The following is a 63,122-nucleotide window of genomic DNA, read 5'->3' as shown; positions in this document are numbered from 1 at the left end:
AAGGAGGGGGACAAAGGCCAAAACCTCATAAAGTCACACTGATCTAGAAAAAAAAACTAAAATTGCTAGGCCTATAAATTATAAAAGAGCTACTATAACATGATATGGTTCGGTACAGCAGTAGCTCTTTCCTTATCTTTTAAGGAGGATCAAATATCCATCCTGAGTGCTTCTTTGGTCTAATTCTGAAATTCGGAATCTGCCTTTTATCCATAGTCATTGCATTTCTGGCCTCAGCAGGCATTTCAGTTTCATTGAGGAAGATGGCCTGTTGCGTGAGAGTAGCAGCATGTTTGGCCAAAGCATCAGCCACTTCGTTTCCCTCCCTGTAGCAATGTTTTATCTTGATGCCATGTTGTTGCACCTTTTGCTGAATAAGTGTGACTCCCTCTTTTAGTCTCCATGGTGTATTGTATTTCCCTTGGATCATGTTAACAACCAGGAGCGAGTCTAATTCCAATATTAGTTCTTGACAGTTGTGATCACAACACCAAAGAATAGCAAACAAGGCGGCTTGCACTTCAGAGTAATTGTTAGTCAAGAAATGTACTGGTGCGGAGAAAGCCATGACCATTTGACCATTTCTCTTCCTAACAACACCCCCAATGCCTGATTTGCCTGCGTTTGCGCAGAAACTTCCATCTGTGTTTATTTTCCATTGATTATTGTTAGGGGCTCCCAAAGAACCATAATACTCTTCAGTTGAATCTTGTAATCCTCTGCCACCTTGTATACATTGTTCCATGTCCAATTCTAATCCATCTGGCTGTATTTTTGGCCCATGGAAACTTTTACCTAAAAAAGAACTTGTTGACATATTCTAAAAATAGAAATAGTCTTCTTACTATATTTCTTACCGCATCTGGCCTTCCATATTTCCCAGCATATTATGGTTGGAGTGATTTGCAGTAGAAACTTATGGACATTGTTTTTTGGGTGTCTGTTCCACCATTGAGTTATGATGCATGGTATATTCCTTCCCATGGTCCGAAATCCATGTGGAGTGGACATAGTGTTCCATACCTTTTTTGCTGTGTTGCTAGTTGCGAAGACATGGTTCATGGATTCTTCTTCTGGTACCCTGCAACAACAACAACTAGATATACTGTTAGTTCCAAACTTCAGCACTATGTTACCTAGGGGTAGCCTGCCTTTCAGAATTCTCCATGTAGTAAAGGGGATTTTGAAAGGCAGATGTTTATTCCAGATTTTGGCCAAGAGAGGAGAGGGATCCTTTCTTTTTCTTAGAAGCTGGTAGGCGGAAGAACAAGAAAAGGATCCTTGGGGATTGGGGGTCCATACTGCTTGGTCGAGAATATCGTTGTAACCAATCTTGATTTGCTCGATTTCATCAACAACTCTCTGAGGCACAGCTTCTTGAAGGAGCTCCAAGTTTCATCCTTGGTTATTGAGGAAATCCTTGATCTTAGTATTTCCTGGTTTTGAGGAGGGGGGGTTGGATATTGTTTTGATGTTCCCTGATGATAGCCATCTATCCTACCAAAATAGACTATTACCCTTGTTGATCTTCCAATGAATGTAATCTTCCACTTTATCTCTTGTCTCCATTAGGCTCCTCCACGAATTGGAGTCTTTAGGATCCAGCTTTTTTGAGATTGGATTGGATCTTTGACAGTATTTGGCTCGGAGAAATTTAGTCCATAAATTATTTTCCACCCTGAATCTCCACCATCTTTTTGCTGCGAGTGAGTTGCATATATCTTGGAGCTTTTTGAATCCAACACCTCTCTCATCAGTAGGATAGCTCATGTTGTCCCAGGAGCACCAGTGATAACTCCTTTTACCTTCTTTCTCTCCCCAGAAGAAATTTGCAAGGTACATTTCAATCTGCTTGATAATGGACTTAGGAGGTGCCATAACTGACAGCAGATATAAGGTTTGGGACTGAAGGATGTGCTTGATGATAATAGCTTTACCACCGAATGATAGGAGTTTCCCTTGCCAGCCTCCCGCTTTGTTTAGCACTTTTGTGGCCAGGTCTGCGAAGTAGCAAATCCTCTTTCTGCCTATGTAGATAGGGCACCCAAAATATGTAAAAGGGAATTGCATGTGCTTAAAGCCGCATTTTTGTAGTCTTCTAATGGTTCTTTTATTGTTTCTGGCAACTCCATGGTTGTTTTTTAGGAAAAATTGTTGATCTCCTGGCCTGATGCATCTTGTTAGTCCTCAAGGATTTCCATTAGCAACTTTATAGATTTCCTGTCACCAGAAGAGAAAAGAATTAAATCGTCAGTATAACTTAGGTGGTTTATCTTGGGTCCTTTAGGATTCATAGAGAAGCCAATGAATTGGTTGTTCTCATTGAGCCTGTTAAGGGCCCTAGATAAAGCCCCAGTCGCTATAATAAATAGCGAAGGGGAAAGAGGGTCTCCCTGTTTCAGTCCTCTTGTTGACTTGAAGAATCCATGTCTTGTTCCATTTATTAAAATGGAATACAAGTTCTACAAAATCAGTTTATAGATGGTATCTATTATAATTTCAGAGAAGTTCATTCTTCTTAGCACAGCCATGAGGAAATTCCAAGAGAGTTTGTCGTAAGCTTTGGACATGTCAAGCTTAATGACAATGTTTCCCCCTTGATTGTTTTTCTTGATACCATGAACAAGTTCCTGAGCAAGAAGGATGTTTTCAGTGATTAGTCTACCTTTAACAAAACCTGATTGATTATCGGAAATTAGGTTAGGAAGGATGTTAGCTATCCTAATACTGATAATTTTGGATATAATCTTGTTTGCCACATTACAAAAACTAATGGGCCTTAGTTGTGATAAAGATGAAGGAAAAGGAAAATGATCTATTTCCTTGACATGCAATTCAAATGACCTTTTAGTTTTTTTCCCCTCATAATCCATTAGATCAATTATATATTTTAGGTATCCTGGGGTAGTGGAGATTTTTAGGAGACAAAGAGGAATTATATAATGTGGCCTTGTTTTGCCAAGGAAGGAATAGTAATTACAACTAGGAATTATCTACGGTCAAACATCTCTATAACAACATCTTTATATAACAACACTTCTCGATAAAAGTCAATTTTTTCGGAACCAAATCTCATGTTCTATTATAATATATGTTCTCTATAACTGCAAGTCGCTATAACATCCAAAAATATCTGGAACAAATAAGGTTGTTATAGAGAGATTTGACTATACTACTGTATGTAATAGCCTAGCAACTCTTGGCAATATCTGTGCATGTTATTGGTAATGTTAATACCATCACTATGCATGGCACAATTAGCGCCCCTACGATCTACCTATAATCAGAGGCGGAGCCAAGATTTCAAGTTTATGGGTTTGTGATTCTAATCATTTGATGTTACTGGATTCTAAATTAATAATTTGTACATATTCAATGAATTTTTTAAGAAATACAGAGTTCGAACTAAAGCTACTGGGTTCGGCTGAACCCGCTTCTATCACTCTAGCTCCGCCCCTGCCTGTAATCACTACTTTAGTATGTATGGAGTAATATATATTACTCCCGTTTTACCCCCCAAAAAAATTATTAGTAAGAAATAAAAGAATAAAAGCAACTGTGGTTAAGAAAAATGCTGTTTTTTCTAAAGTTTGACGGAGTATGCAAGGCAGAATATATTTGAACGCCATAACTTTAGGATTCTGGATTACGAAGCGTGCGTGTGTGTATATATATATATATATATATATATATATATATATATACACACACACACACACATATATATAAATTTAATTTCTAGTGTTTAATATGTGGGGCGGCTCAATACTATTGGAGGCCTAAAGCCAAACTTCCATAAGAGGCCTTTAATTATTTTTTTATAATTAAAAAAAAAACTTTCATATACATTATTTATTTGAAATATAATTTTCTAGCTTTTTCAAATGCAAAATTATGAATATTTATTTTATAATCAATTTCTTCTAATAGTTATTTTTCAATTGATAATATAGTTAATTCATTTAGGCTCTTGTGCCATGGTTAATCTTAAGCAAGATTTTATCAATTTTAATTTAAAAACTTCTTTTAAATTTTTAATTTGTGATCGAGGACGACCCCAGGCAACTGTTACAGAAACTGTTACCATTATTCTATATGCAATATAAGCATATTTGAAAAAGAATCAAGCCTTTTTATTAGATTGAGTATATCAATTAGAGTACTACCATTTCTTCTTTTTGGGATTGTATCAAAGATTCAACGTTTTTTCCTAACGTTGAATAACCGAATTCATACTTTATATTTGGCATATTTAAATTTAATAAATACTAAAAGGATAATATATGCGTACGTATTGAAAATATCAAGAAAAATAAACGTAGATGAAAACTAGTACTAAAAAGTTGTAATAGAAGAACCCGATTCATTAATTTGATGTGAAAATAAATATTTGTTGCTTTCAATATACTTCTGGTAGGCTTTAGCTTGATTGACGAAAAATACGGAACAATATGATCTCTTGAAGGCACAAATAAAAAATATAATAATAGTAATGTTTGGTGAGAACTGAGAAAGATTAAAAAAGGAAATTGAATATTGTGTAAACCAAGAAAGAAAGTGAAAAGGTTTTACATAATATTTAATGAGAAAAAGACTAAAGAAAAAAGAATAATCACTTGATTCCTTACATAAATTTTGCATTTATACATTAGGAGCCAATTTTTAAGAAAAAAATATCTTTTTTTTTTTTACCAAAATATGTAATAAGAGTAAAAATACTTAATTTCTCAAAAAACAAATTATATGGTAAGAAATGGGGACCCTAAAATTGGGGGCCTAAAGCTTGGACTTTAGAGGCTTTACCCAAAAGCCGACCCTGTTAATATGTTCAATGACAAGATTTTGACATGGAACTAATCAAATTTAAATTCTGAATCTGATTTTGGGTAAAAAGATATGACAACATATGCCGGAGTGCGGCTGTGGGAAAAGATAACAATAATTGTTAGTTTATATGGATCCACTACATTATAAAGTACCTGGTCCTCTATGAATTTCCACTGAGAATACTAATGAAGTAGTAAGTAAATGAGACACAAGACTTTTACATGGAAAAATCTCACTCAAAGGGACAAAAACCACGACCTACACTTGTAGGCTTTCAACTTCACTAATTTGCAATCACACTATTACAAGCCACTTTGTAATGACTCTATTATAAAGACTTCAACTCAACTAACTTGTGATACACTTACCACAAGCCACTTTGTCACACACCAGTTACAAAGACTTTAATTTATAACTAACTTTAGTCACAACATAAACTTAGAAAGTTTATGATTTTGGATTTCCTAAAACACAGCTTCTAAGAAAGCAAGATAGGAGTTACAAAAAAGAACAAATAACAAGATTACAACTCAACTATGGATACACATAGGCTCATTGTGGAACTGATCCTTAGTGGAGTTGTCTTCTTGTTCTTGACATACTTGTGACTTCAATGCTGGATCAACTCTTTAATGCTTGAGAGAATATCACTAAATGCTCAAGTCAATATCTTGTGCCTTGTACCATATTGTTATACTACGAAAGACATCCCAAGGATGATGTCAGTTCATGGTTGGTACACGCCTCTTCTCAATGGGAAGTGACTGTTGCACTGTCTGCTGCACTGTCACATGTACAGTTACAGGCAGGTACTTTCAAATCCAACATGCCATCAATAAAAAGACAAACAAAAAGAGAAACAAAAGCCACAAAACATCATAACAGAAGACAACTAGGCACTGAGAAGTTTCTAAGGGGCACTAGAAGAGGGAGACTTGGAGAAAAAGGCAACAAGGGTATTGAGAACCAGGTCCATACGAGCATTTGCAGACAGCTGCTCTTCAAGTAGTTTTGCACGAAGCTCATCATTTTCCTTTGTTAAGCGGGCAACTTCTTCATTTGTGGAATTAACAGAACCAGGTCCCCTAACAGCTTGACTGAGCTGAGTTTCCAGTATGGCATTCTGAGCCTCAACCTCATGATCTCTTCGGAAGCAGTATTTTGAGCATTGATCAGCTGAGAAATGGTCGAGGTGCTTCCACCAACCTTTTCTACTCACTAACATTCTTCCAGAGTAGTTTTGGAGAAGGTTTTCTTGCGTGTGCCCACTTTGGGATTAGCCAAAGGAACCTTGTAGAACATAAACACTCGAGTGAGGAGAAAGCCATATGGTAGCCCGTAATTGCCACAAGCCATATGGTAGCCCGTAATTGCCACCTTTAAAGTTTTCCACCTTTTGCATATGTTTTATCATGATTTCTGGCAGATTGATCGGGACAAACTCATCAAGAGCCTCCATTAAGACCAGATCAGACTTTGAAGTGATAGACCGCCTCTCAGCACGAGGTAAAAGCACCTTATTGACTAGCTCAAAGAGAAGCTGATACTCAGGAAGTAGCGCCTTCTTATGCACCCGTTACCCCTACTGAACAACTTGTTCTTTCATGATAGCTCTTCTAAAGTTAGTACCACAAGCACCCTTGACTGAGGAGATCCCTTCACATGGAATTTGGAGAACCTTCCCCAATGTTGAAGCATCAAGCACAATGTCTACTCCATTTACTAGCACACAGATGTGATCCCCCTCAACAATAAAGAGAGATGCGTAGTAATTTTATACCGCATCTTCGTACACCTTAGGTACATCCTCTTGAAACAAATGGTTCCATCGCTGAAATTCCACCATCTCCAGAACTTGCCTCATACCTGCCATCTCTGAGATTGCCGGATCAAATATACGACCCCACAAGACTTTCTGAGTTCTCAATCTCTCCTGCCAAAGACCACTGTCATTAGGTATGGTCTTCATAGAACCAGGTGCCCCTATAGTTTCCTGTTTTCATTTTTTGGACCCCTCAACAAACTTCCCTTTCCGGTTTACAACCCCCACAGTATCTTCTTCAGACATAACTTGCTCAACTACAACCTTCTTAGACTTACTGCTACCCTTCATGGACGTTTTTCTTTGTTTTTCAATAGCTTCATCGGAAGCTCCAACCACAGACTTCTGGATTTTTGTAGATTATTTTACTAAGGAACTGGGTTCATCTACAACATATTCATCAACCTCAACCACTAGAATGCTTTTGTCAAACACAAATTCCCCTTGTTTTATCAATTTCTTCTTCTTTTTCTTAATACTCCTCTTACTTTTCTGTAAGGCAGACTCAAAAGTCTCTTTCTGCTGCAACCTGGTAGTGAGTCGTTTGGAAGAGGATTCAGGAGTTTTTTTTGGTTTGCGCATCTTAAATTGTGCGCTGAGAACCATATCATCTTCATCAATAGGGATCTCACTGGGTGTAATAGATTCTAAGGGCTATAAACAAGAGGTTCCTGAGTTGATTTAACTGGAAGAGAATCAGGTTCTCCAACAGGTTTTTTTGTGACTATTTCATGGACTAGAGACTCGAAGAGTACCAAGTTTCTTTCATCGCCTAGGAATGGAGTTTCTTCCCCTTGAGACTCATACAAGAGGAAGGATGCTTCATTCAAAATACTTTCAGTAGCGATAGCCATGATATTGTATGATGCTTCCTTTTATGATGACTCTTGAGAGCCACTGAGTCCAAAATGGAGGAGTTCAGATACTGATCAGGATCATCCTCAGAGACCTCTGACACCTGAGTGGTAACACTTTCTGAGTGTTCTTTGGTGAGATCAGAAGAAGGGGGAGACGTAGGGTTTTCAACACATCGAGTTTGACGGAGAAGGAAAAACAATAGGAAATAAGGAGAAAACATGTGTGGGTGCAGTAGTATTTGGAATAGTGGAAGAGTGAATTTCTGGAGATGACTTTAAGGATAATAGGGAAGTGGGAGTGGTGTTGATGGTAGGAGAAGGAAGAGATTATTCGATTGCCATTGTAGGAGGATTTGGTAGGAAATTTGAGTACGAGAGAAGTTAAGAGAGGATCACAGAGATACAAAGGAGATAAAAGTTCAGGACAACTGTGAGAGAGAGAGAGCTTTATGGGAATAAGGGTTAATAATGAGAAGGGAGAGAAGGGTTCTGAAGGGTTTTGAAATGGCGGTAGGTTTGTGGTAATACATAACATGCAGAGGAGGTGAAAGGATTAAAAAGACAGGACGTGACATGCAGACTCGGAAAAGTTGGATGATGTGGTAGTTGAATTAATTTTGTTAACCTTTTTGAGAAAGCATGCGAAAAACAAACACATTACTACTAACCTGTGGTATAGAAACCTGATTCCCGAACAGTTTTTGAAAAAAAATTTAGCAGCTCTTCTTTCGCAGTTCAGCATTGTACCTTTAGCTTATATTATCGTCATGCGTGTTTACCTGCAACTGTATCGATGTGAGTTAGGCTTGGCCAGAAAACATTTTAGCTAGTTTTACCTGAAGGTGATTTTCATAGCCAATTGATGAGGTATCAGGTTCTCAATTAAGCTTCAATAGCCCCAACTTCACCTTGTTTCTTTATTCTGACTCATCATATCAGCCTTGCCATTTGAAACATTAGATATTTCCCCAGGAACCAAAAGTGGTTCAATATCTTGATCATCATTGTTTCCTCCCTTGTTAGAAGAGGGAGTCTTGTTGAATAACTCATGACTACTTTTTTCCATACATTGTGTCCTTTTGTTGCAGACTTTGTAGACTTTTCTTTGAGAGGAATATCTCAGAAGGATTCCTTTATCGCTTTGTGCATCAAACTTCACAAGCTCGTCCTTCCCGTTGTTGAGATCATAGCGTTTGCATCCAAAGGTTCTCAGATGAGTTATCTTTGGTTTTCTTCTATTGAGAAACTCATAGGGGGTTTTGTTTAGGAGGGACCTGATCATACACCTGTTCACCTAGTAGCAAGCAGTGTTTATTGCTTCTGCCTAGAATTTTTGGCGATTCCACTATCGATGAGCATTGTCTATGTGATGTATTCCAGAGTTCTGTTCTTCCTTTTAACAACACCATTTTGCTATGGAATCCTTGGTGCTGAGAAGTTGTGAGTGATCCCATTTTCATTACAAGACTCATCAAATTTGGCGTTGACAGATTCTGTCCCATGGTCAGATCTTACATGCTAACTTCAATTCCATCTTCACTTGAATCTTCTTGACAAATGTCACAAATACCTCAAAAATCTCTTTCTTTATTCTAAGAAACAGTGTCTAGGTGAATCTTGAATTTGGCGGCCCACGAACCAGGACCTTCTGAATCAGTTTATTCAGAAATGAGAAGTTTGCATGTCCCAATCTTTTATGCCAAATTTTTGCATCATTATCAATTGCCTTCAAGCAGCTCATATCACCAGCTTGTAGAGATTTAAAGTTAGCGACATAGATGTTCTTGTATCTTTTGGATACTAAGACCACTTAACTAGTTACCAGATTGGTAACTGTGCGCACTTTTGATAAGAACTCTACTTTGTTCTTTTTATCACAGATTTGAGAAACACTCAAGAGATTGTACTTCAAGTAATCCACATAGTACACATTCTCAATTGAGTGTGAAAGAGACTTTTCAACTTTTCCAACACCGAGAATGTACCTTTTTTATTTCTAAAGGATACATTCCCTTTCCTGTAGGGCTTTCAGTGAGGGAAAACCCATGGTGTTTCCAGTCATGTGATTTTAGCATCCACTGTCCATGAACCATTATAGTCTGCTTCCTCTCACTGTTCCCTGTACATATAAATTATGGGTTAGATTTAGGAACCCAAACTAGTTTGGGTCCTTTGTTATGAGAAAAGGGATAAATAAGAGTTTTTCTAGTCCATGTAGGCAATATTCATTTCTTGCGAGTGGTACCTGGTCCCTCTTTAGTAGTCACTTTTTCAGTAAACAATTTGTTTTTCTGAACAGATTGAACCCTGGCCTGGCAATTTTCTTTGAAGTGCCCTTTGTTCACACAGTGGGTACAAAGCCAGTTATCAAGAACTGTTACATACTTGCTGTGAGGGTTGTAAGGAGTTTTCTCCTTTTGAAACCCGATTCCCTGTCTGTTTCCACTATTGTTAAAGTACATGGCATTAACAACATCTGAGGACCAGGTCCACTTGAGAGATTTCTCAAGATCAGTTTTTACTTTCTTCAGTTCAGCTTGAAGCTGCCTATTTTTCTCGAGTTCACCACATAGACTAGTTTTAACATCAGTTAATTCTTTTTCAAGCTTGATATGTGACTCACTGCTACTTTTTTCCCTTTCTCAATACTTGCAGGCCTAAGTTCTGATTTGAGTCCCTCAGTAGTTTCCTCTAGGTCAGTGATTATCACTAAAAAGTCATCCCTCTCATACTCAGTAGCTGCAATTTTCTCTTCTAAAGTGTGCTTTTCATTGCTAAAGCCCTCTATGGTTTCCTTCAAATCAACAACCACTACCATCAAGTCATCTCTCTCATTTTCTACACTATTTATTTTTTCATTCAAAGCTTCATTTTCTTTTTCAAAATTAGCTATGGTCTCATTTAGATCAACTACACAGACCACCAGATCGTCTCTAGATTGTTCAGCATCTCCTAGCTCTATGGTCAAGATCTCCTTATCATTAATAAGACTATAATATGCATCAATTAGAACATTTTCTAATGACCTTAATTTCTTAGAAGAGTAAGACTTCAGATTTCTCTGAACATCCCTGAAATTTACCTCATTATTTTCATCCTCTTCATCATCGTCAGACGGAGCCATCAGTGCAAACAGTGAGTCATATTTCATTGCTTTAGTTTCCACTGCCACAATAGAGCTGTTTTCTGCATCTGGTTCCCCTTCTGATTCACCGGAGGAGTCTCCCCAAGCAGCAAGAGCTTGCTTCACCACATTGTCAGTTGCACTTTTTCGACTGAATCGTTTGTCAGGAACCGAGTTCCTTTTTGCTGCTTTGTCAAGGTTTTGCTTGTATTGCTCCTGTTTTAGAAGTGGGCAGTCTTTGATGAAATGCCCTGACTTTCCGCACTTGTGATAGAGATCATTGTTCCTTGCCTTACTTGAACTACCCCTCTTTGGTAAACCGTCATTCCTTCGAACCATCTTTTGAAACCTTTTAGTAAGATATGCCATATCACTATCTTCTTCACTTGAGTCACTATTTTTAGCTTTGAGCACCAGGTTCTTTTCCTTATTTGGCTCTCTCCTTTCAGTGTCTTTTTTTTTTCATCTCGTATGTCTTTAGATTTCCAATCAGCTCATCCATGGTTAGAGTTTGTAAATCTTTAGCTTCAGTGATGACATTCACCTTACTCTCCCAAGAGCCAGGTAGAACACTAAGAATCTTCCTTACAAGCTTGTTTCTGGGAATAACATCTCCAAGTGAATGAAGCTCATTTATAATGGATGTGAATCTAGTGTGCATATCTTGTATAGACTTATCATCCTTCATCCTGAAGAGCTCATACTCAGCGGTGAGCATGTCAATCTTGGACTGTTTAACCTGAGTAGTTCCTTCGTGTGTTGTTTGCAATGTTTCCCATATTTCTTTGACAGAATCACAAGCTGAGATTCTGTTGTACTCATCAGGTCCTATACCACATACCAAGATTTTCTTGGTACGATAGTTCTTTTCTACAACTTTTCTGTCAATATCATTGTACTCTTTTTTGTTTTTCGGCACCATTGGTCTAGTTTGTCCAAACTTCTTCATAGGAACATGTGGACCATCACAAATGATGTCCCACAATTCTGAGTCTTTAGCCATTATAAAATCATGCATACGAGTCTTCCACCAGCCGTAGTACTGACTATTGAATCTAGGAGGTCTGTAGGTTGATTGTCTTTCCTCAAAGTTAGGTGGAGCATCCATTGAGATCCTTTCTAGGTGTTAACCTTTTAGAAAGAACCTGCTCTGATACCAATTGTTAGTTTATATGGATCCACTACATTATAAAGTACCTGGTCCTCTATGAGTTTCCACTGAGAATACTAATGAAGTAGTAAGTAAATGAGACACAAGACTTTTACATGGAAAAATCTCACTCAAAGGGACAAAAACCACGACCTACACTTGTAGGCTTTCAACTTCACTAATTTGCAATCACACTATTACAAGCCACTTTGTAATGACTCTATTATAAAGACTTCAACTCAACTAACTTGTGATACACTTACCACAAGCCACTTTGTCACACACCAGTTACAAAGACTTTAACTTATAACTAACTTTAGTCACAACATAAACTTAGAAAGTTTATGATTTTGGATTTCCTAAAACACAGCTTCTAAGAAAGCAAGATAGGAGTTACAAAAAAGAACAAATAACAAGATTACAACTCAACTATGGATACACATAGGCTCATTGTGGAACTGATCCTTAGTGGAGTTGTCTTCTTGTTCTTGACATACTTGTGACTTCAATGCTGGATCAACTCTTTAATGCTTGAGAGAATATCACTAAATGCTCAAGTCAATATCTTATGCCTTGTACCATATTGTTATACTACGAAAGACATCCCAAGGATGATGTCGGTTCATGGTTGGTACACGCCTCTTCCCAATGGGAAATGACTGCTGCACTGTCTGCTGCACTGTCACGTGTACAGAAGGTACTTTCTGCAGTTGCTTTCTAGCTGTATAAGTATGATAATGTTCGTGTCTGAAGTTCTCCCTCATGATAGTGTAAGCTTCAAACAACCACGTCTAAAGTTCGCATGGAGTTCTCGCATCTAAAGTTTTGCCCGCAACAGCAGGGGCGAAGCCATTTTTGCTAAGAGTGGTCCCTTCGTCGAAATATTACGAAAATTTACACTGTATATATAAGTAAAATATTGATGTTAGAGGTATAAAACATATATTGAACACCCTTTGTTGGAAAATTATTTAAACTTTTTTCAAGTCTAAACACCTTTAAAAACATTTCTGGCTTCGCTACTGCTTCACAGTGCAACTTCAGATAATTTGTGTCTCTCTTCCACTTGGGCGAAGTCCAAGTCGTAATAAGTCCAAATAAAAAGTCGAGGAAGAAGCAGATTTGACGTTTGTTAATATTGGGTACTAGTTAATTAATTTTGAAAAATTTGGTACTTAATAAATGGATGTGTAAAATTAGGGCACGCCGTGAAACTTTTATAGAAATTAGTAATACGATTTTCATACCAGTCCCTAACAAATAAAAGTAAATCTTGTGCAGAGGCGTACGCAGCGTTGCGATACTAAGTATATTTGAGCCTAGTTTTTTCATTGTGGAACACAAAATTATGTGTAAAAAATCACTAAAATTCAACACTAAATTTTTTAAAATTAAATCTATAAAGCTTAAATACTGAATTCACCTCTAATTGTGAGTATGACCGGAGGATTGGTGAGAACTCATCAGTACGTATAAAAGAGTGTAACATGTTAGGTGTTGTCCTGATTTTCTTACAATATTTGATTTTCCTATCTCTTGAAGGAAAGGACTAACATATTTACCTTAATTGAGTTTTCTTTCTTGTAAAAGAAAATTATAAATCTTCTATATTTGGCTAGTCTTTTTTCTAGTAGGAAAATGTTTGGACTTCTATAAATTGAGGATCCTTCCTTCTCATTCAGTAGCATCAACAATGTAGCCATATGGGATTTGAGAGTTGTGTTTAGGGGGAGAACTTTACGGAACAAGTGTTAGAGTGTCACTTATGTTTGCCTCTTCGTGAGTTGTATGATTTATCGTCGTTTAAAATTTGTTTTACTAGCTCCTGAATGACACCTAATTTTTTCGGTCCTAACGTAACATTCACCCGGGGAATATGTGAAATTTAGCTCTACTACATTCCTTTGAGTCCTCTCCTTGTCCTTTTACAAACCTCAAGATCATGAAAAAAATGAATATTTCAAAAGTCTTATACTACTTATGGGGTCGTTTGGTACATGGGATAAGGATAACAATCTCGGGATAAAGTTTGAGATTAATTTTATTCCATGTTTGGTTTGGGGTTATTAGCTAATACCGGAATAACTTTTATACTAAGGACTCGTTTGATACGAGGGATAAGGGATAATTAATCCCAGGATTAAATTTAAGATGCGTTTATCCCACGTTTGGGTGGGATAAAATTGTGCTATGACTAATCCCAGGATTGTAGTATCTTTTGTTCCCATGGGAGGGTAAGATAACTAATCCCCGATAATTAATCATGAGATAACTTATTTCTCAATAAAATGACCGCTAAAATAGTGGGATTAGTTATCCCATATAGAAGGTGAGATAACTAATTCCATGGGATATCCCACCTCATAGAATATCCCACCATTGTACCGAACAACCCCTTAGTAGATTAATAAAAACCTAATTTCAAGTAGTCATTTGTAGTAATTGTAGACCATATAAATTATTTACTTAACACATATCACTTGACAGTGGCGGAGCAAGAGTGCAGGTAAGGGGTTCGTTTCAGTCCACATTCTATATTTGTCTTAAGTAAACCATTAAATATGTACAAATTACGAATTCATAAACTTCAAATCCTTGCTCCGCTACTGTTAGTCAAGTGTAACTGGGAGCAGTGGGATTTTGTTCCACTTAATCCCTCTGCACAACCACATAATTTCCAAAGTACAGAAAACTTTTAATTTATTCTCTCGATAACATGATCTAACTATAGTTTGTCCAAATTGACCCTTAAAGAAGTACTTTTTCCGTTCAATTTTTTGTAGTTTTTTTGTTTAACCATATGGCATCCGAAACCTAGTAACGAACTAATCCAGATTCATCAAAATTTACCAATAATTGAGGGATCAAAACTGCAATTATCCCTATATATATTATTCATCTGAGAATGTTTGTTGTTCAAAATTGAAAGAAAAGTGTAAAAGAACACCACTAAAGTGTTTCAGGCTTGCAACTAGCAAGCATCATCTGTAGAACTAAAGTCTCGGACTAGTTAGAGTCGACTATATGAAGATTAAAATAGAACAGAATATATACCAGAAAATAGAAGGTACCCTTTTAATATTGAAGAGCAAAGCTGATTTTATCTCATGTTTTCTCTGTTCAACATACAAAAGAAGCACAACAACACACAAGTTATCTAACATTCACCATGCCTCCAAGCTGGATCAAGATCCGGAATCAAGAGCTCCGGTTTCTTGAATCAGTTCAAGTTTATGTCCAGAGTATAACTCTATTCAAAGTTTCTGAACATTTTGATACATTTCTTATTATCATAGATTAATTTACCTGAAAACTTTAATTGGTATTGTAAGCGAAAATATATGCTGCGAAACCAACCAACATTAACCATATACCCGAGTATAAGTTGGGAGGTATGCTTTCAGCAGAATTGAGTCTCCACAGCAAAAAGATAGACAATTTGTGGAACTCACTATGCACGGCCTAATGGTAGTAGTCTCCCTTCTTTTTCCTTTGTGATTCTCCGCTGCTTTCGCTTATTCAGATCAACAATGTGAGATCTCTCTCTTGATGAGATCTTCTTCCCAATTCTTGGATCCTTTACACTCCTAGTGAAGGGGTTCCCTTCTTCTGGAATACTAAATTCAGCAGGGTTTCGGTTAAGGCTGCAGATGTTACTTCCGTTGATTGGAAATACAGCTCTAGCATTACTGTGGCCCTCCAAGTCAGAGAATTTTGAAGCATTATGATCCTGCAGTGGAAGCACCTGAGAACTTGATGTGCCAAGGATTTTGTTTTGCTCGTCCTTCTCAGGACAAGAATGTCGACTCATGCTTAGCAGGCCATTTGAAGATACAAATCTCTCCGATTTGCTTCCACCACATCGCGGAGGTGCATGAAAATTTCTTGATTTCTCTTGTCCTCGAGACTTGAAAGATATTTGATCTGTAAAATCAGCTTATTAGAGTATGTTTCATTTACACATGGAACGATATGACCGGAAATGAAGATGAAAATATTCTAAGAAAGTTGAATCTTAATCAATAAAGGAACAAAAAGATTATCTAGAGCTCTAACCTGCATGATAACCACCAGGGTGTACCCCAGAAGACTCCTTCAACTGATGATGTGATAAATACGATCCGTTGAGAATACTCTGCTTACCATCCATTTGAAACCTCGGGTGATAACTGCATGGAGAAAAAGGTTTCTCCCGGAGCTTGTTTATATCCAGATTGAAAGGAGGACTTGAGGGCATCCTTCGGTCCATAAGGCTGAGTAACTGCATAGCTGGGATTGTCTCATTATTATAAGGATCTAAAGACCCCATATTTTTCACGTTCAAATCGGCATTGCCTCCTGATTTGGATAAAAGAAGATGAGGCTCAATCTGCATTCTCACATCACCACTCTTTATGTCGCTGATAGTCCTCCCTTTCTGAATCATTTTTTCATTTGGCTGACCAATGGATTTCTGTGCAATTCCAAGTCCTAATGGTGTGTTCTGCACATTTGAAAACCATACCGGGTTTGCTTCCTCACTATGCTGCAAACCGGATCTGATGTTCATGGAAGCAGAACCTTGCCCTACATTAGATAATTCCTGTTGAGTTTGTGGAAAGGTACCAAACAGGTTGACCGGCAGTCTTTCAACCTGGGCCATTCCGAGGTGGTTCCTCTTAACATGAGAGAATTGGAGGGAGCTTCCGCTTCTTGCTCCAACATCGGTCTTTGTATTTGCATTAGATGGATGGAAACTAATTAAACCAGGACGTGACCATGTCACTGCTTCACTGTCACATATCTCAGAACTTGGCCTTGCAATACCATCAGTTCTTTCAATCATGCATTTGGTTTTGGTCTCAGTAAGACCCCTCTCGTACTGGTTCTTCGCCATTAGCTCCACAATTTCCATTGGTATATCATCTGATAACCCCCGTTCTAAAGCCTTCTCAGAGCGTTGATTTCTGTGATGCTTAACTACATCTGAATGCTCTACAAATTCATTAAGAGTGGCTCCATTACGCCGGTGAGGCATTTCCTGAAAGGCAAATCTCTGTGACTTCACTGACTACAAGCACTTACCTTAAAATTTGTGCTAATAAGTTGCATTGGCTTACTCTACAACATTCATGAAACAGAAATAATAAATCAAGAAGTCAGACGTCCACTGATTGAAATTTGTTTCACCTAAAGGACCTATAGAGAAGTATTAAGCATATAAAACAATACCAACTAAACTCAGGCTCGCACGAATAAGCATGACCAGATCAGAACATGTAATGATATTGTCTCTTAGCACTCGGATCGGAAATTCAGCTAGTCACTTAAGTAACTTCATAGTTTAAGAACATAAAAAGAAATTTAACGGAAAAAAGGGGCGTCGCTGTCTAATGTGAATATGACGTTCTTTCATCAAAATGGCAGTCTTCTAAGTTATCAAGAACAAGATTTTGAAATAGAAAACAGATCTCAGTTATCCTGCTGGCTTTTTCCAAAAGCTTGTCAACTCCCTTCAATCCCATGTGTCGGATCAAAACAATCAATCTCGTTATTTAAGATATCATTGCTGTTTATTAACAGTATTTTTGCTTTTCCATCATCTCTGAACAAAGTAGTATTAGGTATATAAAACTACACTCAAGAACTGCAAAAAGTATCAACTCAATGAAGATGCATTCTTAGCCATTTGATTTGGATTCTTCGACCCCACAGGACATTATGGAGGGGAGGGGAGGGGGAGGAAACTATATCATCGCAAACAAAAGGGAGGCTCAAAGTAAAACACGGAAATAAACCAGTACCATTATATCGGGAACATGAAGGTTCCCCTTCTGAAGCAGATTTGGAGAGTTTTGGATCCCTTGCCACATTGATGATGTCTGGAAAATTCCATGGTTGAGGTCATGAATCACTCCTTTCCTTGAAGATTGTGAATCAGTCACATTTGACTGTCCGACAAGAGTATTATCTTTCCCTCGAGGATCGTTACTCTTATTTCCCTTGTGCAGAATGAACGGCCAGGTTGTCATATTTCTTTTTTGGGTAATATCATTCTCAGCACATTTGTCAGAGTCTCTGAAGCTGTTCAAAGACAGGTCTAGCCTTACTTTATGAGACAATTCATGCGCTGGCTGAGAGGTCACCATTTCCATATCAGGTGTCACAAGTACGAGATTTTTCCTCCTGGTTGAACTTTCCCCCTGGGAATTATTGTCTGGATGCATAAGAGTTGAGGGAACACGTCCAGCTTCAGGAAACTTACTACTGTTCCAACACAAACCAGAGTCTCTATCGGTTCCTACCAATGACTGATAACATTGCGCGGAATGAACGAGGCTATTCGCAGCACCATATCCCTTTGAACCACAATCTTCCATGGTTGTATCCTGCCAGGGCATTTCAGGAGAATATCCATCGACAGGTCGAAGCTGCTTGTTTTTCTTTTTATTTATAACGTTTCTATGCTTAATCCGCAGATTTTTGGTGCCACTCGGTATACCTTCTCCATCAGATTCCTTCTCATTTGAACGTAAATCATCACTTTCGATTGCCATGGAACTCCTCTCAGCTCCTCCATGAGAGGACCTGACCTTTTTAGCCACGTTACATTGTATGCCCATCTCCGATAGATTTCTGTCTTCTTCTTGAGATAATTTCCTCTTCTTCTGAAAGGATCCCTTATACTTAGAAGCACCAACTATTTCTTGCTCAGAAGGCACCGTGGGCGTGGTACTCGATGAACTACGCTCTGCTTTGGCATGCCTAGTCTCCAAATTGACTTGTCCACCCAATATATCAGTCAAGAGACGTACCTTTCGAGTTTTCCGACGTGGTAGATCATTTGGAATATCATGGTGCAAATCACACAGTGTTTTTTCAGCCAAAATTATGTCACATCTTGAAGGTGTTTCATCATAATCTCTCAATTCAAGGGAAGGTATCCTACTTAGTTTCGTCTTACTAGTTTCAAGAGCTTTACCGTTGCTACCTGGTATATCAGATTGCTTGAAAGCCGTTGAGGCTTTCCTCTGTCCATCATTTGGAGAACCCATTTCTTTCTCTGGACTAATATCAGCACTTACATCATCAGCACTTATGTGGAGATTTCCATGATGAACAATGTTATCCCCTGCCAAGGTTGAGTCAGAGATTGCAACTCGTATTCTGCTGTTTGAGAGATAATTAGCAGCTGTTTTGGAAACCAAAAGAGCTCTCGTTAAGTAAAAATTGACGATCATATGATATTGACGCATATAAAAAATGCTATTGAATTACCTGGGCTCTTTGAACCTATTTCTTGACCTGAGTGTTCTTTAGATATTGCTACCTCAATATTTGGATATCCGATCTCCTCATTTCTAACATTTCCGGAACCAGTTCTGTTGCCTGAAAAGCAATATGGATTATAAACACGTAGGCAGAGATTATTATCGTTCTAAATGAATAAAAAATATCCAAAATATGAGCCATAGTAAATGAATTATTAAAGAATATACCAGCTGCAATAGCTTTGTCTTCAACTACAGTGCACCTTCCTTTGTTTGGTTTACATAAGAAGTTATAGCCACTACTGGTATTGGGAGAACCATATATAATAGCTTTGTTTCTGTCAGTTTTTCGTGAAGTTAACTCCTGCTTTGTCTCTGGAAATACATTTGCCATAGCACTAGTAGAAGCCATGTTTTCGGAGTTCAATCTACTTCTGCAGCTTGAAGAAAGGACCTCACACTCTTCTCCTGCACTTTCTGTGCCTATCTCGTTTATGCAATTTTTGCATCGCCACCACCTAAATTTAGGAACATCTAGAGGAGGAAGTTGCTCCTCAGAAGTACTGCAATCACTGGTCGATGCAAAAGGAGAACAAATTTTCCTATCCCTTTTTCTCATCTCAGCAGCATATCCACTGTGTCCAATGTAAGAAATGTAGTCAAGAACATAGGAGTTCGCTAGAAAGACTGCAGTGTTTATTCATTGAAAAACATCCCAAGTGATTATTGGGTTTTATTCGACCTCAGAAGGCTTAAGACTGTAACTATAGTAGTAACATTCAGCGCCTAGAAAATATTATCGGAAGAAAATCTTTTGAAGGAGATAACCACAAAGCAAAAGTTTGACCGTACATAGGTGATGTGCCACGATTCATCCCACTAAAATCCAAAGATAGTAAAGCCAGCTATACATCTTGCCTAAACTCTCCACACTCTCCTATGCGTACGAGTAAACAATTATCAACCAATATCTGCTATCAGACATATAATCTATTTGTCAATCCAACACCGTAATCCAGTAAGCAAAAGGTGACCATCAATAGCAACAACAAACTTCCAAACACTTCAGGTATCAACACAAAAGAATCGGCTTCTAAACGAAGTCAACTGAAGATAGCATAAAGGAAAGGTAAAACAGAAACTTTATGTAAGAAATAAGAAGGCAAACTGTACAGATCAAGACTTACCGTATTGAAAAATGTGGACAGTTCCCTTCCTCTTTCTTCGGCATAGGAATATCAAGGTCTATAGATATTGATTCAATTTGTATGAGCGATCCCAAGGATTTCGACAAAGATGTATTGATATCAGTACTTGTGTGAGAATTTTCTTCCACTGCTATGTTACTTTTCTCCATGTAAAAGGGAGACCAACTAAAAGCCTACATAAAGCAATAAATTTGCAGTCACAAAAATGTAATTCATGATAGAAACTCAGACTCTCTATTCCTTCGGGGTAGGGGTAAGGTCTGCGTACACACTACCCTCCCCAGACCCCACTAGTGGGATTTCACTGGGTTGTTGTTGTTGTTGTTGTTGTAAACTCAGAAAATGAAGCATTGCAAACAGCTAAACTATTTAGAAGAAGATCAAAATATGTGGTTGCATTTTGCATCGGCATTACTGAGATACATATGGGCCTTTAATTATGTGTTTGTGTACACTTAAAAGATTGGAACTTTATCATCAAACTAAGATTAAGGTATTTAAGGGAGAAAATTTTAGTTCATAAAAAACCAACAGTGCCATATAATATATAATTTAACTTCTAAGGGGAGCCTTAGCATAGCTGGTAAAGTTGCTTCTATGTGACCAGGAGGTCAAGGGTTTGAGTTGCGAAAACAATCTCTTGCAGAAATGTAGGGTAAAGTTGCGTATACTGGTCCGGCCCTTCCCAGGACCCCGCGCATAGTGGGAGCTTAATGCATCGGGCTGCCCAATAAACTCATCACCTAAAGATAACATGGGAAAAAGGTAGGTGTAGATATTATTTGTACTGTTAGTATATATCAGTTAAATTCTAATATAATTACCATACCGAATACCCAAGACACGACATTAAAGAATAACACATGACTGCAATTCTAATGAAATTCAAATGCTAAAACCCTAATCTAAATGACAACAGAAATCAATCTTTTCCCATCAACTATTTTCATAATCAATCATTTATAGCCATTCTAGGGTTTATGCATTTGTTCCATAATTCACATAAAATTATACCTAAATCTAACAAATTAATATCCACAAGCAAAATTAGGGTTTTGCTAATACCCAATTATCTCGATAAACTAAGCATAAACCTAAAAGGCAATCGAAGCTACAACCTTAAGAAACAGTACAAACAGACAAGGAAATAAAACCCAAGAAGTACACAAAAATAAATAACCAAAAAGGGGAAAGAAGAAAAAAAAGAAATACTTAAAACGTACGGGAATCATTTCATGTCCAAAGAATCAGCTAAAAAATGACGTAAAAAACAAAACCCAGATATCAAATCACCTTAAATAAAAAAACCCAATAATTCAGAAACTAAAAAAAAAATAGAAAAAACTTACCTTTCTCCAAAATCGAAAGCTCAGATCACAAAAACCCAGAATAATTTTTTTCCACGGCTGATAATAAAGCGACTATCTTTGTAAAGAAGAAACTGAAATGAAGCCAATTATACAATTTTCTTGAAATAATTTTTAGAAAAATGAGAAGAATTGAGAGTGCGAAATGAAAACGAAACCCTTTTTAGGTATATTTTTGCTTTGAGATGAAGTTGTAGAGAGAGAATAGGAAAGATGAGTGAGTGTTGAGGTTTTATTTAAAGTTTTTAACTTTTTATATCTAATCTGATTCTTGAAATTAGCCTTGTTGTTAATTATATAATAATATACACTCATTATTACGTGTATTTAACTTTAATTGAGATTTTGCATGTGTATAGACAGAGGAGAGAGAAAGGTATTGACCAAAGGGAATGTGACAAGTGTGATGCTGTGAAACCCTAGTAAAAAAAATGAGTGTGACGCGTGTTTACACGCGCTAGAAGTGAGTGTGGGCTTTTGAGTGGATGGTCCTTGTCTGAAGACAGGTGGCACGCACTTAGGAGAGATATGAGTGGTCCGTGCTGACGAGGCCACGTGTGGCGCGTGGCTGTGAGAGATCCGAGGATGAAACCCTAATGTTTTTTTTGGGGTGGGGGTGGTGGTAGGGGGGGGGGGGTCTAAAATGTTGGGATAACCCTAATCTTGTACAAAACGTAAGGCACAAAATAGAACTTGAAAGATGTGGGACCCAATATATGATAAAAATTAAAATAAGCATTTAATTAGGGTTTTGATTTGATAATTTTCTTTTCATGACATTCTTATCATGTACTATTTTTCATGAATATTATTCTGCTTTTTACCCAAATTTTTACGTATTATTCAGTTTCACGCATGCAAGAGTTTTCCCTCTGGAAATATGATACGTGTAATCATACATGGATATATTACAACAACAACAACGACGACCCAATATAATCTCACAAGTGGGGTCTGGAGAGGGTAATATGTACGTAGATCTTACCCCTACCCCGAATGGTACATATACATGGATATATTGTATGATAAAAACTTATTTGTATTCAGTATTTATAAGCAACCCCCACTTCCAACCGAGAGGTTGTGAGTTCGAATCTCCCCAAGAGCAAGGTGGGAAGTTCTTGGAGGGAATAGATGCCGAGGGTCTATTTGGAAACAGTCTTTCTACCCTAGGGTAGGGGTAAAGTCTGCGTACACACTACCCTCCCTAGACCCCACTAAGTGGGATTATACTGGGTTGTTGTTGTATTTATAAGCAAATGAGTACATAATACTACTCTTGTATATAAATAATTTATCACTTAACTATGGTTAGGTGATTTGCATCTGCACTTTAATTTGTGACTGTTATAATTAAATTGTTTGGTTTTGGGTAAACAGTGGCGGAGCCACATGCACTCAAGGATGTCAATCGATACTCCTTCGTCGGAAAATTATAGTTTTAGCTCGGTTATTTTTTTTAAAAATATCTATATAATGACACACTTGACTTTTTGGTGAGTTTATTTCTTTATATTTTGCCCCCGTAATTAATAATCTGGCTCCACTACTAAATATAAACACTGAGGGCATGTAACTATTTACCATACATTTACCACCCTTGACTTACTTCCCTCTGGTATAGTAAACTATAGCTATAAAAAAAATCTATCTATAATAATAATTATTATTTGGAACTGAAGCATAGTTATTATTATTTGTTTGTTATAGATTGTCTATATTAGCTGAGTTTCCAAGTTAGATAAGTGACATTTTTTCACGAAAAAGAATCAGATTCTAAAGTATTCATTCATTTTTAAAAAGTTGAGGGAGTTCATACATTAACTATTTTTACAGCCTTAATTATTTGTATATGCTCTTAGGTTTTATTTGAATTAAGTACATTTTTGTCTTGCGATAATTCTCATAGAAGTAGTGCAACAGAATATATGAATACTAGAATCTGATTTTTAAATAATCGTAGTGTTCGTGTCTGATTTTACTCAACTAATTTATGTGTATCTGTTAGTTTCCACCAGCATAAATATTAAGTTTGTCCATCACAACTTGAACAAATGAGATCAAAATTCCTAACTAGTATCCAGTTAGGAGTTAGACTAAGAATGTCATTGGTCGTCTATCGATGCTGGGCTTTACCTTCTAGTTGTACTTACCAGCCATCTATTTCGTAGTTCGTATTTAGTATCTTGTATTTCATATTTCATATCTTTTATATATTGTTGTTATTTTTATTACGCATTTTTATGGTACTAATATATCATCTCCTGTTGCTTTTTGAGCCGAGGGTCTCCTGGAAACAGCCTCTCTACCCTTCGGGGTAGGGGTAAGGTCTGCGTACATATTACCCTCCCCAGACCCCACTTGTGGGATCATACTGGATCGTTGTTGTTGTTGTATTTTTGCCTTCGCTTTGAACTTGAGATCAATCACAAATTATTCTTATGGTACTTTTCTGTACAAAAAAAAAGTTAAAACGAATTGGAGTACTATCTTTTTAATAATTATGGACAACAACAAAAATACATTTCCCTATGCCCTACCACGAAAAGCCAATGACGTGACAGAAAATTAAAACTGGTAGTGTTCTTCTTCATAGGAAGATGTATTACAATTAGAAAGAGTTAAAATTTTAAGTTTATGAGTTATCATTTTAAATTATAGGATTTTAAATTAATAATTTATACATATTTAGTAATTTTTTAAAATAAATACAAGATTCTAACCAAAGCTACTAAATTTGGCCGAACGCGTTTCCGACACTCTAGCGCCGCCCCTGATAATTATCATATGAAAGATATATTATGTATTGATAATTTTTGTTCTTGAAAAATGAAAAATTGTTCATTGATGCATTAAATGCAAAACTTTATAGGTAGAGGCGAATCCCAAATTTAACACACGCTTCCTACGTCGACCTTTAGTAAATGGTATTCCGCGTTCTTTCTCTCATCCACGATAGAAGTAGATCATCAAGCGAACATGCCCAATTACTTGGCACATGATCATAAACTAACTTTGATATATATATATATAATATTTCCACTTATGGAATCCAAGTTTCAACCATATCAAATTAGATATATTGATTTCTACCTAAAATTTTCAAGTTTCCACAATACATCTCCATCAAGTTAGTTGAAAACCCAAAACCTACTAACAAATGTGCACTTTTTTTTTTTTAAAATAATCGAGAAATCTCCGAGATTCAGTTGTGTGATTCGTAACATAGTGAACAATTAGCTCGTTGCTCTACCCTTTACTACTTAAATACCATGCTATCTTGTTAGCGACTTATTCGAGCTAACGTATGATATTTTTTCTGTATGAGAATTTTAGTGGTTCAAGATGGAATGAATTGTTATTTTCTTACTTCAATTAGTTTCTCTTTGAACCCATATGACCCTTCAAAAAATCATATCATAGTGCAAGTATTATTTTTACAGAAAATATGTACGTATAGAAGAGTTTAAACAGGCGTGTACTCATAATAACTACTGTACCTCTCTCTCTCTCTTTTTTTAAATAAACCAATCACCCAGGTTTTCATCCACTGTGGTGTTCGGGGGTTTGGCTTGTTTTCCTATTAAACATTAAACCGTATATAACCTACTAATATTAAGACATGTGAGTTTAAATTCTGTGCACTAACATTATAAAATATCTATTTAATCAAATCACTGATAAAATAATTACGTGTAAATCTCTATGATAAATATTTATTGGTAAGCTGATAACTAAAATTATAACTAATCTAATATAGGTCATAAACTATAAAGATCTTTATATTTCCGTCTTTATTTTGAAGTTCATCTCTTTAACAAAATAAAAAATCCTTGAATTTTTCTCTCTCTATCGCTCATGTACTCCGATCCTCTGTCCTCTCTATTTTGTGATCATAAAATCAAAGAAATTACATTTACAAAAAGGACAAAATAAAAGAAAAGAAGAAACAGGATTTGGGATTTGATGTTTTGAGTTTCGTTGCCCAATATCGAGATGAACGATATTGTCGATAAGTCCATTCACGAGTACTTATAGTATTATCTTTTGGATTAATTTTTTTTTTGACATGTAGAATATTTTTATTATAATGTTCTAATCGAGATTTATCGTATTTTACTTGAAGTTATGGACTGTCCTCTCTAGGGGCGGATCTATATTCATCATATTCGTAATGGTAAATCACACGCAAGCTTCGGCGAAAACTATATATATTTAAAGTGCCACTTGTGGAACAAAAGTGGTCAAGGTGCATCTTTCCTAAAGTTGGGTCGTTGGCGAGAGTTCGACTTTGGTTGTGAGCAAAAATATTTTGGCTTGCATTGAGTTGTAATTAAAGAGATTTATTTAAATTTATTTTCAATACTCCCTACATGCTTTATTTAAATTTATTACACACACTTTTTGGGAAATCATTTTTTTCGTTTGATAAATTACATCTTATTGGTCAGATCTCGTCGCATCCGACTTACCTAGTATGGTTATATTTTTTGTGTAATTTATGAGTATTATAAATTAAGCAGATTATCCAACGTGCACCAGAAAGATAGCGAATGCGGATTTCCCCAGGAATTTTTCATAAAAAAAGAAAAATTGCATCTTATTTATATTTTAGCAAAAGGACTAAAAATAATGTCCCTGATTACAAATAGCACTAGGAATAACTCATGTGCTTTTGATCAATCATTTGTGATTGAGTATTTTATTTTTTAAAAGACTAATAATAAAATACAAAGGCAAAAACATTTAACATGTGTGAAAATACATTAAATTTTATAAAACTAAAACACAAACGAAATATGAAAATTAATAAAATTAAGTAAGCAATAACATGTGTACTTAACAAAATGTTAACTAAATTTTACCTAATTCTAAGTCAAATATAGGAGTACTCTGTATGTTATAGTTAAAGACTTTTAGAAAAAAGCTAAATCAAGAGAAAAACACTCGAATGTAGATAGCGCTAATTACGTGCCTTTTGATAGGGAAGAAATTACAAAAATAGCAATTTTTGGACCGTTAATCAAACTTTTGCGACTGTATTTAAAGCTACAAACATTTAGACAGGGGTATTATCGCTTTTACCCTGCGCCAGAAACTATTTATATTTAGTAGTTGAAAAAGTGTATAAAACTTGTATAATTTTTGTATTATACATATATATATATATATATATATATATATATATATATATATATATATATATATATATATGTGTGTGTGTGTGTGTGTGTGTGTGTATGTATATATATATAAAAAAAGATATATAAATTTTATATATTGTTTCGACTATTATTTTTACTAGCTGTACAGTGTCAATTTTCGAATTAGGATATTCATTTGACCCGGAAAATTTTGGACAACAAATATTACCAACTAAGACACACAAAAGCTTGTCGGAAATTTCATGATTAAGGGTGTGTTTGGTATGAAGGAAAACATTTTCCGAAAAATATTTTTCAATTTTCCCATGTTTGGTTGACTTAAATATTTTGGAAAATATTTTCCTTATGAACTCATTTTCCTTCAATTGGAGGAAAATATTTTCCTTATCAAGAGAAAGAAAAACATTTTCCAAAACTCTTTCTTAACCTTCCCCACCTCACCAACCCACTCTACCCCCCTCCAAAAAAAGGCTTTTTTTTTTCAAATTTCAGTTTATCCGTTACCACCCACCCCACTATCCCTCCCCCCACCCACCACCCACCCCCACTGCAAAAAAAAGTTATTTTTTTTACCTTAATTTTTTTTTTGCAATTTTAAATTTCTATTGTTTCGTTTTTCTGCACCACCCACCCCTACCTACCCCCACTGTTACAACCCATATCCACATGTGTTAGTCCATTTTTTTAAAATTTAAATTTCTATTTTTTTCGTTTTTTCTGCCCCACCCCATCCCCCCTCCAAAAAAATATTTTTAAATATATTTTTCAGTTTTAATTTTTTTATTTATCGGTTTAAAGATTCAAAATTTTATAAGCTTCAAAATTATAAGTTCGGAGGTTTATGTGTTTGGAAGTTTACGGGTTCGAAATTCCGCGCTTTTGAAAGTTTAGCGGTTTGAAAGTTTATGAAATTTTCGGGTTCGGAAGGTTGTTGGTTTGAAAGTTTATGGCTTCATGTTTATTATATCTAAATTATTTATGAATACTCTTGAGAAGTCATTTTCTTTAATTTGCGTACCAAACACCGAAAAATGAATAAAAATTACTGCTTGTTTTTCAAGAAAACATTTTCTTGGAAAATATTTTCCACGGAAAACATTTTCCGTTATAACAAACACACCCTAAGTGTGAAAATTTACTAGAATTTCAAATCTCATCAATAATTCATGGGGTTTAAACCTTTATAAGTACAGATCTCAAGACCAATTCACAGAGGATGGATTCAATTTTTTTGCAATTTAAGAGTGAAAAATTATTGGAGTTTCTAAACTCCAGCATAAGATGATAAAGTTTTAAACTTTTCATTGGGTTTCTCACCCGATGATCGGTATCCGCTTTGGGGCCCGACTAAATTCAGATTCGCACTAAAAAATCCCACATTGGGGATACAACGCTCTCTAACAAAAGGCGATGGTGGTCAGGAAAAAAATAAGTTACGTTGCCTATATGAATCTTCAATGATTATATTACTCCATATAAATTCGTTCCGAACTAATATTATACAAAACAAAAATACTTTATGTTTTCTTCTGACTTTTGACATATAATAAGTGGTCAATCTATAAATATAAAAAAGTCGGGGGACTGACTTTAACATTTCTAAACCTCATGTGGCATAAACGGACATCTTTCATCTAATACACTGCTACGGTGAAGACCCGAACGACCCTTTTATGATTTCTTAAATTTCCCAAAATAAAATCCCTTTTTCCCCCATTCAGATCAAATTGAATCAATTGATTTAAGGTAAAATTTCCTAAGCTTGAATCTTAATTATATATTGAACGGTAATTCTACTTGCAATTTTAGTTCTTGAGGGATTTTGTATTATTTTCTATAATTTAATGGCCATAATAATCAGCTTTATTAAGGGATTTTTTTTCGTGCTGTTACTGTTTCTGTATACGGTTGAATGTTAGGCAGGATTTTTAGCATAATATTCAATATCATTTCTTATTTTGAAGTATATTTCTAGTTTCAAGTTTAGTTCTTGAGTTTTTTTGTATTGTTTTCAAGAGATTTAAAGGTGAAAACTTTTGGGCTTATTTAATGTGATATAACCTACCCGTTTATCAGCTTATTATGAGAATTTTTGGGTTCTCACTGATTTTATTTGTACTGTTTGTATTTTTTATCTTGAGCTTTATATGTATATTGGACTATAATTCTTACTTGCAAAACCCAGTTCTTTAGATTGTTTTCTAAGAATCTAAAGGAGAAAGCAACCTCCACTTCCAACCAAGAGGTTACTGTTCAGTCACCCCAAGAGCAAGGTGGGTAGTTCTTGGAGGGAAGGATACTGAGGGTCTGTCGGAAATAGCCTCTCTACCCCAGGGTAGGGGTAAGGTCTGCGTATACACTACCCTCCCCAGACCCAGTAGTGGAATTATACTGGGTTATTGTTGTTGTTATTGTTGTTGTATAATTCTACCAGCAAGTTTAGTTTTTGTGAGGTTTCTGTATTGTTATCAAGAATTCAAAGGTGAAATCTTTTGGGATCATTCTAAGTGAACAAGCTTTCTTGTCATCAGCTTTATTATGGGAATTTTCTAGGTTCTAATTGTTTTTTATATATACTTTCGTATTTTAGGTTATTCTGAGCTGTGAAGTGCTTGTTCTGATTATAAAGGAGTGAATAAGGATGCAGGTTCGTAACTTTTAAAAGCGATTTCTGTTATTATGAGGACAAAACATTACAATTATTACCGCATTTCTAATTAAAGAGTTGATTAGTTTCTGTTTATTCTTGGCTTGATCTGTGAATTTATTCGTCCTGTTCTGCTCATGGTTTGACGATCTTGATAATACCCAATGGTTCATTTTGGGTTTATTTTTAAGTAGGTTTTGGGTGTTTGAGTTTAGGTGTTTAAGTTTCTTCATCAATGCTGCAGAGCACAACTTTTATCATTTTGCGTTACATTTCATTGGTAAATTGGCAATTGATTGTGGGAAAAATTGATAGTTTTTGCAAAATTTTGTGATGCACATGGTTTGCAGTGTTATCAAAGGCAAAAAGCGCAAAAAATCTCTAACGTCTGTTGGGCTTTAAGTGCAAAACACAAATAAAGTGTGGGCTTTAATGAAAAAAAGAGCAAATGGAGAAAATATAGAAATATGTATGTGTAGTCTAAGATTAACAATTATAAGCATGAATAACAAATATGGATGGACAAAGAAATTGAAAATAAATTACGATAAAGTGAAATATGAATTGTTTAGTGTCGCCCCTCTAGGATTACGCTCATTGGAAAGGAAAAGTATGCCTATAGCCTTGACAACGACATTTAGGGGTGGGCATACAATCCGAAAAACCGAATTCCGAACCGGACCGAATTAATTCGGTATTTCGGTATCGGTTTATTCGGTGTTTCGGTATAATTCGGTATCAATTTTTCGGTATTTCGGTATTTCGGCACGGTCCTCGGTATTGAGGTTTCGATATTTCGGTATATCGAAATACCGAAATACAGAATTAAAGAATAACGAATGAGTCGTTCTTGCTGTGGAGAAGCGCATTACTTCACCACTTTTGGTTTGTAAACCTTGTTTTCTCTGGTATTTTTTAATTATTAGTATTATTTGGGGATGGTTATATAATAGTACTTCTATATGGTTTTGATGATTAGGTTCATGTTGTTGTGCATGAGCTGATTTTTATACTTCCCAGACTGTTATTGGCTGAGAAGTTTGAATTATTTAGCACCAGAACACCCATTAGAAGTGCTAGTAGAGCTTCACCTAATAAATTGAATTATGGATGTTGTGGAATATAGGATTGGGGATCTTCCTGATGATGAATAATAGTAATATTTTTATAACTTGCTTGGTTATGACTCAAATTTGTGTGCTTAAAAATAGAGAACCCGCTAATCCCCAGATATTTTGTTTTGGTGTATTCTTTATTCATGGCACAGTTTTGATATTCTTCTAGGAGCCAAGCAGTGTGGAGAAAATTATGGAAATTGACGAGCATATTGGATTCCTTTTGACTCTTCTTTCTGCTCAATGGAAGACATAATATGCAAATTGCCACTCATTCGCCGAATTACCAGTGGGCAGTGCTACAACTTGTCATATTAGATAGGGATGATGCGATACCGAAACCGTACCGAAGTCGTACCGAACCAAACAAGAAAATACCGAACCGTGCCGAACTACTTTGGTACGGTATTTGGTATGCATAATTGATATACCGAATACCGAAGTACCGAACCATAATTCATAAATACGTACCGAAGTACCGAATGCCCACCCCTAACGACATTGTAGTGCCTGTTAAGTGAGGTGAAGTGCTCTACATGTTTTGCACCTTGCTATAGGGCTTAAGTGTGCCTTTGACAACAACGATGGTTTGTGATAGCTTTCATGGAGTTGTAGTGCGAAGTGACTCGATGTAGTAGTGAATTGTGATCAGGTAACTTTTGGGCTGTGAGAATTGGTAATTAGTGAACAAAGAAATTTGTCTTGATGGAATGTTCATGGACATTATCATTGTAGGTTTGGACGCCATGAATCAAATAAGGATTAAGACGCTAACAGGTTTCCGTGGAATTATTCGAGGAGTGCACAAGCTTGGCCCTGACACCATGGTTATAAATAAAAATAAAAGAAGTCACCCCAATATGTAACTCACATAATTGTTAAAAGCCATTTTATTAGTTTTCAAACAGTATTTGTTTGATCATCATTTATAAACTTGGTGACCGGATTCTAGGATTCCACATTCTTACCTAAAGTGTTTACACTACGGAAAGAGGGGAAAAAGTTCCTAAGCCTCGCTTCTAGACAGATTTCTGATCTCTACATATGGGACGAGACATTCAAAGTCATAAAGCAGGCCGCAATAATGCAAAATGTCTTCTTAGATCATAAGCCCATTGTTCTAGAATGTGGGGAGTGGTAGCAGAATCATTCTTACTTTAAGTTTGAGAATATGTGGCTGCAAGTAGAAGGTTTTATGCAATACTGAAGGGTGATGTTAGGAGATGGAACAGGGAAGAGTTTCGTGGACTTGAAAAAAACAAATTTTCTGGAGGAGCTGACAGTTTTGGACCAAGCTGCTGACAATAGGCAGCTCATGCAGGATGAGAAAAATAGAAAAAAAGAGAGCTAATTGGAGCTGTAAAAATTAGCAAATGAAGAAGAAACTTCATGACGACAAAAGTCAAGGTGCTTGTGATTAAGGACGGATACAGAAATACTAAATACTTCAGAGAGTAGCATATTCAGACAAAGAAGTAATTCCATCAATAAACGGCTGGTAGAAGGTGTGTGAACAGAAGATACTGAAGAGATTAAGACATAAATTCTTAAATACTATCAGCGCTTAATATATGAAGATGAAAGAAATTGGCTTAAAAGGCCTTATGAGAAAGAGGAGGTTTTAGAAATCATAAAGCCGTGTGCTGCTGACAAGGCTTTTGGTCCGGACAGATATACCATAGCATTCTTCCAAAAAGCATAGTGTGTAATTGAGGAGCACATAATGGGATCTCTAAATCACTTCCATCATAGCTGCCGATTTTTGAAAGTAAGCAATGCTTTTTTTTATAGCTTTGATTCCAAAGAGGAAAGGTGCTATAGAACTTATGATTTCAGACCCATTAGCCTTATTGGAAGTGTTTACAAAATGATAGCAAAAATTCTGGCTGAAATGCTGAAAAGGGTGGGGTGGCAGTTCCTTTTTAACATCCTTCAACAATTGGGGTTCAGGGGAAGATGGCTTAACTGGTTAAGATTTTGTGCTACAACAGTGAGATATTCTATTTTGGTAAATGGTGAGCCTGTAGGGTTTTGTGCAAGGTGGGTGGTTTCTGTTTTTACTAGTAATGGAACCCGTTAGCAGAACGGCGGAGAAAGCAGTTCACCATCAATGGATTAAGTGATTCACTGTTGGTAGTAATGTAGGGGATGAGATAACAGTGTCCCATCTACATTTACAGTAAACGAGTATTATGAGAACTTGGTGTGCAGCAAATAGTATAATTGGAGATTGGCACAATTAGTTTGGAGAACTAAAGCTCCCACTAAAGTGGCTTGCTTTAAATACATATATTCAGTTCATACTTTTACCAATCATAGTTCTTTGTAGCAAACTAGAACCGTGCAAGCAAGATGAGTTACATATTACATTAATGTTGCTTACAACTATAACATTAGAAAGCATTAATTAACTATAATATTAGAAAACATAGGCATTGAGAAATTGGCATTATTTGGTCTCTTCTCCCTACAATTATCTGCATCTTGGTAAATATTTTACTGTTGTATACCTTTGAAAATTTAAACTAAAATATTATATGCTGCGGCAGGCTTCAAGGGCAAGGCTTTTCAAAGAGTACAAAGAAGTACAGAGAGAGAAATCTGCTGATCCAGATATTCAATTAGTTTGTGATGATTCTAATATCTTTAAATGGACGGCTCTTATCAAAGTATGCTCCTTCATTGATTATGAGCAACCTCTTTTTTTGTGGTTATTTTCTTCCCCCAACACCCCCCCCCCAAAAAAAAAAGGGGGGGGGGGGTGCAAAAGCTTTTTATTAATGACTCTGGCTCTATCATGTTGTGCACAGGGGCCATCTGAAACTCCTTATGATGGCGGAGTTTTCCAGCTTGCCTTCTCAGTTCCGGAGCAGTATCCTTTGCAACCTCCTCAAGTGCGGTTCCTGACCAAAATATTTCACCCAAACGTGCATTTTAAGGTATCCTTTTTGGTGCTATTTGGTTTCTGCTGAGATAACTTGCTGAGAGTCTGATATCCTGAACTGCAGCAAAAACACAAGTGGAATTTGCTACTTGTTTCCTGTTTTGACTTTGTTTTATGGCACTTCGTCCTTCGAAAAAGCAAATTTTGTATATGTTGCTGGTGTGGTAGAGATGTGGCGACCTGATCTTTTTCGACACGCTAACATTAAAATGTAGAAAAACGCATGGAGCAAAATTCATTAAAAATACTGTTTTCTCCTCAAGTATTTGAGATAATGTCAAACCCCTCTCCTGCTTCTCCTGCCCTCAGCCCCGTGCTCCAACGAGACGTAAATTTTAGCTTCACATTCCAATTAATTTGGCCATTATATTGTGCAATATTTTACTATAAACCAACCAACCAACCAATAAAAGGCCTCAACTTCAAACTAGTTGGGTCGGCTATCCGGGTTTTTATATCCATTTGGCTTATTTCCTAGCCCAGTATCTAGTGGATTCATCGTACTTATATTATTTTTATGCTGAACGTCAACCTACTGCAACCTTCCTGATTTATAGGCTTGGATCTGCTGTACTTTGCCAATAAACTGAGTTTGAGATAAGCTGTTCACTATTTGTTTTAAATTGCTTTAGTTACAATATTATATGCAATTATAGTAGTGAATGTAAGATGCATGTTCTTTATGCTAAAAATCATGCATCTATGCCATTAACAATTGTGTGGAATTATAGCGGAGTACCTCTTACAGATTCATTTAGGCCGTTCCTAGTTTTGTACTTGTATCTGTAGAGGCTAATCCCTTGTTTGAAAATATTGTGGTTATCTGGTGCTGCAGTGTGTAGTTTTGTTATTTTCCCAGAGTGCATTTCTAGATGGACTGAGAAAAATCTCTCAACTCTCCAGAAAATTAAAAAACTTAAATAATATTTGACACACATGTGTGCTTGTCTCTGTGTCCTTTGCATTGTTTAAGAATTTACGAAAATTGTTGTACAGTTAGTTCTTACTAACTTACTAATAAAAAAGGAGTCATCTCTTCTTTTCATTCATTCCTTCTTTTTCTTTTGCTCAGACTGGAGAGATTTGTCTTGATATTTTGAAGAATGCGTGGAGCCCAGCATGGACACTCCAGTCTGTTTGTCGAGCTATAATTGCTTTGATGGCTCACCCCGAAGCTGATAGTCCACTAAACTGTGACTCAGGTACTATGCGATGCCTTGATTTGGTGATTGCAAATGCATCTCTTAGAATCCCTTTGATTCCATTTGGTGAATGCACTTTAGAGAAATGTGTGCTTCAAACAATAACGCACAAAGTGATCCCAATGAGAAGCAGTCAGTTCTTTGAATCTTAAGTTTGAGGAGTCGATTAATATCAATAGATTGTAAAATTTCCACTTCATTTCAAAGAAGCGTGCACTTGATTTCACACTTTTAACTTCAACTGTCATCGATCTTGTTGCTCTTCTGCACCTTTTGCTTTTAAAAACACCAGAAGAAAGTGAAAGAAACAGTTTGATGCTAAAGCGGCAACAAAGAAAACAGATGGATGAAGGAAGTGGGGGGGGGGGGGAATTGACAAACAAGACTTGGGGACAAGTTGGTAACTTGGTATAGGGTTTCGATATGCAATTATAATTTTCTTCAGATTCTAGGTAGATGACAGTGCTTCTCTCCGCACAACTTTTGCGCGCCTTTCTCCCCTTTCATTTCCTCTAATTAGATTACTTCTTGATGCTAATTTTCTCCATCTACTATGTACACAGGTAATCTTCTTCGATCTGGTGATATCAGAGGATATCAGTCGATGGCAAGGATGTACACTAGACTCGCAGCAATGCCCAAGAAGGGCTGAAAACGACGTGCTTGTAATAATGGCATTAACAAAACTTGAATCATTGCGCATCTGTTTAGTGTTTTCTAACAACTGTGCATGAACTATTGCGTTTTAATTTTTGTTTTTTCGCAGCGATTTCTGATACAACTGCTCATCACTTTAGCAGGTTTCTTGTGTGCCTTTAGCAAGTGGAATATGTTTAAATCATCTTGATTTTTGTACCTTGCAGAAATAATGCTAAATGGATATCTGATATAGTGTTCATTGTTGTGATACTACCTCAGGATGACAATGTCTTGTGCTTGTGATTTTTTTTTTTTTTTTGGTTATTTGGGCCATTTCTCAATTTGTACATGTCATCCTTAGGTAGGGGCAACACTACTTTCTCTGTGTCATTCCAATTTTATCAGATGTCTCCTAAGGGCCCTGATATTACTAGTATCTTGCATAACCAGTACTCCTCTCGTTCATTTTTACTTGTTCACTATACTAAAAATATATTCACTTTTACTTGCCCGCTATACTAAATAAAGAGAAAGACATTTTTTTTTTCTGTTTTACCCTTATCATTAGTTACTCATTCCCCAAATCATTCCCAAGACTTTTGGAAAAATTGTAAAATATATATATATATATATATATTATTTCAAAGTGGACTAAAAGTGAATGGAGGAAGTACAAGTATTCGTTTTGGGTTTAAAACTCTGAATAACTGATGCAAAGTTTTTTTGTTTCTGGTATTAAACGCGGAATTACTAATATAACATAAGTAATGTGTAATTAAATTAAAATAATGCAAGATAAAAGTGGAAAAAAATGCGTGTATATTAGCAAGTTAGTGCTAACTCGATTGTAGCGAGATTAGACTATTTTATAAAAGCATTATATTCTTTACATCAAAGTGTAGATAGGGCATTTGCCCCACCCTCACACCTATTCAAGTTGGCATATACAGTGTATAATTTATTTAAGTTCATTCTTTAGAAACAACAAGAGAATATCTCTCCTAATGCTAGTTCATCACAAAAATCAAATGAAGATGGCATTATCACTAGTCACCCCGCACTACAGGCAAGCCTTTCCTTTTCCCAGGTTTTCTAGCACGATCCTGTGCCTGTGGTGAAGCTTGCTTAAGAGACTTACTCCAACTGTGCCGCTCGTATGAATGTCTAGGCTCATATCCTTGACTAGTTGTGACGCTTCTCATTTGCTGGATCTTATCCATGCGCACACCCGGGGTTGGCTAAGGACACGTACGTCCCTCACCTAACACTGAGCATCGCTCTTGCGTGCACAATCTAAACCTCAAGCTTGACACTCGCCTCGTGCATCCGCACCCAGCTTGTGCTTCGCCCGAGTAGGGCAACCTTTAGTCTTTGGCCTTTGTCATGTGCGTCTTTCGTAGCATGCCTATCTTTGTCTTATGGCATCGCCAAACATAGCATTCGCGGCATACTTCTATCCCGCATAGTGTAGTGTCGCCCCACAACTGTACGCCTAGACCAATGGACCCTTGCTTGCCTAGCTGAACCCAAGCTAAGCTCACAAGTCGACACATGAGGCCCCTAAGAAAGGTGCTTCAAGTATCCAATCGGCACGGAGGTCTTCATCCATCATTTCAATAGCCCGCAGGGCATAATTGTCCCACATGTCAAGCCTCCAGTGCCTGTTTGGTGCCCAACGCTAGCCCTAAGGCGTCGCGCCGTCCATAGAGTTCCCACACTCATATGGATACCTTAGACATTCATTTGAGATGTCCAGGCAGGCCCTTGAGGTTCTTCCCCAAGGTAGCTCACTTGGTGCGGCTTGATGGTAGCACGCATGGGGGAGGCTGACTGAGCTTCAACACCTATACCCCCCTTATATATGCTTAAAATTAAAAAGCCCATGATTCAACAATAGTCTAGTTCTGGTCAGAGAATCAGAATGGCCTTCCTTCGCACATATATAAGGGCATACTAGGAACAAGGCCTACGACCGAGATCCCTAGATTCCCGCTAAGTTCTCTTGGCACACTTAGGACATGCAACACAACATATCTAGATGGTTGTTGCCTCATACATAGTCCATCTGCCTGATGTTCCTTCACAATGCTTTGTCAGCACACGCCGCCTACGCGACTGACATTCGTCCTGGTACACTGTAGCACGCAGGACTCATGGATGACATGACCCCTAAAATGCAGGGTGTGACATCCTCCCACACTCAATCTATCATCGTCCCCGATGACACAATAATGCCCACGACAACCCAGAGTCTGCCCCCTCAGGGATGTGCACCGGCTCCCTTAATCCTTGTGGGTCGTACTTCCTCAAAGTCCATCTCAAAATGGAGTCGTGCCCCTTGCACTTCTCCCCCAAGTATCTTCCAAGCATGCCTCTGCACTTCACCTCTTATCAGTGTTCGCTCGGAAAGTGCCTCCGCACTTGCACCCTCTAGTGTCTAACTTTGTGGCGACCTACACTAGTCAACCACACCATGACCCTCACGACCTTCATACGTCCGAAGCTCTTCCCTTAATTGTAAGCACATCAACGTGCTTAGACGTAGCTCACGCAACTCAGCAACTCGCGTAGCCCTTTTCTCGCCCTCATTGCCTTGGAAAGATTAGCTCACTTCAGGACTCACAATTCTGTACCAGCGCCTCTGCATAGGCGGATCCCCACACTTAATATGGAGGATACTTCTTTAATGTACTTGGCATATCAGCTCGCTCTTTGGGACGTACCCTTGGTGAGTATTGCATTCTCAAAGTCATAACCTCGCTGCATTCAAGAACAAAGCTCTTTCTTTTCCAACTATCACTTCCTCAGCAAGTACCCAATGCTCCCGGTAGTACCTTGTACTCGCCCTATAAATAAGAACTCTCTCGGTTCTGCTAGTACGGTTCCTGGTTCGGTGTGCCTCGCATACTGCCCCATCTCAATGGTCCCCGATTATTCGGTGTACCCCTTTCCAGAACAACACCTTCTAACTTGGAATCCCGCTCAATTCTGGAGCTTCGCTATTTCCTTCGAATTCGTCTCCTCACCTTGGCAATTCAGCACTATGCCTCCCCATCAAATAGTTCGGCTCTTTTTCACAATTTTGGTGGCTGACTCCACCCCATTGTGACACACATGCACTCCCGCTAAGAAGCCTGACATAGGTCCTTCTTTGCGGTTGTTAAGGGACTCTCCTGCCATTCATCGCAACCCTTGAGGTGGCTAGGTATATCTCAATGCCCTTAGGCAGTCCACAAGTCTATCCCGCAGGAAAGACACTCAACTGATGCACTGCTCGCATCTTCGGCAAGATCTTTGCACGATCATGCCCTTTGTTTAAAGTCCATGGCTCACACTCTTTACAATATGGCTGCACGACCTGGAAAACATGACCTTTTCTTGACCACCCGACTCATCGGCATATCATCACATTCAACTGAAGCACAGACTTACGAAAGAAACTGGGGTTGTCCATTTCCTTCGTCAAAACGGCCAACAGCTCCAACTTGCTGCTTAACATGAACGAAAACGCCTCAACCTGACAAGCTTCCAACGCTACTGAACCCTCATGGTTCAAACGGTATTCAACGCGCAAGGAACACTCTCAGTCCGTTCGACATTCCTTACCACACACTGCCGGATCATCACAATCAAGACAATTGAGCTTCTGCTAACCGTCTATCCCTTCTTGTGGAACTATCCCAACAACATCGCACAATGGCTCTCTTTGCAAACCAAATATGCCTATATAGTATCCCTCTGAAAACAACACCCGCTGCACGAAAGACATCCCTTACGATATCTCAATCAAACTAGGATGCCCCAAAATCACTTCCCAAGATACAGACGATGGCGGAAACAACGACTGTGAAATGGTCTGATTCTGTAGGTCGAAGTTCATGGCTGACAATGCACATTCTAGCCGCGTAATCAACATATATCGATATTAGTTTTTAAGCACATACATTACACGTATATCCCATATTAATTTTAAATAACATATATCTAAGTCTAATAAAATGGTTAAGTTACAAATTCCAATACACATATTCTACAAGCATTTGAAATATAAGTAATCCAAATATACAAAAAGCTATTATTTTTACATATCTTTAATACGAATGAAGTCAGAAATCCTACATCTAACCAACTCAATCTCAGTTAAAAATTCCAGCCATGACACTGTTGATTAAAGTTTGTCTTTTCATTTTAAAATTATGTAAACCGATAATTTATTTTGTCCTGCATTTAAGTAATTTCAATATAAATAATATGCGGCTATTCATCGTACACATACAATACATATCTAGTATCGTACCAACACATCACTATAAATAAAGCAAATTTAACTCTTCAAACCTCTTACAAGGCATATTGGGTTTCTCCTATTTTAACATTTTTGAAATTCTTTCACTTAAATACTTTCTTAAGAAGTTAAAATCATACAAACATTCAAAAAAATAAAAATAAAATCTTTCATTTTCAACCAGATTCTTAACATTCTAGGATGAGAAACAAAACGTCATCCGTTGTGTTTCACTATGTATTGGCATTTAGTAGATGAGTATGGTCCATGTATTAAATATTCAATGAATTTAGTGAATTTATTTATTAATTAATATAACTTCTCAAATTCTCCATATTTCTATAATATCAAAAAGAATGTTCATCAACGTAACAGTTTTATGAAGGAGGTAATATGTGTATTTTTAATGATTTTTATAGTCATTCAACTTTATAGAGTTATTTCGGTCTTTCAACTTTCGTTTTGGGGCTTCACACGTATAGATAACTCGTGACGCACTGCAAGAATTAAATTTGCATCTAAAAACATGAAACTCATTTTTACATTTTGCAAAATAGTATGGATTGCTCACAAATAGTAAAATCTCTTGCAATTCACTGGAGAAATATATTTTTGAGTGTCTGACGATTCTGATTGGCGTTGGAGCTAAATGCTTTGGCTCGTCTTTTGCACAATGCTTCTGTAAAAGTAATGAAACAAAATTAGGAAAAATAATATCACACAGTTTTAAATTAATATTTTAAAATAGAAATAAAAGAAAGAGAAGAAAAGCGTGAGAAATTTCTCTCAAAACTTGAACCGAAAATTATCTTGAATGAATAGAATTAAGAAAGAAAATGAGAGTAAAGCAACTCCTCAAATTCTCTAAATATTTAATAGCAATGAAGAGAACACTAGTTAATGTAATTATGTTTGCTAATATGCTTTTCTGTAAATTGGTTATGGAATTGTAAAAACTATCTCTTAAATAGTGATACATGCATAGAAGATTAGAAGAAATTAATTTTTGACAAATGAAAGCTAACCAATAAACCAGCAAATGATTCTTATTAGCTCATTATTTAGCAGCAGAAATAAATAGAAAATACAAGGAAATTAACATTTAAACTTATGATTTACAAAATAAACAACAAATTAATGCATAGTTATAATTCATCATTTAATAGGTTGCTCAATTTACCACATTCATGTAATTGTACTATTATTTATTTAATATTTAATAGGAGGATTCTTTTTAATGCTGAAGGTCAAAGGGTTGTCTTTATTTCAATTTAAATATTTTCTTTTTATTAATTTTCTTGGAATGTATCTTTACATCTTTGTAAAAATTTATATCTGAAATAATATTATGTTGAAGGGTATTATTGTCACGACCCAAACATCCCCCCGAAACATGTTGTGACAGCACCTAATCTCTACGATTAGGTAAGCCTAACAGATTGCGAAAATATCATTAATGGAAGCAAAACTAAATAACTAACTGCATTAGATACTGAATAACCAATAACAATGCCGCTCGGCATGTACAATAACCAAAATATTAGACGTACATAGTTTTTCCAAAATCCGGAACATCTTGAGTCACAAACTATAGAAAGAAAATAGTGTCTCTATACTCCAGAGTCTAATAAAAGGAAATACAGGAAGTGTTTGACATGGGGAAGAGTAGAAAGGGACTTTGAGGTCTGCAGACGCGACAAATACACCTTGAACTCTCCAAAGCTGTCTCGAATCACTGATAATACGGCTAATAATGAGCACTTAAATCTGCACACAAAAACATGTGCAGAAGAGTAGCATGAGTACACCACAATTGGTACCCAGTAAGTGCCAAGCCTAACCTCGGTCGAGTAGTGACGAGGACAGGTCAGACCCACTGGTATATAATAAATAAAGCAGGAGAATATAACAATATAATAAGAGGCCGGAGTTCACAAAGGAAACATAATGAAATAACAGTACAACACGCAAAAATAAACAGTAGGGGATCTCCCGAGAGACCGTCTCGCAGTTACAAAAGTAACTATGCAGGGAGAACTCCCGAGGTACCGCCTCGTAGTCTCAAAAGTAAATGTGCAGGGAGATCTCCCGGGATACCGTCCCGTAGTACCAAAAGTAAATATGCAGGGGCATCTCCCAAGATACCGTCTCGTAGTCCCAAAGTAAATACACAGCTCAGACAATTACATATGTTAGGTACATCAAGAGAATATGTAGTTTAGACTAAGTACAAGTCAATAAAAGAAGCAAGATTTACTAAACATGCTGCAACGAGTTCAGATAAGCAATTAAGATACGTAAACATGCTATTCTAGGCTAACAAGATAATTACACGTGCTAATATACTCAGATAAGGTAAAAACATGCTATTACTCAGTAAAAATCAGGGTTTTCAATAAATAGCCCGTGTACGCGAGGTTAGGCAAGCTACTTACCTCGAACCAAGCTCAAATCAATCCGTAACAATGCTTTTTTCACGAATATCCGACTCCGAATGGTCCAAATCTAGCTAAAATCAATTGCATATCATAAATATAACTACAAGAAACTAATCTAGTTAATGAAATCAAAGCTAAAGCGAGAAATTAGAAAATCGTCAAACAGAGTCTCCCCGGGCCCACGTCTCGGAATCGGGTAAAAGTTACAAAATATGAACACTCATTCACTCACGAGTACACTCATACCAAAATTATCCAAATCCGATATCAAAATCTCAATCAAAACCTAAAATCTTACTTGAAGAACTTCTTCCCATTTCCCTCCAATTTTCCAACTCAAATCCGAAATTAAAGGTGAAATTAATGATAGATTAATGGGATATAACAAAAAACAAGTGAAGAATCGTTACCCAATTGATGACTCTGAAAATCCCTCAAAATCTCGTCCAAATCCGAGCTCTCAAACTCAAGTTTTGATAAAAATGGCCAAACCCTCGTTTTTGAAACGATATAAGTCTGCCCAGTGATTTATTCTTCGCGAACGCGGCCGCTCCCTCGCGTTCGCGAGGTACAACTTTACCTCATCCCAAAATCCTCAATCGCGAATGTGAATCCCATGTCGTGAACGCAAAGAGCACTTAGCTCTCTGCTACGCGAACACAGGACCAACGTCGCGAACACGTAGGAAAAAAGGGGTTGGGGACCCAGTTGGCCAATGCGTAGACCAAGAACCTCAGTGCTTCGCGAATGTGAGACCTCCATCGCGAATGCATAGTACAAAATCTCACTGGCCTCCAATTCTTCTTCACGAATGCGAAGGAGGAAACCAGAACTGGAGAACCAGCAATTTTGCAATCTTCCCTAAGTCCGAAATGGTCTGTTAAGCATCCGAAACACACCCGAGGCCCCGGGACCTCAACTAAATATACCAACAAGTCCTAATACACCATACATATTTAGTCGAGCCCTCAAATCACATTAAACAATGCTAAAAATACGAATCACTCTCCAATTCAAACTTAAAGAACCTGAAACTTTTAATTTTTACAACCGATGCTGAAACCTAACAAACCACATCCGATTAAACCCAAATTTTTCACACAAGTCATATTCAACATTAAGGATCTACTCTATTTCTGGAATCGGAATTCGACCCCAATATTAAAAAGTCCACTGCCGGTCAAAATCTCTACAAATTTGACTATCGTATTTCAAGTCTAAATAAGCTACAAACCTCCAAAACACAATCCGGACACGCCTCTAAGTCCAAAATCAACCAACGGAGCTAACGGAACCGACGAAATTCCATTCCGGAGTCGTCTTTACACAGTTCTAACTACGACCAAAATCCTACAGCTTAAGCTACCGTTTATGGACTAAGTGTCCCAAAATACTCCAAAACCAAAAACAAAACCTCTCGGCAAGTCACATAAGCTGAAACAAATAAGGAAAAAAAAGTAAATGGGGGATCGGGGCTAATACTCTCAAAGTGACCGACCGGGTCATTACATCCTCTCTCTCTTAAAATAATCGTTTTTTCTCGAACGAGTATAGATACATACCCGAAGTGATGAAAATATGAGGATAACGGCTGCGCATATCCTACTCGGTCTCCCAAGTCGCCTCCTCTACCGGCTGACCCCTCCACTAAACCTGCACTGATGCAATGTTCTTTGACCTCCACTTTTGAACCTGCCTGTCTAAAATAGCCACTGGCTCCTCAACATAGGATAGATCCTTGTCCAACTAGACTGAGCTAAAATCCAACACATGAGACGGATCGTTGTGGTACTTCCGGAGCATAGAAACATGAAATACTGGATGAACTCCTGCTAGGCTGGGAGGTAAGGCAAGCTCATAAGCAACCTCCTCAACTCGCCGCTATACCTCAAAGGGACAAATATACCTTGGGCTCAGCTTGCCCTTCTTTCCGAACCTCATAACGCCCTTCATAGGAGAAACCCGGAGCAAGACCCGCTCTCCAACCATGAATGCAATATCGCGAACCTTCCGATCCGCATAACTCTTTTGTCTGACTGGGCTATGCAAAGTCGATCCTGAATCTCCTTAACATTCTCCAAGGCATCCTGAACCAAGTATGTACCCAATAATCTAGCCTCGCCCGGCTCAAACCAACGCACTAGAGACCGACACCGCCTACCATACAGAGCCTTATATAGTGCCATCTGGATGCTCGACTGATAACTGTTGTTGTAAGCAAACTCTGCAAATGGCAGGAACTGATCCCAAGAACCTCCAAACTCTATCATACACACACGGAGCATATCTTCTAGTATTTGAATAGTGCCATAATCACCCAAACCGCATCAAACCTCCACTTCGTGGGAGTCCAATAACAAAATCCATAGTGATCCACTCCCATTTCCATTCCGGAATCTCTAACTTCTGAAGCAACGCACCTGGCCGTTGATGCTCAGACTTCACCTGCTGGAAATTTAGGCACCGTACCACATACTCCACTATGTCTTTCTTCATCCTCCTCCACCAGTAATGCTGCCTCAGGTCCTAATATATTTTCGCGACACTCGGATGAATGGAGTACCGCGAGCTGTGAGCCTCCTAGAGGATCAACTCATGCAAACTGTCCATATTAGGCACACATAGCCTGCCCTACATCCTCAATGCACCATCATCCCCAATAGTGACCTCCTTAGCATCACTGCGCTAGACCGTGTCCTTAAGGACAAGCAGATGGGGCTCATCATACTGACGCTCCCTAATACGATCATAAAGAGAAGACCGAGAGACCACACAAGCCAATACTCAACTCGGCTCAGAAATATCCAATCTCACAAACTGGCTGGCCAAGGCCTGAACATCCAACGCCATGGGCCTCTCTGCTGCTGGTAGATATGATAAGCTCCCCAAACTCTCTGCCTGGTGACTCAAAGCATCGGCCACAATATTGGCCTTCCCGGGATGGTACAAAATGGTGATATCATAATTTTTAAGTAGCTCTAACCACCTCCACTAACGCAAATTAAGATCCTTCTGCTAGAACAGATGCTACAAACTCCGATGATCGGTGTAGATCTCACAAGGGACACCGTATGAATACTATAGCCATATCTTCAAGGTATGAACAATAGCTGCTAGCTTAAGGTCGTGGACATGATAGTTCTTTTCATGCACCTTCAGCTGTCTAGACTCATAGGCAATCACCCTACGGTCCTGCATCAACACCGCACCGAGACCAGCCAGCTACGCATCATAATATACAGTATAAAATCCAGCACCTGAAGGTAATACCAATACTGGGATTATTGTAAAAGCTATTTTGAGTATCTGAAAACTCTCCTCACACTCTTATGTCCATCTGAACGGAGCACCCTTCTGGGTCAGCCTGGTCATAAGTGCTGCAATATATGAGGATCCCTCAACGTACCAATGGTAATACCCCACTAAGCCAAGAAAACTTCAGATCTCCGTAGCTGAGGACGGTCTGGGCCAACTCTGCTCTGCTTTCACCTTCTTTAGATCCACCTTGATCCCATCACTTGATACTATATGACCCAAGAATGCCACTGAGTCTAGCCAAAACTCACACTTCAAAATTTTTGCATATAACTTCTTTTCTCTCAAAATCTTGAGCACAGTCCTTAGGTGCTGCTCATGATCCTTCCGAGTCCGGGAATAAACCTAGATGTCGTCAATGAATACGATGATGAAGAGTCAACATAGGGCCGAAACACACTGTGCATCAAGTGCATAAAAGCTGTTGGGGCATTGGTTAGCCCAACTGACAGCACAAGGAACTCGTAGTGGCCATACCAAGTCCTGAAAGCAGTCTTGGGATATTTGGCTCCAGAAACTTCAACTGATGATAGCCTGAACGTAAGCCAGTCTTGGAAAACACCCCGGCACCCTGTAACTAATCAAACAAGTCATCAATACAAGGCAATGGATACCTATTCTTCACTATAACTTTGTTCAGCTGGCGGTAATCAATGCGCATACGCATAGAACCATCCTTTTTCTTCACGAACAATACCGGAGAACCCCAAGGTGACAAACTGGCTGGATGAAGCCCTTATCAAGAAACTCCTCTAATTGCTCTTTCAACTTCTTCAACTCAGGAGGAGCCATATGATATGGAGCAATAGAGATGGGTTGAGTGCCCGACAACAAATCAATGCCAAAATCAATATTTCTGTCGGCCGGCATGCCCGGAAGATCAGTTGGGAACACATTTGGAAAGTCCCTCACTACTAGAAATGACTCAATTGTAGGGGTATAAATACTGACATATTTCACATAAAATAGATACATATCACACCCATTCTCAACCATTCGTTGAGCTTTAAGAAATGAAATAACTTTGCTGGGAGTATACTATAAGGTACCCCCACTTTAATCGCAGTAATCCTGACATAGCTAGTGTCACGGTCTTAGCGTGACAATCAAGAATAGCATAATGAGGCGCATATCAGTCCATGCCCAAGATAACATTAAAGTCTACTATGTTGAGCAATAATAAATCGGCTCTAGTCTCAAAACCACTAAGAGTAATCAAACATGACCGGTACACGCGGCCCACAATAAGAGAATCTCCCACAGGAGTAGACACATAAATAAAGGAACTCAATGAATCTCGATATATGCCCAAATACGGGGCAAAATAAAAGGACACATAGGAATATGTAGAACCTGGATCAAATAATATTGATGCATCTCTATGACAGACCGGGGCAATACCTGTAATGACAGAATCGGAAGCAACTGCCTCTGTACCAGCAGGGAGAGCATAATATAGGGCCTGGCCTCCCCCTCTAGGGCAACCTCTACCTCCCCGACCTCTACCTCGGGCTGTTTGAGCAGGTGGGGTGGTAGCTGGCGCTATAATCATAGCATGAGGACCCGGTGGAGCACGATGTGGCTGAGAAGTCTGTGGAGGTGCACCCTCCCAAGTCTAGGGCAATCCCTCACCATATGGCAAGTGTCGCCACACTCAAAATAAACTTTAGGAGGGCGTGGCTGCTGTGGCTGGCTCGGGTCAGGTCTGCTGAACTGGCCACTCAAAACACTCCATGCAAGAGACACACTAGATACTGGCGGTGCATAATAAGGATCATGGGGCCTAGAAGGGGTTAGAACACCACTGGAGGCTGAAAGAGCTGAATGAACAGGGTGACTCACATAGTCCCTACCATGCCGAATTGTAGCTGGGGCACGAGCACCAGAAGAAGAACCAGTCTCTCGAAACCTCTTGGCCTCTTTCCCCTCTCTATCCCGAGCAAACATGCCCTCCATTTTCCTGACGATACTCACAACCTGCTGATAAGAAATATCCATGTCCAACTCCATATCCATACTAATTCGGATAGTGGGATGGAGTCCTTCAATAAACCGTCTAACCCTCTATCGAACTGTGGCAACCAAGGCTGGTGCCTGTCGGGCCAAATCACCAAAGTGGATTGCATACTCTGACACAGTCATAGCATCGTGGCGCAGCTGCTCAAACTCCGCGCGCCATGACTTCCTGAGTCTCTGAGGGACATACTCTCTCAAAAACATGTCCGAGAACTGAGTCCATGTAAGTGAAGCTTCCTCATCCGGACTACTCCGCTCATAAGCACGCCACCACTGATAGGCTACTCCTATAAGATGGAAGGTGGTTAATAAAACCCCACTCGTCTCCTCTACTCCCATAGTACAGAGAATACGATGACACTCCTCCAGAAAAACCTAAGCATCATCTGTAGCCAATCCGCTGAAGGTAGGTGGGTGGTACTTCTTGTACCTCTCAAGTTTGAGCTGCTCCACCTCAGAAGCAAATGTCCTAGTCTCGTGATGAATCAGAGCTACCGACTGCAGGGATGAACTTTGCTTGGTCGACCTGAACCCTCTGCTCAGGAGTACGGGCTGCAGGAGTCTGTGCCCCTCCCCTGGCCTGAGATGTGGCAGGAGCTAGTGGTATCAATCCAGCCTGAGCTAAGGTGCTAAACATGCTCATAAATTGAGCTAGAGTCTCCTGGAAGGCTGGTGCAGCAATAGCCAACTGGAGCTACTGGGGGCTCCTCTGTATTAGCTCGTGCAGGTGCTCTAGCTGCACTGCGTGGGCGTCCTCTGCCTCTACCCCGGCTCTGGGCTCTAGCGCATCTAGCAGGGGGTGCAGGTGCCTGGTCATGAGATCCTCCGGTACGTGTCCTCACCATTTGTGAGAAAGAATGGAATACAAAAGTTTAGAATTTTGATGTCAACCAATTTCGCACAATGAAGAATCAAAGAAGTGTAATTTTCCTAACAGTTCCATAGCCTCCCGAAGATAAGTACACATATCTCCGTACCGATCCGCAAGACTCTAATAAATTGGCTTGTGACCCATGACACCTATGAACCTAGAGCTCTAATACCAACTTGTCACGACCCAAACATCCCTTCGAAACATGCCTTGATGACACCAAGTCTCTACGACTAGGTAAGACTAACAAATTGCGGAAATATCATTAATGGAAGCAAAACTTAACAGCTAACTGCATTAGATACTGAATAACCAATAAAAATGTCGCTCGAAATGTACAATAACCAAAATAATAGACGTACACAATTTTCCCAAAACCCGAAACATCACGAGTCATAAATTATAGAAAGAAAATAGTGTCTCTATACTCCAGAGTCTAATAAAAAGAAATACAGGATGTGTTTGACATGGGGAAGAGTAGAAAGGGACTCCGAGGTTTGCGGACGCGACAACTATACCTTGAAGTATCCAAAGTTATCTCAACTCACTGATAATGCGTCTGATAATGAGCACTTGAATCTGCATACAAAAACATGTGCAGAAGAGTAGCATGAGTACACCACAATTGGTACCCAGTAAGTGCCAAGTCTAACCTCGGTTGAGTAGTGATGAGGTCAGGTCAGGCCCACTGGTATACTATAAATAAAGCAGAAGAATATAACAGTATAATAAGAGGCCGGAGTTCACAAAGGAAACATAATGAAATAACAGTACAACACGCAAAAATAAACAGTAGGGGATCTCCCGAGAGACCGTCTCGCAGTTACAAAAGTAACTATGCAGGGAGAACTCCCTAGGTACCGCCTTGTAGTCTCAAAAGTAAATGTATAGGGAGATCTCTCGGGATACCATCCCGTAGTCCATAAAGTAAATATGCAGGGGGTCTCCCGGGATACCGTCCCGTAGTCCCAAAGTAAATACACAACTCAAACAATTACAGATGATAGGTACACCAAGAGAATCTACAGTTTAGACTAAGTACAAGTCAAGAAAAGAAGCAGAATTCACTAAACATGCTACAAAGAGTTCATATAAGCAATTAAGACACGTAGACATGCTATTCTAGGCTAAAAGGATAACTAAACATGCTAATATACTCAAATAAGATGAAAACAGGCTATTACTCAGTAAAAATCAGATTTTTTCAATAAATAGCCCGTGTACGCACTCGTCACCTCGCATACATGGCGCTCACATATCATAACAACACCAAATCCTAAGGGGATTTCTCCCGCACAAGGTTAGGCAAACCACTTACCTCGAACACAGCTCAAATCAATCCACAACAATGCTTTTTCCATGAATATACGACTTCGAATGGTCCAATTCTAACCAAAATAAATTACATATCATAAATATAACTACAAGAAACTAATCTAGTTAATGAAATCAAAGATAAAGCGAGAAATTAGAAAATTTTCCTAAAAAGTCTCCCCAAGCCCACGTCTCGGAATCGGGTAAAAGTCATAAAATATGAACATACATTCACTCACGAGTTCATTTATACCAAAATTATCCAAATCCGATATCAAAATCTCGATCAAAACCCAAAATCTTACTTGAAGAACTTCTTCCCATTTTCCCCCAATTTTCCAACTCAAATCCGAAATTAAAGGTGAAATTAATGATTAGATTAGTGGGATATAACAAAAAAAAAACAAGTGAAGAAACGTTACCCAATTGCACACTCTGAAAATCCCTCAAAATCTCGTCCAAATTCGAGTTCCCAAACTTAAGTTTTGTTGAAAATGGCCAAACTCTCATTTTTTAAATAATATATGCCTACCTAGTGATTTCTTATTCGCGAACGCGGCTACTCCATCGCGTTCGCGAAGTACAACTTTACCTCATCCCAAAATATTCAATCTCGAATGCAATTCCCATTTCGTGAACATGAAGAGCACTTAGCTCGCCCCTACGCGAACATGGGACCAACGTCGCGAACGCGTAGGCAAAAAGGGGGCTAGGGACACAATTGGCCAACATCTCTACGCGAATGCGGGACCTACATCGCGAATGCGTAGACCAAGGAGCTTAGTGCTTCACGAACATGGGACCTACATTGCAAACATGTAGCACAAAATCTCACCGGCCTCTAGTTCCTCTTCGCGGAGCAAGGCTCCCATCGCGAACATGAACGAGGAAACCAGAACTGGAGAACACCAACAATTCTGCTATCTTCCCCAAGTCCGAAATGGTCTGTTAAGTATTCGAAACATACCCGAGGCCCCCGGGACCTCAACCAAACATACCAACTAGTCCTAATACACCATACGAACTTAATCGAGCCCTCAAATCACATCAAACAATGCTAAAAATACGAATCACCATCAGATTCAAAGTTAATGAACCTGAAACTTCCAATTTCTACAACCGTTACTGAAACCTATCAAACCACGTCCGATTGACCTCAAATTTTGAACAAAAGTCATATTCAACATTACCGATCAAAATCCACTACCGATCAAAATCTACTTCATTTTCTGGAATCGGAATCCGACTTCGATATAAAAAAATCCACTACCGATCAAAATCTCAAAAAATTTGAATTTCGCCATTTCAAGCCTAAATAAGCTATAGATCTGCAAAACATAATCCGGACACGCCCCTAAGTCCAAAATTACCCAACGGAACTAACAGAACCGACGAAATTCCATTCGGAGTCATCTTCACAAAGTTCCGACTATCGCCAAAATCCTAAGGTTTAAGCTTACGTTTAGGGACTAAGTGTCCTAAAACACTCCAAAACCAAAGACGAAACCTTCGGGCAAGTCATGTAAGCTGAAACAGATATGGAGAAAAGCAGTAAATGGTAGATCGGGGCTAATACTCTCAAAACGATCGGTCAGATCATTACAATTACAATCATTCACCTTTATAAGGTTATTTCGGTCTTTTAAGTTTTAGTTTGGGTTTTCATATTTATAATATAGTATGATATGATGATGATTATGTTGAAGTCGTTCATACTTATAATATAACTAGTTCTGAGCATGCGCGTTGTGCATGTATCAGTGAGTATAAACTTTTTAAAAATCATATAAATATAAATTTTGAGGTAAAATTCTATAGATACACCTTTAAAAATACATATGAATAGTTTTATTTGATAAAAGTAAAAAGTGGGGAGATAGAGAGCAAAATGAACACGACCGGATGAATATGAAGTGTTCCTAAGATTATTTGACAATTGATATAGTTCTATTTCAATGGGAAAAAACAAGTAGGAATTTGGATTTAAATGTAAGCCCATCATATGAGAATTGAGAGTAACAACCTAACATGCTTTTTCTATTGAAGGTAGCAAATATTTATTAAACAGCCAAGCCAAAATAGTTTTGCATCATAGAAACACCATTGTTCTCTAAATGAGAAGCGTAAAAAAAAAAAATTAAACATGAAGGATAGAAAACTTAAATTTACACCTAATAGTATCTCTAAAGAATAAGAAAATTCTCAATCTTCTAATAGTATGGGCCTAAATCCTCTAGGAATCCAACATATTTCTTGTTCCATTAGTGGTGTCCTCACCCAATGGTGACAGAGAAAACCAAAGAATTTAGTACATAAGATGATTTTACATATTATGCCAATCTTTGTTTGCTGGAAAATTTGGAGAAGCTATACATCGTGCAAATTTGGGGATAGTAAAAAATTCAATCAATACAAGATGAAATCCCAAATTCTCTACAACATCAATGCTACTATGAACAAGAAGTTTCCCTCTATTCTCACTCATAATAATTGATATAGGAACTGTGAGTTATTCGAGAGACTCAAACCTATTCAATTTGGAGATGTATATTATGAAAAAAGCCCCAACAAGGAAAACTAAAGCTTAACACTGATGGGAGTTTCAACAAACAAAGCGGCAATGCAGGGATAGGAGGAGTTCTCAGGAACAATAATAGAGAATTTATCATGGCTTTCTCAACCCCTATCATATGTTGTAGCAGCAATGGCGCGGAGTTGAGGGCGATTAAATTTGAGTGTGAGTGGTGTGTCAACAATAGAATCAACAACTTCATGGTGGAAATTGATTCTTTGGTGATTCACAACATGCTTCAAAACAAAACTTTGCACAACTATCAGTCACTGTTATCGTGAGGCAAATCAGGTTGCAGACTGTTTTGCAAAGAATGTCACTGCTTCAGCAGAAGGGATCATCCACACAAATTTTCAGTAAATTCCCAAAGAAGCCAAAGGTCCTGTCTTTACGGATAAATGGCAAGTACCATCATTTGGAATTAGATATGAAAAGTCTAACTTTTATGCTAGTTAAGTTGTATATAATAGGAAGCAAGGGCGTACACACAATTTTTGTAAGCGGTGTCGAAATTTAGAGAAACATACAAATAAAGAGATTACTTTAATAAAATCATACGTTAGAAAAACACAATTTAAATATAGTAGTACAGTTCCCACCACGAATTTTTACACACACGAACTTTGATTTTTATAGAATGTACTCATAATAGACTCAGTACAAATATAAACAAAAAAAAAATCTATATAATACATCAAACATTTACTCAATAGGACGCTGCTTCTTTCAAAAAAATTCCAGAAGAATACTAAAATATTAAGAAAAAAGTTGTTAAACCGTGGGGAGTCAAATGCTTGACCACAAGCAGAAACTGGATTGCTTCACCAACGGGCCAATATAGTTGTTAACGTCAAGTTGTGTCATTTATTATATTTAAACTATATTTCTTTTTTTTAGATTATTTACATATATATTAATAAATAAAAATTTCCGGCCAAACGGATGACACCGCTTGGCTCAATGCGCCTCCGCCCCTGATAGGGTGAAGGGGTCTACTAATTGTAATTTTGCCCATACACCCTTCTTTATAGTGTAGGAATGACAACATTGAGGTAAGGTTTATGTCCCCCTCAGTTGTACCTTTTTGTTATTATATTCGGCGAGGTAGGGGTCCGAGCCAAACTCCCCAACACCATAGGAGATGAAATCCTGGGTGATTGGCTTATTATTAAAAAAAAAAATTAGCGTAATAAAGCTAAACACACACACATATATACACACACGCGTAGGACAAAAACTAATTTGAGGCTTTTGCTTCACACCAAGATAACATATTCAAGAATAGATACAAATAGAAAAGAATAACATGAAATATGAATAACAATGTATACACCTCTACACATGAGGGAGGATAGTTCTTCCTAGGTTATAAAAGTGCGAAGAGCAGAGATCTAGAATATAATGAAAAGATTATAAATTCTGCCTTAAATTGTCGGGCTCGAACTACAGGGATTTGATACCTTCTTCCCTTGTTATGAGAAGTTTTTTATGTAGGCTGACAACCTTTCCTAGGTTGTTTCGATCAGGCCAAATAATCGATTAGTAGTATGCCTGAGATTGCCAGAAGAACTTCCCTCTCTTGAAAACTGACTAATTCATCTTTGAAAATATTGAATGTGTAGTTCAAGAAGTTGCATGTACAGCCCAAAATAAATTTTGTTTGCTTTTTTCGTCGTTGCTATCAACTCCATATAATGATTTTAATGTCTTTTTCTGTGTAGAACAAATCTTCAACAATTAGTAGTAGTTGGCTGAAACTGCAACAGCAACACAGTAACACTTGTTACATTCTTTATTCCATTTTCTATAAAATAGACAAATAAGCAAATAGAAATAATATTTAAAAATATGAATAAAATATTCTTTTACAAGTCAGATGAAATAAGCAAATTAATAGCAGTTACATATAAGGTTAAATATCAAGCAGTCATATAAATAAAATCAAAATTGGACAAGATTATTCTAGACAAAAAGATAGAGTTTTATTTCATGTATAAGAAATACAATATACAACAATAACAACCCAGTATAATCCCACTTAGTGGGGTCTGGGGAGGGTAGTGTGTACGCAGACCTTACCCCTACCCCCTAAGGTAGAGAGACTGTTTCCAAATAGACCCCCGGCATCCTTCCCTCCAAGAACTTCCCACCTTGCTCTTGGGGAGACTCGAACTCACAACCTCTCGGTTGGAAATGGGGGTTGCTTACCATCAGAGCAACCCCTCTTGTCTAAAAATACATACAAGAACTATAAATTAGCACAACACTCATAAAAACTAACAGTAAATGAAAAAGTTACCTTATTTAACATTTGTAGATTGATTGCGTGCAAATAGTAAGTAGATTTGCCAAATAAAAGAACAATATTCATTTATTGGAAAAAAATTCCAATAGGGGAAAGAATTGTTTAATTGACTTAGTTTTATAGAGTGACAGAAAAGATGACAAAAGGATGAGTAGTAATAATTATTAAAAGCCGAAAAGACAAACATTGAATGGAATTCTAAAGGTTTGGGAGAATTTATACATTTTTGCAATAATGTAAGGAAAATGAAAGGGCACCAAGGATTTGAATTGGCTTCACTTATTTATCAAGGTAATGCAATTTTTTTTTTTGGAAAGTAATTTACTTTTTAGTACAAGAATATTATAGGAATAATATTTAAATGAAGGGTAGAATGATCATTCAAAATTTTATGGACATTTTCATCTTTCAACTTTTGACATTAGCACCTTTCCACTTTTAGTATGATATATATATATATATATAAGTATAATAACTTTTAAGGGGGTATTTAAGGGAAATAAAGAATGAGAACAATATTAACATACTACTTTCATGTAATATGTTAGCAAGACTAATACTATTATATCCACTTATCGATAAGATCATTTATCCCAGCATAACTTAGATCTCTACTGGATGAATCCATCAGAAAATATACCGTATCGATAAAGTTTAACCTATTATCAAAGATTAATAATAATGTGTTACACTATCAATATATCAATATATAAAAAGGCATTGGGTATATCTCTCTAAATAAGGTTTTGAGTTCAAATCTTATGTCAATATTGTTATTTTTTCCGATCTTTTTCTAGAAGTAGACGCCCACGTGAGCTGAGCGTGTCTGGTTTTTGCGTATTAATTAAGTACTTTTCTTTTTATATCTTTTTTTTTTATTTTGTTTATTCTTTCAAAATTTTCAAATATTGAGTTTTCTATTCTTCTTTTGTCACTGTAAAATCTTATATGATTAAACAAAATGTGTATATTATTACTAGTAGCAGTGTATGATGTAGCACATAGTTAATGGGTTCAACTGATCCTAATATTTTCGACATTGAAAATATTAGTAGATGTAAGAAAATTACTATTTTAAAAAATTAATTTTGAATTTATAATTCCAAAAGTGTAATAGGTGCGCAATAGTAAGAACTAAATATCGAACCCGTAAAATTCATATCTTGGATCTTCCTCTTTTTAATAGTGCACCCATCCTACCAAAATCCTGGATCCACCTCTAATCTCAGCATAATTAGATCTCTACTGGATGAATCCATCAGAAAATTTACCGTATCGATAAAGTTTAACCTATTATCAAAGATTAATTATAATGTTTTATACTATCAATATATTAATATATAAAAAAGCAGAGGTAGGATTTGACGGTTTATTAGTTCAGGATATTCTAGTATTCTTAAGTTAATGAGTTCATGGCAAAGCAATGACTATTATTTCTTAGATCATTTTTTATGGGCCAATGAAATTTTAGGCGATTTAGGTGCGATCGTCCGGATGCATGCAGATGGCGTAGATTATAGCACTTAAAAATTTGGGAATCAAGCGAAATTTCAGTTTTATGGCTCTAATACGCCAAAAAACAAGGAATAGTCATGGTGAAGCAATGATTATTGGTCCTTAGGTCATTTTTTATGGGCCAGCAAAATTAGGCGATTCGGGTCCGATCATTCGAATGCATGCACATGCGTGGGCTATATACAAAAATCTGAGAATCGAGTGGAATTTCAGTTTTATGACCCTAAAATGCTAAAAAGAGGAACAATCATGGCGAAACGACGACTATTGTTTCTTATGTCATTTTTGATGGGCCGTCAAAATTTTAAGTGATTCGGTTCCGGTTGCCCGGATACATGCAGATGTCGTAGGCTATAGCACACGAAAATCTGAGAAACGAGCGTGATTCCAGTTTTATATCCCTAAAACGTCATAAAACGAGGAAGGTCATGGTGGCTATAGCTTTTTAGGTTGTTTTTTATAGGCCGGTAAATTTTTTAGCGATTTAGGTCCGATCGCCCGGATGCATGCAAATTACGTCGATTATACCACACAGAAATCTGAGAATCATGCAAAAATTCCAATATTAGGGCTCTAAAATGCCAAAAATCGAGGAACGGTCATGGAAAAGCGATGACTATTGTTCCTAGATTATTTTTTATGGACCGACAAATTTTTAGGCAACTCGGGTTCGATCGCACGAATATGCAGATGGCGTGGGCTATATAATATGAAAATATAGAAATCGGACGAAATTCCAATTTTATGGTCCTAAAACACCAAAAAAAGAGGAAGGTGATGGCGGAGCGATGATGATAGTTCCTCAGATCGTTTTTTATAAGCCGTAAACTTTTAGGCGAATCCAGGTGCGGTCGCCCCGATACATTCAGATGGCGTGGGCTATAGCACACGAAAATCAAGGAATCGAGCAGAATTCTAATTTTATGGTACTAAAATATCAAAAAATGAGGAACACTCATGGCAAAGTGGTGACTATTTTCCTTAGGTTGTTTTTGATGGGCTGACAAAATTTTAGGCGATTCAGGTCCGGTCACCTAGATGCATGCAGATGGCTGGGCTATAGCACACGTAAATTTTAGAATCGGATAAAATTCCAGTTTTATGACCCAAAAAGTCAAAAAACGAGGAACGGTCATGATAAAGCGATGATTATTGTTCCTTAGGAATTTTTTGATGGACATGTAAAATTTTAGGCGACTCGTGTACTGTCACCCGTATGCATGCAGATGGCATGTGCTATAGCACACGAAAATGCGGGAAACGAGCGAAATTCCACTTTTATGGCCCTAAAATTCAAAAAACGAGGAATGGTCGAGGCGAAGCGATGATTATAGTTCCTTAGGTCATTTTTATCAGGTCGGAAAAATTTAAAGAGATTCGGGTTCGGTTGCTCCGGATGGATGCAGATAGCGTGGAATATAGCGTATGAAAATCTAGGAATCAAGCGAAATTTAATTTTTGTGGCCTTAAAATGCCAAAAAACGATGAAAGGTTATTGCGAAGCAATGACTACTGTTTCTTTAGTCATTTTTGATGGACCATTTAAATTTAGGCAATTCGGGTCCGATCGCACGAATGCAGGTAGATGACGTGGCCTACAGCACAAGAAAATCTGGGAATCGGTCAAAATTTTATTTTTATGGCCCTAAAACGCTAAAAATGAGGAGCAGTCATGAAAAAGCAGTGACTATTATTCCTAAGGTCTTTGTTAATAGGCCGAAAAAATTTTAGGCGATTCGGATCTGGTCGCCTGGATTCATGTAGATGGCCCGAGCTATAACACGCGAAAATCTGAGAATCGGGTGGAATTCCAGTGTTAGGCCCTAAAATACCAAAAATGAGGAACGGTCATGGCGAAGCGATGACTATTGTTCCTTTGGTTGTTTTAAATGGGACCACAAATATTCTAGGCGAGTCAGGCTCGATCGTCCGGATGCATGCAGATGGCGTAGCACACAAAAATCTAAGAATCGGGGAAGAATTCTAGTTTTATAACCATAAAATGGTAAAAAAATAAGGAACGGTCATGTACAAGCAATGACAATTGTTTCTTTAGTCATTTTTTATAGGATAACAAAATGCTAGGCGATTCGGGTCCGGTCGCCCGAATGCATCCTGATGCAGTGGGCTATAGTACACGAATGTCTGAGAATCAGGCAGAATTTCAGTTTTATGACCCTTAAACGCCAAAAAATAAGGAATAGGCATGGCGAAGCGATGCCTATAGTTCCGTAGGTCATTTTTGATGGGCTGCCAAAATTTTACGCGATTCGGGTCTGATCGCCTGGATGCATGCATATGGCGTGGACTATAGCACACAAATATATGTGAATTGGGCAGAATTCCTGTTTATGGCCCTAAAATACTAAAAAATGAGGAATGATCATGGTGAAGCGATGACTATAGTTCCTTAGCTTATTTTTATGGGTTGGCAAAATTTTAGGTGAGTCGGGTTCGATTGCCCAGATGCATGCATGTGGCATGGGCTAGCACACTAAAATCAGGAAATTAGACGGAATTCCAGTTTTACGACCCTAAAATGCAAAAAAGTAAGAAACGGTCATAGCGAAGAATTGACTATTTTTCCTTAGGTCATTTTTTATGGACCGACATTTTAGGCGACTCGGGTTCGGTCGCTCGGATGCATGCAGATGGCGTGGGCAATAGCACACAAAAATCTAAGAATCAAATAAAATTCTAACTTTAAGGCCCTAAAATGCCAAAAATGAGGAACGACCATGAAAAAGCGATGGCTATTGTTCCTTAGGTCATTTTTGATAGGTTGACAAACTTTAACGTGATTCGGGTCCGGTTTGCCTAGATGCATGCAGATGGTGTGAGCTATATCACATGAAAATTGGGAGTCGCGTGGTCCAGTTTTATGGCCCTAAAACACCAAAAAAATGTGCAACGGTCATGTCGAAGCGATAACTATTGTTCCTTAAGTTATTTTTTATAGGCCGGTAAAATTTTAGGCAATTATGGTTCGGTCGCCCGGATGCATATAAATGGCGTGGGATATAGCTCATAAAATTCTGGGAATCAGGTGGACTTCTAGTTTTATGGTCTTAAAAGACCAAAAATCGAGGAATGATTATGGCAAAGCTATGCCTATTGTAGACATGTGAATTTTGACACTCCCCAAGATTTTTATATTTTAGCATGTAAATATTTAATTTAGGCCTAATATAGCTATTTCAACTATTTATAACTTCTTTACTTTATTTTTGTCATAAAAATGGAAAATTACGAAAAAATATATTTTTAGCTTACGTATCTTTCATAAATTTAAATAAAAATTATACAAAAATAGTACTTATTTTCATCTTTATATAATTTTGAAAATACAAAAAATATATAATAGTTTCATGTTAGCTTTCGCATTGTGTCGTATTTTTATCTTATTTTAAAAGGAGTCGATTAAGGTGTTGGATCATAATTTTAAAGGTTTTAGAACCAAGTTCTTGGCCCAATTCAGATTAGTCCATTAAGCCTAGGGACCCTTCTAGACTCTTCTTTAGAACAAAAAATAAATAAAAAGACCCTAAGGACTTAACACAAAAAGACCTAGGGACTAATTGACAAATACACAAAAATAACCTAGACCTAGACTCTACATATAGGGACACCTATCAGCTAAAGAAAAAAGGGGACGGAACAAAATCACAGACGCTCCCCATCGTCACTCCATGGGAGACAAGGAAATAGACCCCCCCTTAACCTTGTGTAATCGTCTTCTTCATGAAGACTGAACTTCAGCAACCTAACGCCGAGAAACACCCATAGCTGACCCTTCTCCATCTTCTTCTTCAACTCCTCCTCTCGCCGGTCAGTGGCGAACACGCCGGAAAACACACAGCTCTATCGCCACTGCTCCTTCTTCTTCGTCTATCACAGCTACAACAGCCATGAAACTTGCTTGAATCCTCCGTGAAACAGTTCCTCAAATCAACTTCGAAAACAGATCCAAACCCATTGCTACAACGTCGTTGCTTGTTTTCCCAGTTTCCTATTGCTCTCCATTGCTGCATTTATCAAATGTTTTGTTAAGTGTTTAGACATGTTCGTTTATATCTTAGCATGAACTGATCACATGCTTCTCGTAGTGATCAAATTAGCTCTATCTCTACAACATTCTAATGCTAGTAAATGTTGTTAGACACTGAATACTACATACAGAAAGTGGATGATGATTAACATACTCAAGTTGTTGCAGCCAGGGATTTATTGTTTGCTTCGGTCATTATGCTATAAGATGTGATGTATTTCATTTTACTAGTGCCTAGTAGTATGCATTTTGGACATTTGAGTGGATTAATCAAGAGCCTTACAATCTCCTAATTGAACATGGTTATTTTAGAGCGAGACGTGCCATCAGTTGAATTTTTTATGGCCTTCGCAAACTTTGTTATTAATTTGAACTTCTGTAGTTGCTTTAGGCGCGTCATTAAATAACATTACCTTCCTAAATTCGGGTGTGCATTTCATGTGACCCAAATCAAAATCTTAAGACGTTGAATAAAATATGTTTAGGACGGCAGGTGCATTTCATGTGGCACGATCCAAAGACGTATTTTAAACGACGTTCAATCTTCTTCTAAAATTGAATAAAAGCGGTTAAAGGCTAAAATCTGCACATAGGTTTAAAATCAGATATTAAGCCGGATATAACAGTTGAGCGACCGTGCTAGAACCACGGAACTCGGGAATGCCTAACACCTTCTCCCGGGTTAACAGAATTCCTTACTCGGATTTCTGGTTCGCGGACTGTAATACAGAGTCAATCTTTTCCTCGATTCGGGATTTGAATCAGTGACTTGGGACACCATAAATTATCTCAAGTGGCGACTATGAATTTAATAAATAAATAAATCCCGTTTCGATTGTCCTTTAATTGGAAAAACTCACTTATGCACTCCCTCTCGGGGGGGGGGGGAGGAAGGTATAGGAAAAAGGAGGTGTGACAGCTCTGGCGATTCTGCTGGGGAACGAACCCAGAATCTCTAGTTCAGGGTTCAAGAATTCGAGCTTAAAATAATTGTTATAGTTGGCTTTATTCATTATCTGATTTTGTTACATGATTTGGGCCTAATGTGCTAATTGATTGCTTTTACCGCTTTGATATTCCGTGAACTGTATATAAATTGTTGCGAAATCCCTCTTCTCTCTGAGTTTTCTAAATCATGAAGAAGTGTACACTTCGTGTGACTTCTTTTTTGTTAGAGTCATATCCCAAATGTAGAACGAGGTTCAGACAAGTTGCAAAGCCGGTGAAGCTTCTGTATTCCCGGTACGTTGCCCCCCTCGGCTCGAGCTGTCCGCTCGGGTAAGCCAGGTCTAGAACAATAAACCCAGGTTTTAAACCTAGTATAACAAGACCTCATGCCGGATCCCTAGTAGGAACGTTTTCTTGCATCACGCGCATTTGACTTTGGGGACTCAACACAGGGGTTGAGTCCGTCTAGGACAGGTGTACCCAAAATAACAGACCATCTTGATGCATCCTATGTGCTACATGTTGCATTTATTCAAGGATAAAAGGGTCATTTGGCGGACCAATGATAACTGAGGGTAAATGAAGAAATGAAAAAAAGAAAAAAAACAATGAAAAAAGAAAAAAGAAAAAAGAAAAAAGAAAAAAGAAAAAAGAGAAGTGGAAGTGTGAAAATAATGCAAGTAGGGTCTAGTTATGTTTTTTGTTACATTTTTAAGAAAAAAAAAACAAAAAAAAAAACATGAAAAATTCAAAAAAAGATTTTGCACTTTTTCATCATTTTTCAAATATAAAAAATAAAAAAGAGAGAAAAAGAAAATCCAAAAAGATTTTGCATGTTTCATCATTTTTCAAGAAAAAACAAGAAAAAATGTGATTTCTATGAATTAGTGGTTTTTTTTTTATTATTCTCGCCCGTATCCAATTTGCCCGAACTACGCGAACCTGATTCTCGTCTCTCGGGGCGGGATACGTAGGCAACCCACATAGGGTCCGGTCTTCCTAGTAAATCTTAAGTTCTTGGCTTTGTGGGGTCTTAGCCAAATTTTGCACTTCTAGCCTCCTTTTTGGCCAAATAAGTCATTTTGCAAAAATAGTCCCAATTATGTCTTGCATGTGTCTAATAGGGCGTGTTGTTATCTCACATAGTATTGGTTAAAGTTTTCTCATACAGGTGTGGATTTATTTACCGAAGTTTGAGCATGGCAGACACCCCGTGACCATCCGGTCAGGATCGCTCAGTTAGGAGTTGCTTAAGGAGATTTGTTTTATTTTTATGTTTTGAGTTTGTTCCTCATTTTATGTCGTCTTTTACTTTCTACTTCTGTATAGTAATGTCAAGTCTTTTTATTATTGTTATTTTCTGTTTTATATTTGAAAAAATGTGTTATAACTCAAAAATCCAAAAAAAGATGTTGCATTTTTATATTTCCGTTATAAGTTTTCTTTAGAATACTAATTCTAGAAATGAAAAAAATTTGAGGTTGTTTCTCCTTTAGGCAATTAATATCTAGGACTTAAAATGAATTATTTTATGTTTCCTTTAGTATATTAGGACCAAAATTCAAAACAAAAAAAGAGAGAATTTTATTTTAGTACTTCTTTAAAAGCTTTCTTTAAGGTGTTAATTCCAAAATCCAAAAAGATTTTCTTTTGAGCTGTTTCTTTGGGGAAATTAATGAAGGATGAAAAAAAATTCTTTTTATCTTCATTAGAACTTTAGGATATTGTACATAGAAAAAAAGCATACTTTATCATTTGTTTATCATTAGAACTTTTCCTTTAGGCAATCAAAATTGAAATCCAAAAACATTCTGTTTTACCTTTTTCATTGCTTGCTTCGAAATCTTGCGTTAGGATATCAAATGAAAATTCAAAATATTTTTCCGTGGTTTATTTTTTCGATCTTCTTCCTAAAAAAAAAAGACAATAAAAAAAATATTTTTGTTTTCTCTTCTAGGGTTTTCCTTAATAATTTCTCATGGAGTGTTTGTTTCAAAAAAAAAAAGAAAAAAAAAGCAAAATATATGCTCGTTAAGCTTGAGTTTAGAATAGGTTATAGAACATTAAGTCTAGAAAATTCAAAAAAAAAAAGAGATTTGTTTCTTTTATTTCCCTTTTCTCGTCAGAGTAGTCATTAAGGTAAAAAGAAAAAGAATGTTAGTTTGTTTCCTTTATTCC

General features: G+C 37.4%; 2 protein-coding genes and 1 non-coding gene across 4 annotated transcripts; 1 reads left to right on the top strand and 2 right to left on the bottom strand.

The window, feature by feature from the left end:
- Positions 1–14,833: 14,833 nt before the first annotated feature.
- Positions 14,834–21,890, bottom strand: LOC107788728 (protein EMBRYONIC FLOWER 1). Its single transcript, XM_016610433.2, has 7 exons — positions 21,588–21,890; positions 20,218–20,411; positions 19,259–19,665; positions 19,038–19,148; positions 17,564–18,951; positions 15,837–16,800; positions 14,834–15,704 (listed from the first exon to the last, which is right to left on the bottom strand). Exons 2-7 carry the CDS (start codon positions 20,385–20,387, stop codon positions 15,232–15,234), a joined length of 3,513 nt encoding a protein of 1,170 aa, XP_016465919.2. The 5' UTR covers positions 20,388–20,411; positions 21,588–21,890; the 3' UTR covers positions 14,834–15,231.
- A 6,490-nt stretch (positions 21,891–28,380) lies between these two features.
- On the top strand, positions 28,381–35,565 carry LOC107827478 (protein PEROXIN-4). Of its 2 annotated transcripts, XM_075244525.1 has the most exons (6): positions 28,381–28,516; positions 29,361–29,417; positions 33,082–33,201; positions 33,343–33,471; positions 34,549–34,678; positions 35,242–35,565. In XM_075244525.1, the coding sequence occupies exons 2-6, from the start codon at positions 29,412–29,414 to the stop codon at positions 35,328–35,330; spliced, it is 474 nt and encodes a 157-aa protein (XP_075100626.1). In that variant the 5' UTR covers positions 28,381–28,516; positions 29,361–29,411; the 3' UTR covers positions 35,331–35,565. The 2 variants fall into 2 exon arrangements, with proteins under 2 accessions (XP_075100626.1, XP_075100625.1); XM_075244524.1 differs by lacking the exons at positions 28,381–28,516; positions 29,361–29,417 and having other exon boundaries at positions 33,055–33,201.
- Positions 35,566–35,636: 71 nt separating this feature from the next.
- Positions 35,637–35,738, bottom strand: LOC142176936 (U6 spliceosomal RNA). The gene has a single exon (XR_012705731.1). It is a non-coding gene; the product is annotated as a U6 spliceosomal RNA (small nuclear RNA).
- Between the last annotated feature and the right edge of the window lie 27,384 nt (positions 35,739–63,122).

The sequence above is a fragment of the Nicotiana tabacum genome, chromosome 22 (assembly GCF_000715075.1).
Source record: "Nicotiana tabacum cultivar K326 chromosome 22, ASM71507v2, whole genome shotgun sequence".
In the NCBI taxonomy this organism is placed as follows: domain Eukaryota; kingdom Viridiplantae; phylum Streptophyta; class Magnoliopsida; order Solanales; family Solanaceae; genus Nicotiana; species Nicotiana tabacum.
The sequence above is the reverse complement of the archived record's forward strand: the minus strand, read 5'-3'. Positions and strand labels throughout refer to the sequence as shown.

Bases quoted from the DNA above. Each gene is read 5' to 3' on its own strand.
- LOC107827478 (XM_075244524.1), top strand. From the start codon at position 33,070: ATGCTGCGGCAGGCTTCAAGGGCAAGGCTTTTCAAAGAGTACAAAGAA. The intron at 33,202-33,342 runs GTATGCTCCTTC...TGTTGTGCACAG, and splicing joins AATGGACGGCTCTTATCAAA to GGGCCATCTGAAACTCCTTA. The intron at 34,679-35,241 runs GTACTATGCGAT...CTATGTACACAG, and splicing joins TCCACTAAACTGTGACTCAG to GTAATCTTCTTCGATCTGGT.
- LOC107788728 (XM_016610433.2), bottom strand. From the start codon at position 20,387: ATGGAGAAAAGTAACATAGCAGTGGAAGAAAATTCTCACACAAGTACT. The intron at 19,666-20,217 runs GTAAGTCTTGAT...CATTGGACACAG, and splicing joins TGTCCACATTTTTCAATACG to TGGATATGCTGCTGAGATGA. The intron at 16,801-17,563 runs GTACTGGTTTAT...TTTGCCTTTCAG, and splicing joins TTCATGTTCCCGATATAATG to GAAATGCCTCACCGGCGTAA.